At 45.6% G+C, this 59,419-nt stretch overlaps 2 protein-coding genes across 6 annotated transcripts; one reads left to right on the forward strand and one right to left on the reverse strand.

The window, feature by feature from the left end:
- Nucleotides 1-263: 263 nt before the first annotated feature.
- LOC147216577 (calpain-5-like) lies at nt 264-17,088 on the forward strand. Of its 4 annotated transcripts, XM_086177431.1 has the most exons (14): nt 264-403; nt 881-973; nt 3,141-3,314; nt 4,606-4,737; nt 5,083-5,291; nt 6,168-6,360; nt 6,436-6,626; nt 7,567-7,644; nt 7,726-7,921; nt 8,004-8,126; nt 12,616-12,818; nt 14,223-14,344; nt 14,424-14,560; nt 15,710-17,088. In XM_086177431.1, the coding sequence occupies exons 3-14, from the start codon at nt 3,150-3,152 to the stop codon at nt 15,890-15,892; spliced, it is 1,932 nt and encodes a 643-aa protein (XP_086033557.1). In that variant the 5' UTR covers nt 264-403; nt 881-973; nt 3,141-3,149; the 3' UTR covers nt 15,893-17,088. The 4 variants fall into 4 exon arrangements, with proteins under 4 accessions (XP_086033557.1, XP_086033558.1, XP_086033559.1 ...); XM_086177432.1 differs by lacking the exon at nt 881-973 and having other exon boundaries at nt 308-403; XM_086177433.1 differs by lacking the exon at nt 264-403 and having other exon boundaries at nt 661-973.
- A 1,063-nt stretch (nt 17,089-18,151) lies between these two features.
- LOC147216578 (serine/threonine-protein kinase PAK 3) lies at nt 18,152-48,935 on the reverse strand. Of its 2 annotated transcripts, XM_086177436.1 has the most exons (16): nt 48,743-48,935; nt 31,760-31,953; nt 31,567-31,667; nt 30,515-30,668; nt 30,389-30,426; nt 28,334-28,396; nt 26,077-26,235; nt 25,830-26,004; nt 24,171-24,234; nt 22,860-22,908; nt 22,653-22,765; nt 21,649-21,766; nt 21,444-21,543; nt 21,027-21,223; nt 20,803-20,940; nt 18,152-19,797 (listed from the first exon to the last, which is right to left on the reverse strand). In XM_086177436.1, the coding sequence occupies exons 2-16, from the start codon at nt 31,929-31,931 to the stop codon at nt 19,708-19,710; spliced, it is 1,731 nt and encodes a 576-aa protein (XP_086033562.1). In that variant the 5' UTR covers nt 31,932-31,953; nt 48,743-48,935; the 3' UTR covers nt 18,152-19,707. The 2 variants fall into 2 exon arrangements, with proteins under 2 accessions (XP_086033562.1, XP_086033563.1); XM_086177437.1 differs by lacking the exon at nt 28,334-28,396.
- Between the last annotated feature and the right edge of the window lie 10,484 nt (nt 48,936-59,419).

A 59,419-nucleotide genomic window follows, 5' to 3' on the forward strand; every position in this document is an offset into this window, starting at 1 on the left:
AAACATTTCATTCTGAGGTATCCGACCACGATGAAGCGTTAGCCACCGTTCGGTAAAATAAGCTGTGCATTAAAAGGAATGTTTTCCCCTCAAAAAGTACAAAAACACAAGTCTTGACTGGAAACAGCCGTGAGAAGAGTGTGTGTGTGCAGTTTCACCCCCTCCTTCTCGTCACTCTTTGCCTTTCACCTCAGGCTGCACCGAGATGCTTGTCGGACCAGTTTTTTTTTCTCTTCTTCCTTCGTCCGGGCTGGAACGGGGGCTTTCCTTTCAGCCGGGCTTCCACCATTCACCCAAACCAGTTCAGACGCTTCGGTTGGGAAAAAAATCGACCGAAGCCTGATTGATTTCCACGGAGCCGCGGCTGACGGCCTTCCGGATGGACGAATGAAAAAGAAAACAGGTAAGTTTCACTCCCGAGCTTCTTCTTCTTCTTCTTCTTCTTCTTCTTCGAAGAAGGTTCTGGTTGCGTCGAACCGGCAGGTGTGTGAGCCGGGCGGTGAACGTCGGATATCAGCCTCAGGTATGACGCCGATGAGTGGAATGCGACCTGCTCTCCTTTTTTTTTTTTTTTTTTAAATTATTAGTCACGCAGATTCAACAAATCAGATAAGGTGAGGTTTTGGACGCTTTGTGTCGCGTAAATGTATGAAAAACAAACTTTGGACCAACAAGGGTGTGTGTGTGTGTGTGTGTGTGTGTGTCTGGGAGAGGGTGTATTGAATGCAAACCAAAAATAACCTGCCTGACCACATTAGCCTGGAACTCTCAAACAGATAACACACACACACACACACACACACACACACAGGCGGGATTGCGGCGTCAGTTCGGGTCGGATCGGTTTCGAACAATGCGGCAGCTCCTTTCCGACCCCCAGGTCGGAAGTCCACGGTTTCCACGCCGACGAGAAGGCAGGAGAAAACAAGCCGGCGTTGGGTGCGGCCGCCCGTGGGAGGAGGAGGAGCTGCAGGTACGTTACCTGGAAACTTCCGGATCCACAGACGCCGCCGGCGGCAGGAGACACGGTACTGTGGGCTTTTTTTTTATTCATCCTTCTCTCTGGGATTGTGTGTGTGTGTGTGTGCGTGGACCAAATGTCAGATTCGTTGTTGTTGTTTGTCCGCTTTCGACATTTTTAAGCCACCAGTGAGTCAAAACGGTGTTTTAGTCGCCGCCCCGCTGGAAATCTTGACGTTTGTCAGTCTTTAGCGGGTCAGAAGGGTCGGGAGTTAAAATATCCGCCGGGTCGCTCGTCTCTTTTGCCAATGTAAAGTTCGAGAAGGAACCACAATGCACGTTAGTCACGCGCCTGATGGAGGAGATCCAGGCCGCCGCCACTAAACACACTAAATAGACGACAGCTAAAATAGATCGACGGCGAGGAGGTCCCGGGTTCTCCGGGTTCCTCCTGCAGAACGTCCTGAGAACGTGCCGGACGTGAAGGAGAGGGTTGTAGAATCCAGCATCTACAGCATAAGGGCTTTAAATAATGAACGATGCATAAAGTGAGGTTCTCACCGTGGCTGAAGAGCTGCATCTGGAGCTTCTCTCCAAATATTGAGCTTTCCTTCACTCCAGGGAAGGGAGGCTCTTATTCCTGAATAGTTGTGTTTATTTTCCTTTTTTTATTTTTCAAGTTGCCGCCACACCTCCTCCTCCACGAGGAGAAACAACAACAACAATAAAACCTGCTGACACATGGGAGTGGTTGATTTAAGAATAAGAATAAGAATAAGAATAAGAATAAGAATAAGAATAAGAATAAGAATAAGAATAAGAATAAGAATAAGAATAAGAATAAGAATAAGAATAAGAACAAGAACAAGAACAAGAACAAGAATAAGAATAAGAATAAGAACAAGAATAAGAATAAGAATAAGAATGCATAAGAATAAGAATGCATAAGAATAAGAATAAGAATAAGAATAAGAATAAGAATAAGAATAAGAATAAGAATAAGAATTAGAATAAGAACAAGAATAAGAATAAGAATAAGAATAAGAATAAGAATAAGAATAAGAATAAGAATAAGAATAAGAATAAGAATAAGAATAAGAACAAGAATAAGAACAAGAATAAGAATAAGAATAAGAACAAATAAGAATAAGAACAAATAAGAATAAGAATAAGAATAAGAATAAGAATAAGAATAAGAATAAGAACAAGAATAAGAACAAGAATAAGAATAAGAATGCATAAGAATAAGAATGCATAAGAATAAGAATAAGAATAAGAATAAGAATAAGAATAAGAATAAGAATAAGAACAAGAACAAGAATAAGAACAAGAACAAATAAGAATAAGAATAAGAATGCATAAGAATAAGAATGCATAAGAATAAGAATAAGAATAAGAATAAGAATAAGAATAAGAATAAGAATAAGAATAAGAATAAGAATAAGAATAAGAATAAGAATAAGAATAAGAATAAGAATAAGAATAAATAAGAATAAAGAACAACTTTATTTATCCCAAAAGAAATTGTTGTGCCAGAGCTTCAAGAAAGACATAACAATAATAAATAATAGTAGGAAATTGTATGAACAGTAAAAAAAAAAAAAAAAAAGGGGGGAATCAGAAATACAAATAAAACTATAAAGTGTCAAAGTCTAGGCTATAAAGTATTTTAAAGTCTTAAGTACAAAGGTTTTGAGACTTTTTAAGGTCATAAGTACAAAGATTTAGAGATTACGATTGAGATTTAAGCAGTTCAGGGGGCGTGTGAGAAGGTAGACCTCGTGTGTGTGTGTGTGTGTGTGTGTGTGTGTGTGTGTGTGTGTGAGTGTGTGAGGCGGTCAGCAGAAAAGGCTCTCCTCCCAGTGCACGGTGTCAGAACTGGCAACACCCACCATCTGTGACATCTCACCGGGAATCCGTCCAGACCGTCCGAAAGGAACGGGCGTCGGGGGGATTTGTTGGATCGATGTTCTGTCTGGAACATTTCCTCCGTGACCCGATATATTTGTGAATCGGACCGGTAGTTTAGTGGATGCGGGGAAAAAAAAAGCGTAAACAAACATCTCTGACGTAATGGGCCGAACCGCGATAGTTTCCCCGACCGAGTCACGGGACGTCCGTCCCACTCGGGACCTTTTCGACACGGCGCCGTGACACGGCATCTGCTCCCCGTTCTGCAGCCGAGGACCATGTTCTCCTCCGCCGTCCCCTACAAGAACCAGCACTACGCTGAGCTGAAGAGAGACTGCATCCGGGACAAGAGGTTGTTTGAGGACCCGGAGTTCCCGGCCACCAACGCGTCGCTGTTTTTCAGCAAACCGCTGCCCGGGACTGTGCAGTGGAAGCGTCCGGGGGTGAGTGACCCCGGTGGCGGCGGCCCTCGGCTCGCGTTTTATCGATGTATTAATACTAACGACATCGATCGCGATATTTGGTGCCAAATACTGCTTTCTGAGCGTTTGTGTTGTGTAAATCGGTGACGGCGGCGACTCTGCCTTGTTGGTGAAACATTGAAATGTCACCTGATGGTATCTCGCCGGGCGTCAACTTGCGGATGGAATGATGAGATCGGGTTTTATTGGTGTTCCCTCCAGACGTAAAGGTGTTGGAACGAGTAAACCGTTTGTCAAAGTGTGATAACAAACAAGCGCTAGCAGTGTTTTGTGTAAATCAAATTAGAGTACAAACGTTCTCTCAGTGGAAGCACTGACAGCGTTTGATTAAAAGAAAGATAAAGTGAAATTCGATTCCGGGAAAATGTTTTGCGGTGCAGCTTCTGCCTCCCTGCTAGAAGGTTCCTGGTTCAATTCTTTGTGGAGTGTCCATGTTCCTCCAAACACATGCAGGAGGTTCACGGCTTCATCCAAATCACATTTACAAACATATGACAGAGTAGCTTCTTTACCATTTGATTGGCAGCATTTAATGGGCATGAGCGCCCCCTACCATGAGGCAGGAGAGCCGCGTGCCTCACTTAGTGGCTCGTCACAGCTGTTTTATGACCGCTCAACAAAAGAAACTAGTAACACACGTACGGTTGTTGATGAATTGGAAATGTAGTTCATCTGGCAAAAATGTTTAAACCTTTTAATAGCAGCATACAGGGAGACAGAAATGCGGTGTTTGTGCAAAGCATGCCAGCAGTTGTTGAGGCTCAACAGGCCGCTGCCTCACCGCACGTCTCTTCTCAGTAGTTGAACACTAAATGTAAAAATCCAGTCATTCTAAATCAAAAAAACTATCTTTTACTAGTTAAGTTAAATGAAAATCCCTTTCTGGTGCAAATAACTGACAAACAGAACCATTTCATATTTTTTGTTTTTCTCTTTCAAAGATTAGCTGGATAATGAATGAATGAATGAATGAATGGATGAAATATGTGTGCATTCCTTACCTCTGGTTGCTCCTTGTAGCCTAATCATTGCATTATTTAAAATATGATTAAATCTGTTTATTTGAGAACATGGGACCTTATATTAGTATTTCATTCATCAGTTTACCTTATCTTTTTTTTTTTTTTTTACACCGTTTTACACATCTCCGAGGTGTTCCTCGGGAATTTGCTCGGCCGCGTTGTAAATTTCATCCCCGCTTCAACAAATCGTGAACAGTTACAGCTTCGGACTGTGGATGTTGTTGTTGCAGGAGATTAGCGAAAAGCCACATTTGTTTGTGGAGGGCATCAGCTCCCACGACCTGAACCAGGGTCTGGTGGGAAACTGCTGGTTTGTTGCTGCCTGCTCGTGTCTGGCGTTGAAGCCAGATCTCTGGAAGAAGGTGAGTTGCGTCCCAAACCCGATGACCCGAGGGTTGAGGGGGAGGAGGGGCGGCAGTGCGGGAATCCAAAACTCCAAGATGTGTGTTAGCCTGGAATGTCGAAGCAGGAATTTAGCAGAGGGGCTTCGCTCACACTCATAGGTTCACCTGAAGTTTCTTGTTAAAAACACTCAGATGTTTATCACCTTTGCTTTTAACCAAACATGGATGGATCATGAAACTTCTACTCCCCATGAAGAGGAACATAAGAGCATCAATCTGCGAGATGAATCTTTCCGGAAAGGATTTCCTTGAAAGCGTGGCGGTTAAAATATCCAAATATTCGAATGCTGTGTGTGTGTGCAGGTTATTCCCGACTGGAAGGAGCAGGAGTGGGACGACAAACACCCGGACAACTATGCTGGAATCTTCCACTTCCAGTTCTGGGTGTTTGGAGAGTGGGTAGACGTGGTGGTGGACGACAGACTCCCTACCATCAGTGGAGAACTTATCTACTGTCACTCCAAAGACAACAACGAGTTCTGGAGTGCTCTGTTGGAGAAGGCCTATGCCAAGTAAGGAGATCGATTTATATTTTTCTGGGTTTAGCGCTTCCTGCTTGCAGCCAGAAGGTCCCAGGTTGGATCGGGGGGTGAATGGTTCTTTGTCTCTCAATCAGGTTTTCCCAATATTTCAGTTTCGATCGACCGTCTGATCGCGAAGGTAAAGTTGGAAGAACTGATGCTAATCAAAGTCCGTCACCCGTCAGCAGCCGGTCTGAGATCTGTTTTTTTTCTGACATACAAGTCACTGCCCAAGCGCAGTCAATACTCGAGCAATTCCAAGGGAGCTAACCAGCAAGCTAGCCTTTCAAATGATTTCTTCTAAAGAGAGGGTAAAGTACGAGTGCTGGAGACGAATCAAGCCACAGACCGAAGACTGGCCACTTCCATTCGCGATGGGAGGAAAACTTTTTTTCACAATGTCATATTTGCTTGATCTATCAAGCCACCGTTGCTCTTCCCGAGCGGGGAAACATGGAGCGGCACTTTTGGACCGTAAAAAAAAAGCGAAGCTGCAAGCTGAGAAGGAAAAGGGTGAAGTAACTAAAATTACACCTGATTTGAAAAGCCTGAGGGCGCCTAATAGCAGCTGCTCTGGAGATTCCCTGCAGCGCAAGTCATCAGAGCAAATGACCGAGATGATGGGAAAACTCAAAAAAATTCCTTCTGACACTCAGTTTTTAGTCTGTGACTGAGAAAATCTTTTTGGCGTACGCCCAGCGCGAGACAATGACCAATAATGTTGAATGAATGAATGAATGAATGAATGAGCAATGCAATGTATTTATTGCAACAACAGCAGCCGTTGCTTGTTGGGATCATCTAGCGCCTGACGTCAATGCTAGACCGAAAAAATAAGTTATAAAGAATAACACAACATCTTTCCAGACTCTCTGCCTGCTACCAGTCGCTAGAGGGAGGCAACACCGGAGACGCTGTGGTGGACTTCAGTGGCGCTGTGGCTGAAGCCATCAGCCTGGAGGAGGAGGCGTACTACAAGGACCAGGCAAAACAGGACAAGCTGTTCGAGGACCTGCTGAAAGTGTACGATCGCGGGGGGATCATCAGCTGCTCCATCCGGGTTCGTGTCTGAACGTCGCCTTCTTCGCCGGCTCGATTCACAGAAACCGCGAGAAGACGTTTCTTTTTCGAACAGGCCGAGCGTCATGAGATCGAGCTGAAGATGGCTAACGGGCTGGTGAAAGGCCACGCGTACTCGGTGACCGCCGTGAAGAGGGTGCGTCTGGGCCACGGGCTGCTGGCCTACTTCAAGAACGAAACCATCCCCATGATCCGCATGAGGAACCCCTGGGGAAAAACCGAGTGGAACGGAGCCTGGAGTGACAGGTAAGGAGTCGCTGCGAGGAACCTTGAGGAACCAGCTGGTTCCTTGAGGTCTTGATTTGATGTCAAGGGGGCCGGAGCACTAAAATCATAGCGTAATTACCTAGAAGCAACACTAAGTCCAAATTTTTCCTTTGTTTTAGTGTAAATGAGAAAAATCTTTCTATGTGTCGAACTGCTCCTTTAAAAAATACATGACGAACAACCTGACATTCATGTAGAAAAGTAAGTGCAGTTTCAAAAGAACTTCGCTTCAGTTCTGTCTTCTCAGTTCTCCGAGCATTTTGTCGTATTTTTCGACACGACGAGTCTCATCGTGGCACCCAAACTTGCTGCATCCACACCAAGCATACAGGTTTCTTATTAACCTCAACGAACAAAAATAAGAAGTAGTCATTTTTCTTGGCAAACCCTACAACTCCATGACTACTGTTCTCTTTTTTGACAACAACATCTTGCTGACGAGGGTTTCGGTTGCTACGGAAAACTAGGTCCATTTCTCACAAAAAGTAAAAATGCCGGAGCCCCGTTGCTGCCATCTGCTGTAAGTTATGTGTCACGTGGTGTTGCGCGGTGTTGCAAACACGGTCTAAAACAGTGCAGCCCTTTTATTTTTAAAAAGTAGTTCATGATTTTTATGTATTTTTTCAAATCCTACATTTTTTCCACGAGTTGGATGGAACCCCCTGGCGGGCTGGTACCGGCCCGCGGGCCGTACGTTTGACACCCCTGGTCTACATGAACCTTCAGATGTTCTGCAGAGAATGAAATGTAAAACTGGATTCTAATCTTCTCGGTAGTGCCTAAGAAGTAGTGAGATCTCCTAGGGGGTTCCTGGGTAACCTGCCTAGCATCCTAGGCTAACTGTGTCCGAGCGTGCGATCGTGAGACCTTCTGCCAGGGTGTCGCGACGCAAAGAGCAAACTCGGTTCCATCTCTGCAGCTCGGAGGAGTGGGCAAAAGTCGGCGACACGGAAAGGGGGAACCTCGGCATCACGGTGGAGGACGACGGAGAGTTCTGGTAGGCGATGGCGATACCTGAAGGTGTTCCAGCAGGCTCTCTTTCGCAGCGTAGCAACGCACGGTCTCCTCGCTTCCACAGGATGTCCTTCTCAGACTGGTGCAAGTTCTTCACAGATGTCGATGTTTGTCGCATCATCAATACCTCTCTGATAAGCATCCACAAGACCTGGCACGAGGTGATGCACTTTGGGAGCTGGACCAAGCATGCAGAGCCGCTGTTAAACCGATGCGGAGGCTGTGCAAACCACAAGGAGACTTTCCTCCAGAACCCACAGGTAGCGGCCCAGACCTACCAGCAACGTTCATGTCGGTGTTTACGAGTGTCATCGTTGCTCTTCCATCCCTATTTTTCTACAGTACGTGTTCGATGTTACAAAAGAAGTCGACGAGGTCCTGATCTCCCTGCAGCAGAAGGACATGAAAATTCACAGGAAATACGGTCAAGGAGAAAATCTGACTGTTGGCTTCTGTGTGATCAAGGTAAAATCATGATGTTTGGAGACTTTAGAAAATACAGATATGCCTGCGATATCACGTTCAATGAAATAAACCCTGCTTACACAAGGAGGATTGAAAATAAGATGCAATACAAACAGTCGGTGTCTTGGTATTTTAGCTATGCCTCTCATAAATCAATATTCAGACAGGAATAGTTTCATGCAAACACACGAAAGTACCTAAAACGCCGCCCCTCCTAAAGTATTTAAAGTATTTTAATTATATGGAAGAGCCAGCGACAAACAACAGTTATAAGACTATAACAATTATGATTTATGAATAATAATTTATCATTGCTATCATTATTATTATTATTATTAATAGTAGTAGCAGTGGTAGTAATAGTAGAAGTATCGTTATTAATCATATTGTTATCAATATTTCCATTTTATTGATTGGCAGTTGTCTCCCCTAATGACGTCATACTATTCTGGATCACGTGATACAAACATTTAGCCCTCAAGCTAGTTTAGGTAAAAGAAGCGCAAAACATTGGGAGAAATAAACAGAAAAGAACACAAACACAGGAACTCTTAGGAGAGGCTGTTTACGGAAAGGGGGGAAGGGACATTGAGAAGATGGGAGAAGAGTCAACGACTTTTAAGAAAATAGAAAGACGTGTCGAAAATGTCGGGAGTCCTATATAAAATACGACTTAATGGCGACAGGTGACTCTCACAGTCTAATCCCGGTGAGTTCTACCTTTTCATGTTCTATAGTTTTATTTTTTTTAATTTTTCATCCCTACACAACATAAAAGGTAGGTCAGCGAAAATAATATTTTAACATTAGATCGGTTCGTGGCGCAAAAAAAGGCTTCATTCAATGCGTTCGCTAAATTACTTTTTATGACACGTAAAACTTCAGTGGATCTTTTTCCAGGTCCTCTTTTTTATGAAAAATGCTGTGTATTTTTGTTAGTTGGGTTTTGATAAATTTCCTTATTTATTTGTTTTTCTTTACGCATTTTAAAACAGATGGAGCGAAATTCTACGCATATGATTACATGGACTCTCTAGCGCCCCCTGTGGCGTTACGTGGTAGTGCATGTGTGAAGGCCTGCACTTGCTTGTTTTTCGTTTTTTCAAGAACATATTAACTAGAACAAATATAATCGTTCCTCCTATATATTTATAAATGTACATTTATCCAGCTAAAATATAATAACAGTGATTAAAAAGAACAAAAACATTAAGAAGAAGGCAAATAAGTACAGGGAGACACATACAGGGGTCTATAAGAAATTAAATTCTGATATAATTGTACAAAATTTCTCGGTTTGATTACTAATGTTTTTTTTAACATGATTTTGTGTAACAGACACATTTCACTCAATAGTGCATATATATTTGGGAGGGATTTTGCAAAGCGGCATTTATGTATTTTCTTTCTAATTCTTTGTTATGATAATTATATTGTTTTAAGATAATTGACCTTCTTATTTTTTGTAATTTTTCCTAGTTGGCCAGTTCGGAAAGAAAAACAATCTATTTTAAGGATTTAGAAGTGAACCACGTGTGAAAATTTTGTGACAAGAATAGAACAGGTGTGCTGTCATTTCTACATTTGTGTTGCATAGGTGACAGTTTTCCCAATTTTTTGCTTTTTTGCTTGTTTTCGGGGGTAACAATGTGTCCTTTAAAGGTTTCCAGGCAAAGGTTGGTTTGTTTTGGTTGCACATGGCGACCTTTTAATCACACTCTCAATTTTGTTTTGGTCGGAAAAACTTGGCTTCATTTGACATACTTGCTGAGCAAAGCATGAACAATTGATGGGTGTATTTAGTGACACTCAGACATTACTTGATTAGGTTATCAGAACATAAACAAATCGTTTCAACCAAAAAAAAAAAAAAAAATCACATATTTTACTTGATTGTTTCAAGCTGATGTGCAATGAGACCGAACGTAAATGGTTGCCTTTCCTTTAAACAAAGGTCCAGAACTTCTACAACCACTGTAGAATTCTCAAATGGCACAATACTCTGTACATTTCAAAAGACAATTTTTGCAAAGGATTATCATGTATGTTATATTTATCCAGTTGCTATTGAGTAACCTGGTATTTTTATGTTGTCACCTTCAGTTGAGCAGCACCGGCATCATGTTTTCTTTCGTCCGATCTACCCTTTAGAGATCGGGCTCAGTGAAAACACGTGTTTTACCCTTTTAATCCTGCTGACAGAAGTGCTGTCACTTCTCAGGGTTATTTTGGTGCTCGTGCCAAAGGAGCGTGTCATTTAAAAAGGCAGCTTTCCGCCAGAAATGGCAAAAACATGACCTTGATTTAACCCTTGTCTGCTATAGCTGTCATGCGAGTTCTCCTCTTTTCTAGGATGGACTGCAGACGTGTCTGTGTGTTTTTTTAAACAACACCAAGCAACACTTCTTTGACCTCGATATTTTAGAGCCGGTTCTGGTCAGACGTTCATCAGAGTGATGCAGACATCTGAAACCTGTAATTCACAAACTTGGAATAATGAATTCCTTTTCAATCTTGTTTTTTTTTTTTTTTTTTTTTTTGCATATCAGGATTTTAATCAATATAACAATAATAATCATATAAAAATCAAGACAGGCACAGTTTTTGAATATTTCTGCTCGCCTCAACATGTGCGGGAGAAATTCTCGGTTTATTATTCCAGCTTGCTACCAGGAGGCTTAATAACTTTGTTATTAGCCAAAATAAGATTTTAAACAGTTCAAATTACCTCAGAAACCTGCTTTGTGTTACCAGAAGATCCTACTATGCAAAGGCATCGCGTAAAATTAAGGTTCATCGTTATGTGGAGGGTCATTAAACTGATAAAGGTTAATATGTATTTTTTTGTCCTGAGCTGTTTGAATCGTCTCGCTGAGCCCCCAAGTGGTGGTACCCGGACATAACAGGGTTTGAGACACAGATATAACACCTGCTTAAAGGATAAAACTCAAATGTATTTGAATATGAAAATGACAAAATTGTAAAGTTGAGTGAAAAAGAGGATAATTTTGTTTGTTTTTTTTGTACATATTCATTTTTTTTTTTTTTCCATGAGGAATTCTGGAGTGGCAGAGAAGTATGTTAGACTGGTACAGGACATGTATGCTCGCTGTGAGACACTGGTACGGTGTGCTGTAGGGGTAACAGAGAAGCTCAAGGGGGAGGTGGGACTCCATCAGGGATCAGCTCTGAGACCCTTCTTGTTCGCAATGGTGATGGATAGGCTGACAGATGATGTTAGACAGGAATCTCCATGGACCATGATGTTTGCGGATGACATTGTGATCTGTAGTGAGAGCAGACAACAGGTAGAGGAACATCTCGAGAGGTGGAGGTATGCTCTGGAAAGGAGAGGAATGAAAGTTAGTCGCAGCAAGACAGAATATATGTGTGTGAATGAGAGGAACTCGGGTGGAGCGGTGAGGCTACAGGGAGTGGAGATCAAGAAGCTGGAGGATTTCAGGCACTTGGGTTCAACAGTCCAGAGCGTAGGAGAGTGTGGAAAAGAGGTGAAGAGACGGGTCCAAGCAGGTTGGAATGAGTGGAGAAAAGTGTCAGGGGTACAAAGAGATAGAAGACTTTCAGCCAGAATAAAAGGAAAGGTGTACAAGACAGTGGTGAGACCAGCGATGATGTTTGGACTAGAAACTGTTCCAATGACCAAAAGACAGCAGGCAGAACTAGAGGTTGCAGAGATGAAGATGTTGAGGTTCTCTTTGGGAGTGACCAGGATGGAGAGGATCAGGAATGAGTCTATCAGAGGAACAGCACATGTTAGATGTTTTGGAGAGAAGGTCAGAGAAGCCAGACTGAGATGGTTGGGTCATGGACAGAGGAGGGATAGAGAATATATTGGTAGACGGATGCTGGAATTGGAGCTGCCAGGCAGGAGGTCTGGAGGAAGACCAAAGAGAAGATTTATGGACGTCGTGAGAGAAGATATGAAGGGCGTTGGTGTGAGAGAGGAGGATCCAGACAATAGGGTTAGATGGAGAAAGTGGATTCGCTGTGGAGACCCCTGACAGGAAAAGACCAAAGGAAAATAAGAATTTGTCACTGGGGTGCAGGACATGTATGACCGAGACAAAGTGATGATTGAAATGGTTTGGACATGAACAAAGGAGTGTTCATGGTGAAGATCTGGGTAGAAGGTTGCTGAAGGTGGAGCTGCCAGGCAGGAGGTCTCGAGGAAGACCAAAGAGAAGATTTATAGACATAGTGAGAGAAGATATGAAGATAGTTGGTGTGAGAGAGGAGGATACAGAGAATAGGGTTGGATGGAGAAAGTTGACTCGCTGTGGCGACCCCTGACGGGAAAAGCCAAAAGAAGAAGAAGAAGAAGATGCATTTTTTTTTCCGAGTCACTGTTTTTCGAAGGGTGCCGCAAAAGTTCAACTTGCATGGGAGATGGGAGCCACACTTGTTTTTATCCACGAATTCTATTTGAAACGTACATGTAAAATTCGATTTCACTGTTTTCCTCCTGGAGGTGGAGCTAAACAGAAAGTATCGGATGCACGACATCTTGACGCAGCCCGTGGTGGAGACCTCCACCTACATCAACGCTCGCACCGTGTTCAGACGCTGCACGCTGCCGCAGGGCCGCTACGTCATCATCCCCACCACCTTCAAGCCCCAGACGCTCGGCGACTACATGATCCGGGTTTTCACCGACGTGGACTCGGGCTGCAGGTACTCCGCTTTGACTCGCGGCCAGGCCGACGGCGCTGACAGACAGAAGCGTTAATGTTCTCATGCAAAAGACGATATATCGGACGTCCGGGAGAACGCCAGATCCCCACGGGAACTATTTTGACACATGACGGATTAAAAAGCAAGAAGGGAAAACAAACGAGTGTTTCGTAAGCGTAGATTTAGTCACGCTGACCTTCGAAGTTCTGGTCGTATTCAATCACAGAGGAGTAAATCCTCCTCCTTTGTTTCTTGGCAGAGAGTTCGTTTCCCCTCCGCTGTTAGTCTTGGCAGGAGACGTCCCAAAATCGTGGTCTGTCATGGACCAAAACGTCCAAGTTTCGAGTTAGCGGTGTGTTCATGGAACCCAGACATGACATAATGTCCTTTCTCCTCTACTTTGAGCAACACCATATGTATACGCTGGCGCAACCTCAAAAGGTTAAAGGCAAGCTTCTTTTCAACAAAGGCCCTTTATTCGGTGGATGTAACGTACACATAGGCTTGCAGAAGACTTTTCCCTTTCAGATGTACAGGTGGAGCGGCTCCTACTCACGGTAATATTATCACATTATTTGGAATAATATGTCGCCACAGCCCTTTTCAAGGACAGGACGTTGTTTGTGTCTGAAAGAAAGTTGCAACATAATACGAGAGAATATTCATCCTGACAGCACAGTTGCTAAGCTAAAGAAAAGAACTGAAGGAGTCACACATCAGTGGAAACAGGAAAAAAAAAAAAAAGAAAAATATATATAATCATAGAATCATATAAAAAATGTGATTCATTGAAGATCTTCAAATGGCTGAACAACTTTGAAGTGCAGGGCTTGGAAATAATATCACTACACATGTCAAGTTTACTTCAGCTTGACATTTGGATTTCAGTGTTTTATTTTAGGGTTCTGATGAAATGATGATGCAGGAATCCACTCAGACATGGCCGTCTGTGAATTGTGGTGAAGTTATTATTTTCTGCTCGTTTGCCCAGCTTTTTCCAAGAAGTTGAGGTCACAAGTAAATCCAGCAGGGAATCACAAAAAAATGTTTAGAATATCAAAGAAAGTCTGGGTATTTTTGATGTTTTTGTTTTTTTAATGCAGGCAATGCATTCCGTATTTGCACCAACGCGTTATAATGCGCAGGAAAAAAAAAAAGTTAAAAAAATTGTCACCTAGCAAAGTTGCACTGAAACATTTTGACAGATGTTTGACACATAAAATCAGTTGGAGGCCGATTGCGGAGAAAATTCAAGGATTTTAAATGCGCCTTATAGTGCGAAAAATACGGCACTCTTATCGAAAAGATGCCTTTTAAGTAAATTCATATTTATCCGATGCCGCTCAGCCCAGAAGGCTAACATGCGCGAAGGCAGAAATGTTAAAAAAGCCTTTTCTCTTGCAGGGAGCTGATAGAGGACAAGCCAAAAGTAAGATGCTGGAGTGCCTTCTTTGGATACCCGCAAGTGGTGACCCACATCTACGTGCACGATGCTGAAGGTCTGCAGGAACAAGACGGAACTGGAGGTTTGAGAAGTTGTTGTTTTTTTCCCCTCTCGTCCTCAACAGCGGTTGATGGTTTACTGATGGAGAACGGTCCCTGCAGGTGCAGATCCCTACGTGATCATAGCTGCTGAGGGAAAGTCGGTCAGATCCGCCGTCTGCAAAGACACCCTGAAACCCGAGTTTAAAACCAGCGGCGTTTTCTACAGGAAGAAGCCCAGGGAGCCTGTGACCGTGGAGGTAAGACGCCGGTCGTGTGTCCCGTTAGAGAATTATTTAAAGCACAGGTTATTTTATCGGTTAATTTATTCAATAACATCATGAGAGTTTTCAAAATGTTTTCTCGATGCTGTTCATCCTTTTTAAATGTATTTGTATTGGAATGGATCTTGCTGTTCTGCACAGAGGTGCGACTGGTCATATGTGAACTCGCTATTATAACCAACGCATTTCAAATCGGCTTTATTTTGGTTTTGTTTCCCAACGATAAAGGATCCTACGAAAGAAGCAAAGCACTCATTTGATCAAATCACAAACGAAATGAAACACAAAGAAAAGCCCAGTTCCTTCCTGAAATGGGAAAAAACGTAACATTCTGAGATTTTCAAGGAAAATGCTGCGATTCAAGCCTGGAAATACATACATTTGAATACATTAATACCTCTTAATTGTCATTTTTTAAGGGAAATTCAATTGTGTGTGTGTGTGTGTGTGTGTGTGTGCGTGTGTATATATATCTATATAAATACACATATATATCTATACATACATATATATATGTGTGTTTGAGTATGTGTGTGGGTATATATATATTCTGTATATATATACACACACACATATAAATGTACATTTGTGTGTGTATGTGTGTATTTTTGTATACATATATGTGTGGGTATTTGTGTGTGTTTATATGCCAATACACACAAATGTATGTATGTGTGTGTATATATATATATATATATATATATATATATATATATATATATATACACACACATGCATACACACACACGTATATATATATATATACACACACACACATACATACATACACACACCTATATATATATGTATGTATGTATTTATGTATACATATATGTGTTGGCATTTGTGTGTGTGTGTGTATATATATATATATACACACACACACACACACACATATATATATATATATATATATTTTTTTTTTGAATATTTTTACCCTTTTTCTGTAATGTTTTGATAGACACCAAGTGAATTCACGTAGTTTGTCCACTAGGGGGCAAAGTGAGCTCCCTCAAACAGCCCCGAGCCCCAGTGTGGCGGTTTGATATTTGGTAACACTCCTCCGTGCACGTGTGTGAACCGGCAAGAGGAATCGCCCCTGAAAGACGCCCCTGCTCTCCTCAGATCTGGAACAGCAACGCGGTGAAGGACCAGTTCATGGGTCAGGTGGTTCTGTCCGGCCAGGTGAAGGACATCACGGGCCCTCAGAAGCTCCAGCTGAGGAAGCAGGGCCGGCAGATGGCCGACGAGATGCCGGGCCACATCAGCCTGAGGATCGTCAGCGCCACTCAGCTGACCGCTATTTGAACCCGGACGTCACGTTATCTTTGTTGACGTGCGGCGCCACCGGGAGCGGCGGCTCCACGAGGTTTCCATTCTATTGTTTTCAAAGATGAGCACCACCGAGCAGACTGAATGTCACAGTTTGTTTGCTATTTATGCATCTTTATCACCAGTTGAATTTAATCTTTTACACACACACATCTATATATATATATGCATTTTATACAGACATTTTTACGATGACATTTGCAAGTTGTTCGCCAAGTGATTCTGTGAATAACCCGCATTCACTTTTATAATGTTATATTTTTGCAAAATTCGCGCAGAAAAACAAGTTAAGTGTCAAACAACCTGGGCTGCGCAATATATTCAGGACTCCTAAATATAGGCTGTGTGTGTTTGTGTGTGTGTGTGTGTGTACATGTTGTCTTCTGTGTAGAAATTGAATTCATTACAGGTTTATTACAGGTTTATTTTTGAAATGAAGTGCAATCCTCCACGGAGCAAAATGCAAAATCCCATCACTAATCTGCTATTGAAGGTCTTCATTCTAACACATTAAAATTTTGAATGATGTTTTTTTTTCCTTCTAATTTCTTATGAGTTCCTTGTTTTGTTAGATTTTCTTTTTTTTTTTTTTTTGTCTCAATTCATCCGTGTTCCCTCTCTATCTTCATTGTTTCCGACAAAGAACCCGAGAACTGCGGTGAGCAAATGCACGCGTTTTTTTCTATCAAATTAGCGAATAATTGTAAGGAGATTTTTCTTTTTATGGATTCGGACAAAAAATATTACAGAATATGAGGTTCCTCAGGGTTCTCCAGGTGCAGGAGGTTCCCTGAAGACCCTCCAGTGTCCAGATGAATTGTTTTCTGTTTGTATCTGATGTGTGAATGTTTTCTTTGTCTCTATATCAATCTCTATTGCTATATTGTCCGGCACTAGTACAAAAGAAATGCACAGTATTGTGTATTTCTTGCACATTTTTTCTCACCGCATTAACAGAAAAACGCCACACAACTGAGGCTGAAAACATCAGCACAGCTCTGGTTTTCTTCCTCTTTTTATTTCAGTCCAGGTCCCAAACTGCAATAATTTTTTTTTTTTTGTTTGTTTTTTTTTTTTTTTCTTCTTTTTTTACACTCAAGACACAGCCATGCACAATTCAAAGTTCAAAAAGTCTATTGCTTCAACCACAATTAAAAATAGTTTATCCAAAACCTTGTTTCCCCGTCACTCTGTTGTCCTTTTGTCAAAGATGGGGAGAAGCCTGCTGAGGTACGCCCGATGGATCAGCAGTTTTACAAAGCTAGACAGTAATAAGTGTAATAATAATAATAATAATGATAATAATTTAAAAAGTAACATGTTTTGTCTTTGTTCCATTCTCTTGATACACATTAATAGAGGAATTTTCACACCACGTGTACAGGTTTACACATTCAGAAGATAGGAACGTACAGGAGCAACCACAGATAAGGGGGCACGTCGGCGGTGTCTCTTGTCCCGAAATTTCACCTTTGTGCTCATAGTTCAGACCTGTACATCGGGCCGGGGGGAGGAACACACACACACACACACACACACACACACACACACACACGCGTACGCACCACCGGACTGTGTGGGCCTGCACACAGAGCGCTGCATTCACCGGCTCTCCACATGAAGGAGCGTCCCAGGAAAGGAGGAAGAAAAACAAAAAAAAAAAAAGCGCCCTGGAGGGGAGCGTTGGATCCAGGCGTGCACAGCAGAGCGCACATGTGTGTGTGTGTGTGTGTGTGTGTGTGTGTGTGTGTGAATTCCCAGGGTGCAAAAACATTTATTGATACATACCATTGAGAGCAACCTGAATATTGTCATTTTTAAGTTACATAAATCTGAAAAAAAGGGGGATTGGGTATTCCCGTCGTATTTACATACATACATAGATATCCTAACAATCTTAACCTATCTGGAGATGAGATACAGTGTATATTTTGTTTTACATGCATGAAGCCCGGCGCGTCATCCGGCGGAGCGTCCCAACACCCGCTGTGTGACCAGATGAAGCGGCAGCTACCCTGCACCTCCCAGGTCAACGTGGGCGACATGAGTGAGGGATGGACCAGTGCAGACTGAGGTAGCCCCCCTAGCACACACACACACACACACACACACACACACACTTGCAGGGACGTGGAAAACACCCTGATGATGCTGGAGCCACACGGAGGAGGTCGTGGGCGTGATCTGTACAGGGACGAGGTGCAGCTCCAACGGCGTGATCCTCGTCCACAGGTGTGTTTTTTTTTAATTTTTTTTTTAACAATATTATTTTTTTCAAGGAAGGTACAATCATAATATGGCACTCGCTAAGATAACATTCCCTCTCCTGTCTTGCCGCGCTTTTCAAATAAAAATTCCCCCCAAAAAAAGTCCTACAAAAGACGTAGATCATATGAAAAGTCTATTTAAGACACAATAAAAAGGACACTAGCATGATTGAGCAGCATCTTAAATATCAGCGGGGAGGAGGAAGGAGGACGCAGGAGCCGGGAATCTGTCTGAGTCTTATTGCAATCATACGACGGCCTGTCTTTTGCAGTAAAACATGACGGGGAATTTCATTTAATCGTGATTTAAGCTTAACAATAAGACTGTCGGTTCCCTATTTGGGGCCCTAATATGGAACGTCAACCCTTCAAATAAATAAATATCATTTTACTATCTGTTACCAGTGATGGGGTCTGTCACCTACTGATTAAACACCTGCTATTTATTTTATTTGCAGTAAAGTTACCGCTAAACTTCCGTTTCACCGGCTGCTCTCTTTGGCCAAAAGGTAACTGGTTTGGAAACACATATGCATTTCTGCAAAATTAACATCAGTTTCCAGTTTGCCGCTGGAATTTCACAAAGAAGATTACAGTTGGATATTTCAGTCCTAGATCATTCTAGATGCTGAGATATGTGCACAGGAATACTAAAAAGGACTTTTTGCTTCTAAAACAGCCGGGACGCCGATACAGAGTGAAGGGATATTTGCGACGAGCGGTTTTAAATATGCGACACCTGCAGGAAAAAGGCTGCGTGACAGGAATCGACCGGATCGCCGGATTCATTCGCATCTAAATGATTATTTTGCAGCTCGGTTTTGGGACGAGACTCTTAACCTCACACTGATATGACAAAGTCAAAGTATTTGGCTCCGATGGCAAGAGGAAGGACAATGAGGATTGTTTAAATCTGGCTTGTGAAAGAAAGGATACCTGACTCTATCACACACACACACACACAAACACACACACACCTTCCAGGGAGTCGACCTGCCTTGCAGTCCGTCAGGAATCACCGGCTCCTTCACGTCCTCCTCTTGGTTCCTTCAGGAAAAAGGAGCGCGGGTTCTTTTCCGCTTGTTTAATCCGGGAGCATTGACCTCCAACCCCTCCAGCGAGACGGATGACACGGGTAGATGTGCAGCATCACACACACACACACACACACACACACACTGCCATGCGCACCTGTGACGGACAGCTCTACAGGAACAGAGTGCTGCAGAAGTAAACGAGGAGGAAAGGTGTTTGTAGCAGCATGGGCCGCGAGAGGCTGCGAGGCCAGATGTCCGTCCTGCTTTAGAGGCCTGGGTGTGTGTGTGTGTGTGTGTGTGGAGGGTGACGGTGGGAGGTTCTTGTCCTTGTGCTTACATTGCAAGTCACATAACCTCCCCACCTGGCTGTTTTCCCCCTCCTTCCCTCCCCTTGTGCTGTCGGCGCCACGTCAACCACCTCCATACATCCAAGCCCCCGCGACGGCGGCAGGCGGGGCTCCGGCCTGGGCTGGACGGCGGGCGCGCCCTAGCGACTGCTGTTCTTTATGGCTTCCTTCGCGGCTACAATCAGAGGTGTCAGGCTGGACAGGGGCTTCGCCAGCTTGAGGAAGGAATGCTGCACAGAGACCAGAGAAAGATTCGGAGTTTCACGTCAGGAGTCTCTAAGAAGTCGTCAGAAGGCTGATTCCTGCACAGCCTTTTTAACAGGAGTGTGTTTATTATGGTAATTTTGGACCATTTGTGAGGTGACACATCGATACCGGACGAGAAGCCCGGCTCAAATGGAGTTGAGGTGCAGGACAGTCTATCTTTATGCCGCTCGCTTTGTGCACTCGTGCACAGTCATGTCGGAAAAGGACGGGCCCGACGATTGGTCCCTCCGGAGAAGACGTCTCCACCGCTCCGCTAGAGTCCGCTGTCCGGAAAGTCGGCGATCTCGATAGTCGTTCTCAAACACCTCCATCGCTGGAGTTCACCGAGCTCCTGAGAGCGACCCGTTCTTTCGCAAATGTTTGTAAAAACAGCCGAGATGCTTGATTTTACACACCTGTGGTCATGGAAGTCACCGGGACACCCGATTCCCATTATTATACTTTTGGCCGTTAAGTGTATTTCATATATGTATTTGTATATGTATTTGTTTACTTGTTTACTAAGACACTTTATAGTTTCACTGAGACACTTTATAGTTTATTTTTATTTCTAATTTATTTAGAAATTTATTTTTATTTCTAATTCTGCCTTTTCTTTTTATTATTTATTACTGTTATATTTTCTGTAACTCTGGCACAACAATTTCCTTCGGGATTAATAAAGTTGTTGTTATCTTATCTTATCTTATATAAGAATAATTGGAGAATAAGTTTTTACATTCACTTTTAAGCATGGGATCTGAGCTTTGGCGGAAAAAAATGGTGAAAATTAAAAAAAAAAAATGTACATTTCAGTGCAAAGAGAAGTCATGGAGTTCACTCTGCCCTCCCTTCGGTTTTGTCTCCACACACTCGTGATAATCAATAATCATCTGATTTTGGTCGCTCATTGGCTGACCTGACGTCAGCTGTCGTCTAAACCTTGTGTGTGTTTGTGTGTGTGTGTGTGTGTGTGTGTGTGTGTGTACCTGAAGCAGCTCCTTGGCAGAGCCTCTGCGGTCCACGTCCATCTCCAGACAGCGGTTGAGGAAGTCTCTGAAAACGGACGACAGCCTCTCCGGGTTCTGAAGCTCCGGAGTCCCGTTGGTGGCGATCAGGTAGAGCGCCTGCCGAGGAGCGCACGTGCACGGTCAAACCGACTATCAGACGGCGCTGAATATTTCATCTCCATGCATAGTTTACGAGCGCTCACCCGGAGGGGATTCTCGTTCAGGTAGGGCGGCTCTCCCTCCACCATTTCTATCGCCATGATCCCCAGGGACCAGATGTCCACCTTGGGGCCGTAAGCCTTCCGAGTCACCACCTCCGGCGCCATCCAGTAGGGCGTTCCCACCATCGTGCTGCGCTTGTTCTGCTCGGGCGTGATCTGGGCGCAGAAGCCGAAGTCGGCTGCGGAGGGGACGGAGAGGTTCGGCCGGAGTCTCGCTTTTCACATAAAAACTTTATAGCTGACTTTTATTTGCGCGGCACTAAACCCAGAGACACGTTGTCTGGAGCTGCGCACCTTGTCGTTTATCATCTCTGCTGCGCACGGGAGAGACGATGGGCGCTCGCCCGTCAATAGCAGGGACGCTAACGTACCGACGTAGCATTTCTTAGCCGGACTTACTGAGTTTGACGGATCCGTCCATTCCCAGGAGGATGTTGTCGCTTTTGATGTCTCTGTGGATCACCTGGTTGGAGTGTAGGAAGTCCAGGGCTTGGAGACACTGCAGCATCAGGGGGACAAACCCAAAATAATGAATGCTAAATAGCTACAAACAAGCCGAGCCACGAGCGAGGGGAGAGTCCTGCACCAGAGCCGGCTTCCCTACCTCTCTGCAAACTGCAGCGATCTGGCCCTCGTCCATGCAGGTCTCGGTCACCACGTCTGTCAAGGAGCCACCTGCCAAATACTCCATCACCACCCACAGCTCATCTCCTACCAAGTAACTGCAGAGGGAGCCAAACGGGGTGGAGGTGTGTGTGTGTGTGTGTGTGTGTGTGTGTGTGTGTGTGTGGGGGGGGGGGGGGGGGGGGATCAATATGAGCTATTTGGATTCGAGCTGTTCCTTTCATTCAATTCACCGCCATAAATTATTCACCGCCCGGTGAGCGACGGTGATGTGTTTGCAGGAAACGACACCAAATGTCCAGATTACAATCCGGCAGGGAGGGAGTTGAAGTTTGACACCCCGCAGGTTCTTCACGCTGCTCAAACCTGTTAGCATCAGCCGAGCATCCTATTTGTTTTTGCAATTTAGGCTTTGAGAGTTAGATCTGCGACAAACAGTTTGCAACCGGGAAAGCGATTTACTAAACGGACAGGATCATCGGCTGCGGGGATTTGTAATCTTTTCTCCAGCAGGTGGCGGCGACGCGCTTTATAAATAATCCAGGCCGCTGTTAAAAAAGGGAACGAAGAAGAGGGAAGACGTGAAGGGGAAGCGAAAGAAGCTGAAAGTGAAGCTTCCTCAATGTCATAATGGAAGCGACATACGTTGACCTTGTGAGAGTTCTGGACGCAAATCGAGCGGTTTCGGGCGAGCGGGCGTCGGGCCAGCGCATTAAGCCCCAGAGATCGATTGAGAGGAGCAAATCGATGCTTTACGTTTTTTGAATGTATAATTATGAAAACACACATATTAGGAAATCTAACTACATGAGCATCTATAAAATGGTGCATTACTCTTGACCATGTAATGCATAAGTATAGACAGGGGTCAGATAACTACAAAAGCCATTTATTACTCAATGAAATGAGTTCTTTCAATAGAAACATAGGGTTTGACCCCATTTTAAAATCAAAGCTAATATTTGTGTCGGCTGGAAATCAGACCTGTCCAGGTAGTTGACGATGTTGGAGTTTTTGTTTTCCCTCATCACCAAGATCTCATTGATGATCAGCTCCTTCTTGGGCTGCTGCTGCAGGTTCATCTGCTTAATGGCCACCTGATAAGCAAACGGGAAAGGTTAGCTTTGCTAAAAACTCCCGGAGGAAGCGTCTGTGTCGGCGTCGAGAAGCTGGCTGAAGAACGGGACTCACCTCTTGGCCGGTTGCTATGTCGATGGCTGTGTACACGGTTCCAGACGCCCTGGAAGCATCAAAATATTGTCACGTTTATTCATGGATGAATAAATCTACCAAACAATAGAGGCATTGATCCGTTTTATGCAATACCAAAGCATTGATTCTTGCCAGTCAGCCATTGGACTCCAAGTCGCCTCGACATTTGCCAAAAGACCCGGACATTTTCCCCTTCTCCCTTTTCTCCTTTTTTCTACATTTTAACATTTTATCTCTCCTCCTGGTTGTGAGTTTCACCCCTATATATTTCAGGTGAGGCATGATTTGTGAATTAATATGATGATAATTATTGGTTGAATGCATTTATTTATTCAGTTTATCGGGGGGGTGCGATGCACCCTCCCGCCACTAGGTGGCGGTAATGATCCTTCTAAGCGGCGCTGCGAGCCGAGACGAAGAAGAAGCTGCTGACGAAGCGGACAGTTTGATTGAGTTTAGTTTGTAGTTTTTATTTTTATTTCGGTAATTCTTCGGTCGATTTTGGTGGCGATTTCGAGGTGATTTTCAGGTAATTCTCGCTTTTATGTCATTTCAAACAATATTATTTATCGACTTTAACCGAATTTTAAGTCTTTTTTTTTTTTTAAACCTCATTTTCATTTCTTGCTAATTAGCAAACCCTACCTGTTTTGTTTTCAGGTTCATTGTTTCTCTGTATTTTCTTTTTAAAAACTACATTGCCGTTTTTTCCAGATGCATCTCAGCTGTTTTCTTGTGATTATTGACCGGTTATATAGCTTTGCTGGTTCTGTGAGGTATTTTGTGGCCATCGGTGGGATCCTGATCCACTTGCTGTCTTCCTCTATGTCTCTCGGTAACTCTCTCCATCTCTTTCTCTCCTTTCATTCTCACTCATTTACCCTCACTTTCTTTCTCTTGCTAACTCTTATTATTTCTCCATCTCTCTCTCTGTGTTTCTGCTTATCTCGCTACCTCTGTCTTGCTTTCTTTCAATGTCTATCTATCTCTCACTTTCTCTCTCAGAACCTCAATGAAATCCAAGGTCAACAGTTATTTACCGTCGGCGGAAACACTTTCCTGATCTATTAAGGAACCCGAACGACGGCCTCAGATGTCCCTTTCCAAGTGCATGAATGAGAGGAAGGCGAGATAGAGATGGAGTGATGCAGATAGAGCGATAGAGAGATGAGCTCATCCGGCCCTCGGCCAGTTCAGGATACGCTTCTCATTTCCTCTTCAACTTGTTTTCCACGCGGCGTGGATGAACCCGTGGCCGGCGGCGCTCCCGGTGCTCGGCCGCACACTCACCCTTGGCCTATTTTCTCGAAGCGCGTGTACTTCTTCTTGGGATCCCCCACGCTCACGATACTCCCTGCGTCGGAGACAAAGCAGACGCGTTATGACAGCGCGTCGGGGTTTGTTTACTCCTGCACGGCACCGAGGTGCTTTGAGTTTACCGTATTTTTCGCACTATAAGGCGCACTTAAAATCCTCCAATGCTCTTTTTCAACCACTAAATGACTTGAATTAAGTTCGACTAAACTGACTTTGCTTGGTTTTATATACCGTACGTTTATCCCGCGCCTTGTGTGTGACAATAGACCCGTTCATTGATATCGGGCCTTATAGCGCCTGAGGTGGCGCCTTGTGTTCCGCAAAGTACGGTACTCAAGCGTTTCCACGTGATGCTACTTCACACTTCAGAAGGACATGCACTTTATACGCCACTCCATTCTCCACACAACTTTACTCGCTTTAAACTGAGCTGATATGAATATGTAACAGTAGTATTTTGCGGTGGTATTCCAATAACTGCATGAAGACTTATTTGTTTTGGATACCCGAAGCACATCTTACCAACAATGGCTCTTTTCTTATACTTGTTAGCAATATTTCACCGGAGCGTTGCATCGGATCAGAGTGCCTCATCCATCACTGCTTTAGACGTATTGACTGTTTCCCCTGACTTTCTACTTTGCACATTTCTAATTCAGGCCGAGGCGTCTCCGCACTGCAACGCACAGCGAACAGGAAGGGCCTCAATAACTTAATTAAATACACTTTGCCAAATTGGATCAAGTTCCCTTTTCCCTCTGAATACAGCGGCGTGCATATGGGCACACACACACACACACACACACACACACAAGCTTACATTACTTACATTCATTATCATTTCTTATTCATGCCATTCTGTATATCCTCATTCATTCATTCATTATCTGTAATGACGATAGAGGGTTGCAGGGGCTGCTGGTTGACCCTGGACCAATCACAGGGCCACATATAGAGACGTACAACCAATCACGGTCTCAGTTATACGTCTGGACAGTGCAGGGTGTCCTGCATGTTTTGCTACTGGAAGACATGAATCCTGCACCACCGTGCCCTTATTTGCTTATACTCTGCTCAAAAAAAAATAAAGGGAGCACAAAAATAACACCTCCTAGATGTGAATGAATGAAATATTCTTTTGAAATATTTTGTTCTTTACATAGTTGAATGTGCTGACATCAACATCACACAAAATTGATGAATGGAACTTTGGTGTCACACTCAAATTTAAAATGTAAAAACACTGCAGGCCGGTTGTTCCCTTTTTTTTTTTTGAGCAGTATATTTATTAGTCTATTTTGCCTTTCTGATCTCAGCCCATTTGCTTCCTGTCTATTTTTGTTTTTGTTTTTTTATTCTTGTCATTGCTATTGTCAATGTTTTTGCTGTCGTTTCATTTTGGTCTATTTTCACTCTCACTGTGTTTGTTTTTTTGTCATTCTGTTTTCCATTCTTATCCTCGATGTTGTTGTTGTTTTTCCTACTGCTGTCATTTATCTATGGATGTCTTTTTGTTGAATTTTATTGTCTTATAACTGTTACGCCGCTGTGACAAAAGAATGGTGATCCATAAAGTCGATCTTAATCTTATCTTTTTTTTGCCCCTCTGGTGCAGAACCCGAGGACACGTACTGAGACGCTCCAGAATCTCCTCATCCGTCATTTTGGACTTCTTCCTCTGGCGGTCGGTGTGGCGGTACATGGTGTTGGACGTGTTCTCCGGCTGGACCTGCGACTCCGGGGGAGTCGGCACCTCCTTGACGGGGGTCGGGGGCTTCGGGGGGTCCATGACGGAGCGGGTGTAGATCTGCGAGAGCGGCAGCGTTACGGGGACGGCGAGGAGGCGGCGAGGGGTCCGCCGGCGGGACGGCAAACTCACGGATTTGGTGTGCTCGGGCCGAGGGGCGATGACCGGGGGGAGTTCGTCATCGTCGTCCTCGTCTTCCTCCTCCTCCTCCTCCTCTTCCTCTTCTTCCTCGTCTTCTTCCTCTGACACGGGCGGAGCGATCGGCGGCTCCGACGATGACGTCTTGGCTCCCTGCGGAGCAGAGGGACACGTCAAGGCCGACGGCAGGTAACCGCCAGCGGCGTGGAGCAAACAAAACAATCCCGATCGTGCCTTTCCGTCTTCGCGACCCCTCCGGGCAGAAACACGCTTTAGATGACGATGTCAGACATTTAAATCCAGATCACGAAGATCGGCATCAGAGACACAAAAAAGGAACGTTTGCCATGAAGCCCGAAAGTGAGACAAGAAGATAGAAGACCGAGCAAATTTATATCTCTCTAAGTCAACATGTTTCTAATAGATGAGAGATGAGATGAGATGAGAACAACTTTATTTATCCCGAAGGAAATTGTTGGGCCAGAGTTTCAAGCAAAAACATAACAATAATAGACAATAGTAGGAAGGAGGAAGAATAAGAAATACAATAAAATATAAATTGTCAAGGTTAAGGCTATCAGTGTTTTAAGGTCTTAAGTACAAAGGTCTGAGATCTAGATTACTGTTATGTTAATGTAAACGTTTGCAATCGTGCCAAAACGGTCCAGTCAATAATTTATTTAGTCAAAGTCCAACACATCAACAAAATCTACATAGATTTGTTTAAATTATGTGGACCTATAGATTTATTTTATTTTATTTTTTGCTTGTTACTGTCTGTTCTTTGCATGTTATGCTGCTGCTGCCCGATAACTTTCAATAATAATACATCTCATCTCTCATGTTTAATTATACATATATATAATATATATGTATGTATATATACATATACGGCGTCGCCATGTTATTACTTCTGTATGGTTTTGGGCTTTTTTTTTTTTCTTCTTTTAATTGCAGATAAATGTTTCTTTTCCAGGCGAAGCCGTCACCGACGCCGCGAGGAGACGCTGCACAAAGACGGTAAGTCTGGCGTGGAAACCCGAAATGGTTCTCCGGCTCATTTCGTACCGCTAGTCGTAGCCGTAGCTAACCGGGCGCGGAGAAGTGGGATCTATCTTTTCATCTTCCTGTGACGATCATGGCAAACGGCGTGAATCCCTCCGAAGGGAACAGAAAATACCTCAACCTGCCGCGATCGTTCGGCGCGGCGCTTTACGTCAGGGTCTCGTGAGAAATCAAACGTGGGTGTGAAAAGAAAAGAGTGAGGTGCCATTCGGGCGCGGGGGGGGGGGATAAAACGGGGGTCAGGTGGGCCGCGAGCCGGCGGTGTCTTCGCCGAAGAACCCGACCCCCCCCCCCCCAAAAAAACAAAACATGCCGCGACATTGCAGTGGCGTGCAATGTAGCCATGGACTGCAGACGCCTTGGAAATGCGACAGTGTGATTAAATTGCCTCAGACGTGTTTATTGAGCCCAATACGCAGGCTTTATCCCCCCCCCCCCCCCTCCTCCCGCCCTCCTTCCCCTCGCCTTGATCATCTTCCTCTTATGGAATGGAAAGGCTTCCTCCATTTTCAGTCCCGTCATGCATAAATGAAGCGGCGGCAGCTTAGCTGGAGTGATTAAAGGGAAAGTGTCTGGCTGAAGGAGAGTCCCAGTCCTTCATTCAGACGTGAGGGGGCCTCTGACCTGCTCCGGGGGGGGGGGGGGGGATGGAGACGGGGGGGAGGGAGGGGAGGGAAGGGCCGGCCCGGCCCGAGACCGCAGTGCAGAAATGAGCGTCTGGCTATCTGTGATCGGTGCCATGTGTTTGTCTCCCAGAGCCATGCGGTAATGTCTGCGACGGTGATGGAGTTACAGGTTATGTGGATCCAATTCAGGAGGGAGCATGAACGCACACATGCAGCCGGACAGTCATCACAACCCTCCGTGGCACGGCGTCCCCCCCCCCGACCCCCCCGCCCTCCGATGACGTCCATTGAAAAATAACGGCGACACGGAAAGATTAGCATTTTAGCCATTAGCATTAGGCTAACGGATCCAAACTCCCCCCCCCCCCCCCCCCCCCTTGGTATTTCAATTTCAATGCAGAGAGTGATGATGCCTCGAAAATAAAAATGGAAAAAAGTAGTCGGAAGCATTGTCTGCGCTAGTCGGTGGGCTAAAGTGAAGCTAGCCGGCCTAATAGTCGGCCCATCTGGAAGAAGCCAATGCAGAGATACATCATGTGGAAAGTAATGTGAGGAGTTACCTTGTCAAATAACGCGCTGCAGGTTCTAAGGCTGACGGGAGGCCCAGATGACAGCAGTCGGTTCTGAATGTGAAGGTTGAAAATGGGAGGATTTACTCAAAACAAAAACCCACACAGTGTTTAAGAGGAAGTGGACTCGGAGGGGAAGGGGGGGTACGGGGGGGGGGGGGGGTTAGGGGTACGCCGCAGAGGGACGGACATCGGGCTGGGAAACATCCCCCGACACTCAGCGCGAGGGGAGGGGAGGGAAGGTTAGCGACTGTCTGCCCCGCTCGGACCCGCCAGATAAAACACCAGCGCCTCGGTGAAGCCCTGCTTCATGTCAAGGTTCTGAAAATGAGGTCGGAGACGCGAACACTCGGGGACCCCCCCCCCCCCCCCCCCGTCCTGCCCCGCACACAGGAAACCAAACAGTTGTGCTAGTTATTCCCGCTAAGTAAGCAAATACTCGGGTGGGTTTTCTTGTTTTTTTTTTTCCTTTCTGTGTTCCATCACGCGGTGAAAAACCGAAGAGAGCCGTCCGAAAGCTGCAGCTGCAGCTCGTCCCCGAACGTGAAGGAGCCCCCTTTTTACACGGCAACGATGCTACACTGCATCGTGGTTACCATGGATACCAGCTTCAACCAATCGGCACGCTTTTGGGACGGGACGGAAAAACGTCCCGACCCGAACCGAGTTCTTAACCGTTCCCGTTCGACGAGAAAGTCCACGTCTGGTCGGGATGAACTTCACGTCCCCGTCAGTCGCACCTTCGGACACCGGGAGGAACTTCACGCTCTGTCGTCACGGCAACCGCCTCGGCCGAGAAGACAGAACTGATCTCCGTGTGCGAAGCCGTGGAGCTGCCGCCTTATCAGAAACAGACCACTCCCTTCTGGACTGGTTCGGATATCTTCTGGGACGATACGGAAACAAAACCTCCATCGCGCAAATAACCTTCTCGACCGACTCCCATCGGCGGAGCGATGCTCATCTCTCGTAGCGCCGGCGGACCGTCTCCAACGCCGGGGCCGGAAAAACAAATGATCTGATTTTCCCGGACATTCGGGGGGGTTTTCACTGGATCCTCGTGGGAGTTTGAAAGATCTGAATCTGATCCAGGTCCTCCTGGACGGGAGGGGAACGGAGGAAGGAGGGGGGGGCGAGGTTTTATCGTGAAGCCCCGCAGCCGGAGCCGAGGGTCGGCGCCCCGCCGAGACGACCCCGAGCCGAGATGGCGTGAAAGAAACGCAGCCTAGCGCCGCGCCGGCTCGGTGTGGTCCGCCCGAGGCGGCGCAGAAAACCCCCGCCCAGCTTCGCCCGGTCGAAGCCAGGAATGAGGTCAGCGTAGCGGGAGTCCTCCTCCGCGCAGCTGAGCCTCCGCCGAAGCTCGTCTCGGGCTTTTTCAGAATCCGGCTAAGTAGATCGGGGGGGGAGAAAAAAAAAAAACAAAACAATGAAAGGCGGCGGCTTGTGTCGAACCCCCCCCCCCCCCCCTCTCGTTTTCCGTGCGAAGCGACCGGCGTGTTTGCAGAATTCGGCGAATCGCACGGCAGCGGGAGCGCGCACGTTCCTGCCCATTCATGGAAGAAGCGATGTTCCGTCGGAGAGGCGAGGTAGATTCACGTCCTGCTGCTTCACGGCCAGGAAAAGAAAAACCACGAGACGCCACTTACCTGCAGGACAGGAACGGCTCGCGATAAAGGCCTCCTTGACAACTTTAAATGCTAGCTTGTTTGTTTTGTAGGTCGTTTTCCACTCTTACCGCAGAGCTTCCTCACTCAGAAATAATGTTTAAGTGCTAAAAGGTGATTTACTATTTGGAAACATTAACTTAACTAGTCGTAGCATTATCTTTTTTCCCCTATCATCATCATCGGCTTGCCATTTTGGTCCTTTTGGCCCTGCTCCTTTTTTTCCATACCTTTTTTTCAGAGAATTCCATCTTGCGCTTTGAAAGAAACACATTTTATTTACAATAAAATCTAGCGTCGAGGAACCGTCGATGTGTTTTGTCCGTGTGCGATCGTACCGGACGTGACGGACGTGAAGGTCTGCAGACGGAGTTGGACTCACCAGAGTGTTTGCCGCGATGTATCCGTGCGCCGATTTGTCTGAAACAGAGGGAGAGCGTGTGTTTACCGAGGCGCTCGCCGGCTCGCGGTTTTTGACGCAAAACACACGGCGCGTCGCTCTGCGAACCTCCCGAGGTGAAGCTCATGTACTTCTGGTTGTTGACCGTCTCCTTGGAGTCGTAAAACTTCAGAACGTCCAGCACGGCCTGCGGGTTCTTCTTCTGCTCCAGCTTGGTGATGTTGGAGGTCTGCAGGAGTCGCGCCCATTGCTCCGGGATACCCTGCACACACACACACACACACACACACACACACAGAGCGTCCATATGAGCTGTGCGCTGAGAAGCCTTACACCGAAGCTAAGTTGCGTTTGCTTTATTGCCATGGCAACAGCCACGCATGCCGCAGGTGTTTGTCGCCAGAATGCCAGCGTGAAATATTGAGCCGCCGTTCGAGCATCTTTTTTTCTCCCCGGTGACGCCGGTCCTCCGGCTCGAGGGCGTCGGACCCGCAGAACCTGCTCGGCGGCGCGCGGCGAGCCTGACGGATCTGCAGAAACCTGTTGCGGATAGACGTCGGAGGCTGTTTTTGTTGGACTAAAGAAGAACTTCCCGAGTACCGAAACCCTCCTCCATAAATCACAGCCTCTCACCTCCAGCTTTTAGAATTCCACTTTGAGTTATAAACCCTCCCTCCGCCCCGTCCTTGAAGCGGTCGGAATTCTGCTTCTCATTTCGAACGGATCCGAGTTCCCCGGAGGGCTGCTTGTTTTGTCAGCTGCGGTTTTCTTCTTTTTTTTTTTTTTTTTTTAATGCCTTAATTTATCCAGAATTCGCGGTATATTAGAAGGCCGAGAATATCGGCGAGGAGCCGCGTGTCACGGAGTTCACCGAACAAGCTGCTCTTTGTTACGGAGCTAACGGAGGAGAATGAGCGCTCAGAAGTCACGTTGGCGTAGAAAACGGGGTTTCATCAGGGGAACTTTATTTTGACGTCTTTCGACCACAAGATCGTCCCCTTCGGTGGTGAAACCTCTTGTTTTTAACGTCGCGGTTCCGGCAGAATTTGTCACCTCCTTCTTTGAAAATTCTGTCGGAGCCGCGACGACCGATGTTTCGCCGGTCGCGTTAAACTTTGGGGATCGTGGTCCTGGATCTTCTCCGGCAGGGAGACACTCACCGTGAATTCTCCCGTGACGGCGTCGAAGCCCACGTGGATGGTGTGTTCAAAGTCTGAGGGAAGCGAGATCTCGGGGCGCTCCTTCTCCTTCTTCTTGTTCGCTGCAGGAATCAAACAAACAGGATTAAGAGGTGATTTATCGATGCGAGTGTGTGTGTGTGTGTGTGTGTGTGTGTGGAGGGGTGGTTCTTACTCTTGTCTCCCCCGGGGAAGATGGAGCGCAGGCGGACCTTCTTGTTCTTCTCTTCCGGAGCCATGGGTAGCGGTTTAGAAGCGTGATTCAGCGATGAAGAGTCTCGGGAACTACTGTTCATTCTCAAGGGGGGGGCCGGTGGTTTCTCTTCAATATCGACACTATCAGACATCTTTAGGAGCACTCACAATGTCCTGAGAGAGAGAGAGAAGCAACAACCTTAGCGTCATCCGGGTTTCTTTTTGAGGAGATCCCGTATTCTCAGCGGGTCGGGCTCGGGTTCGACCGATTTGTAAAATAAAAAGCGTGACCCACATTTATTCCGCCGCTGAGGGTTCCCGCAGCAGCAGCGCGGTCTTTCCTCTCCGGGAGCGCTGGCCTATTTCGGCTGTCCGGTAACACGACCCGCGCTGGATACGCGTCCGGACAATCCTCATTAAATGCATCTTTGCCGCCCCGGTTTTCAGCGCGCAGAGCTGACAGTTCACGCGTGGATTAAAACGGCCCGAAAAGATCCTCGCAGATCCGTCCCGCGTCTTAAACCCGGCTTTGCAGCGGCTCCCTTCCGGTCCCGCCTGCAAAAAACCCCAGAGGAAAAGGACGACCTTTGACCCCGGAGATGTTCGGCTCCTAGATTCCCGGCAACCCTGCAAACCCATCGTCGCCGAGCCCCCCCCCCCCCCCCCCCCACGAGTTCAGTTTATTATATAAACGCAAACTACAATGTGCACGATTCGTCTGGTGATTTATTTATATGCTCCGCTCAAAAAAATAAAAGAGAAAACTAGAATATCACCTCCTAGATGTGAATGAATGAAATATTCCTATGAAATACTCTATTCTTTACAAAGTTGAATGTGCTGACAACAAATTCCCACAAAAATGATCGATGGAAATCAAATATATGAACCCATGGAGGTCTGGATTTGGAGTCGCACTCCAAATGAAAGTGGAAAGTGGAAAAACACACCAACGTTGATGTCATGTGGACACTTTCACACAAGTGTGATTGTCTTGGAGCTACACTGTGTTGTTAAAGTGTTCCCTTTATTTTTTTGAGCAGTATATATAAGAAATGATCAAGAAATAATAGAAATAATATATCAAATAAAAAAAAAAAAAATATATAATATAAATATAAATATATAAATATAATATATAATATGTATATACACATATATAATTTTTTTTTTTTTTATTTAATATATTATTTCTATTATTTCTTGATGTTCACAATTTTGATACTGTTACCTCATGTTCCTTGGGGACAAATAATGTTTTTATTTGATATTTTATTCTGATATTAGCAAGCTTCAGAAACTGACAAAGGCCAGGAATTGCTGATCGTGCTGCAAAAAAAAAACAAAAAAAAGCAAACAAATGAGGGACACAAAACAGCAACACAGCAAAGATCCGGATGAGATGGTTTCAAATATATACTGATTTATCAGCGCGCGTAAAGGAGATGACGGTAAATGAAGCTGGCGAACCCTCCGTCCTTCATCCTCTCCTCGCCATCGTCCTCCTCCCCGCGTCCGTCTTCCGTGCAGCCGTCGCAGCGCCGCGTTACGAGTCGGCCTCCTCGCCGCCTCGCCCCGAGGCCCGTCATGTGACTCGCAGCGCCGCCGTCCCGGAAAGCGGGCCATCTCGGCGCAGACCTACATTAGCGGACGAAGCTCCGGCTCGCCCCGACCGGTCACGCGTGTGCTTTCGTCGCCCGCCTTCCTCACATTTATTTTTTTTTTTTTTACGTAAGCGCCCCGTGCACAGGACGGGCCCGCGATCGGTTACACCCGGCTCTTTGTTAGCGTCCAAAAATAAGCGTTTTCCAGCGGAGGAGTCAGAGATGCAACATGATAAGGAGTCATGATTAAATCAGATGTTTCTGCAGAGGCGGAACCGTTACGCAACCGGCCTTCCACGTCATCTCCGGAGCGTCGGCCCATCGGAGGAGTTTATCCCATTGAACGCTCGTCAAAGAATAGAAAAATTTTGAGGGTTAATTCATCATTAAACCAGGTTTCGTGTTTTCCCATCGCCGACACGCCTCCCGGGTTGTTTTGGCCGCCGGCGGTGTTTTTTCCGGGCCGCAGGTGAAGCGCGTCGCTTAATGGAAACCGTGAGAATACGGCGGGACGCTGGGGAAGAAGAACGCGATCTATAATCTGCTCTGATTTACCTTCGATCAGCAACATTAGGAACCCGAGGCGGAGGGAAGGCTCTCTCCCTGTCGGCGCTCGTACATGAAATGCGTCGGACCGTTCAGACGGAGGTTAAAAACAGTGTGACAGAAATGGGAACTCCCAAACCCTTTCTCTCCGACGCTCCGGGGCTTCGGCGCCGGCCAGAAAGAGAGAAAGAGCGAGATGATATTTTCAAGCGGAGGTACATGAAGATTAGGCCTTCTTGAAGGTTCTTCCTCCCCCAAGCTTTGCTGATAAAGAAAACCTCCCTCCCTCTCCCTGCAGTCTCTCCGGGACGGGGGGGTCGGAGGCCGCCGCAGCTCACATGACGTTAGCCCAGACAAACGCCGCATTCATCTTGTTAGCGTCGACGTACGTCCTCGCGAAGAAGGAAAATAAAATGTTGTTCCATTGGGAAGTAGTTGAAATTAGCCGTTGGCTACCTCAGACAGCTAGCCAGCCAATCATAGCAAAGGAAAATGGGTCTCCGATGAACTTCCTCCTTGTGTTTGCTCTGCAAGAGGAACCCAAGAGGAACCCCATGCAGATACTGGAGCGTGGAGACGCAGGGACCTTCTCGCCGCGTGAATGAGGAAACCCGCCCGGCCGACGCCACCGGTGGTTAATTTCATCAAAGGGGGGATTTAAAGCTGGGAAAGTGAGCGGTGATGCAAGCGGCGGTAAGCTAGCAGCCAGGAGCCGCTCGCCGCTTCGCGCCGGCCCTCCGAGCTCTAATGAGCAGAAGATGCCGGCGGCGTTCGTTCGACTTCACATAAATCGGGGGAGAACGTACGTCTTCACTTTGTACGCCGACAAGCGGCGGGTTGAAAGGTTGCCAAAGCGCTCGCGCTTTTAGCTTAGCATTCACATCCCGTCCCACGCCGATCCGCACAAAAGAGAAAACCCAACGGCGGCGGCCGGCAATCCGGCAAACTTCAATTTTCTCTTCATCTAGACCTCCAATTCCCTCCTCTCATCTCCTCTCTCCAGAACATGGACTCACTCCTGATCCTCCATCCTGGTCACTCCCAAAGAGAACCTTCTCTTCATGGCTTTTGGTCAGTGTCTGTAGAGCATCTCACCATGTTTCTTCCACCCGTCCTTTCATTCTGACCTTCTATCTCCGGGTAAATACAAATATGTAGGTGTGAATGTTCCCTCTGTCCAAAATCATGCAGGAGCTTCAGTGGAGACCCTGGTCGGACGTGTGGATGAAAATGAGGATTTCGATATTAGACCTCGTCTGAAGAGACGAGATGTACTTGGATGCTTGGGCAAGGCGGTGACGAGCTGAAAATACATGTAAAAAAAAAAAAAAAACTCTGAGGTGTAAAAGTATGATCTTAAAAAAATAATAATAATAAAAAAATATAATATAATAAAATAGATAAATAAATTTATGATAAAATAAAATAAAAATATTAAAAAAATAAAAAAAAAAAACAAAAATGGAATTTAAAAAAACATCTACATATTTACTTATATACGAGAATAAATAATGACCTTGTTTTGTTGTTCTTTTCCTGGTTCCTCCTCTGCATATATATTCTTTTTCAAATCTTCTAGGATTGGTCGTATTGACTTTATGTTCAGCGTCAGTTCTTCAATGTTTCTGATCAATAATGCTCAGTTCCATCTCTTTCCATATATTAGGAGTATCTGTTTTTTGGTGCCCTATCTCTGAACAAGAAGAAGAATAATATACATTTCATATTCTGTAACACCTGGTCCCGAGGTAGGAACATAAATACCTTCTCAAGGTCGGTGTGTTTAATTCACGATGGCCAACGGGTGTGAGGAATCACAGAATCACCTTTAAAAAAGGCGCCCCTAAATATTTGTATTCCGAAGAAGAGCCGAACGTGGCTCGAAAGATCACGCTAAGATAAATCTTTGTGCACGTCAATAGATGACGCGAGGATGAGAGGGTGAACGGTTGCCGTGGGGATGGTTTTATGTCAATAAAACGGTACAATGGTTGTGTATCTATGAAGGGGTGAATAGTTTTATCTCTAAGTTTGCAAGTGAACGGTTGTATTTCTCTAAATGACGCGTGAATGAAGGAGTGAAGGGTTTTATGTCCATAAGACGTGAATGAGAGGGTGAAAGGTTGTGTTTCTATGAATGGGTTTATAGTTTTATGTCTATATATTCCTTGTGAATGAAAGGGTGAACAGTTGGTGTAAACTAAGCTTCTCGACCAATAACAGCCCGGATTCAGGCCGAGCGCTATCGCTAATGAATGAATGTTTTACAAATTTGGTTAAATCTGGTTTATTTTCAAACCTTCTCTCGCTGAATTCCACTTTTTATCTGCCGGGATTTTTTTCCTCTCGCCGCTTTCCGATTGAAGCGTTTGTTTTTGTATTTTCCTCCTGATGTCGGAGCTCGTGAATCCGATCCCGCCGTCGGAGGGTAAATAAGGCGGCGGTCTGCGGTCGCGGCCGGGAGGATCCGTTTAACCGGTCCGGTCCGGCGCCGTGATCGCAAATCTGTAACTGTAGTTTGCTGCCGGTGTTTTTCTGTCGGCGGCCCTGCCGAGGAGGGGGTTTGGCGGTGGAAGACGGGCCGATCCTTCGCTCGCGTGAAACGCCGACCTATTTACGGCGCGGCGCTGACGTCCCCACGGGCCTGAACGGCGCTGAAATCAAACCCTGCCTTTCCTGCTGAGAGGCAGGAAATGGCGAATCCACACGCAGGGAAAACGTATAGAAGGTATACTTATTAAAAAAAAAAAAAGCAGACAGTTGGTCATTGTCATTTGTCCTTGTTAAACAGCAGGACGGCTGATGGGAAACCCAGACTTGCGTCTTCGACATGAAATAAAATGAAAGAATACTGTACTTTTTGCACTATATTGCACACGTTTTCTCCCAAATCGCCTTATGTATGAATTCCTGTTGCGCTCGCTGACCTCCAACCAGTTTTATGCGCTCAAACATTCGTCAAAATGTTTTAGTGTTTCGTGTTTTTAGCGCCGAAGCTACTCGGTTCCATTGACTGTGGGAGCGTTTCCGCCTGAGGACGGCGAGTTAAAGCGGATCCCGGGTTGGTTATGGGTTGTAATGTTAAATAACTAATGATGTGGCGCTGGAACACAACGTTGTCCAAACCTCACGCTAACTTCACCTGTCCGCTATCGCTGGCAACCATCGACCAATCAGAGAACAGTACGAACTCCGACGCTTTTTGTAAAAGCGGTGCTGCGCTTGGACGGGAAATTACCGAGGACCCCCAAAAATGGCACCTGTTAAGAAACTCGCTGATGAAACGGAATTCAAACTCAGTTAAATAATTCAACATGAATGAATCAATGGGATGAAAACCCACTGTTTTGTTTGACTTTTTATATCATATATTTTATCCCGCGCCTTAGAAGGAACGCATTTAGTTGATATTGCGCTGATATTCCACAGACACGTCGGTAAATTAACGGGAGCTTGATTAAAACGAGGTTGTAAACACAATTAGAAAAGCGTGAACGGGGTGCAGAAACACACAACATCCAAGATCTTATCGATGATTAATGATATTAGAAATACAAAGGATTATTCGTAAAACAGGGACAGATTAGTGAGGAATATTTAACTTGCGCTGGTTTTTGTTTTTCTTATAAGGTTTCAAGCAACCGACCCGGAGGCTCCACGCCGCCCCTTACGTGAACCCTTCATTTGACACAACACACACACACACACACACACACACATAAGGCAGACATTTCCTCCAGACATTTCAGCCCTGCTAAAGAGGCGCACTGTCAACATGTTGTCGCGCAGACGCGAATCCGCGCGAGATGCGGCGTGGACGGCCCTCGGTGACCCCGAGGAAGAAGGCGGGGCTTAACCCGCGACGGCCACCTGTCAATCACAGGGCACGCGGACACGCGCGGCGACGTTTTTTTTTGGGGGGGTTTGGCGTCCAGATTTGAGTTCGGAGGGAGCGGGATGAAAGTTTGAAACCGACGTAGCCGCCGCCGTCCGTGAAGTGGCGTTTAAAGACGACGTCTAGCTCGCCGCTAGCGGCTAGCTAGCCCAGAGAGAATGGCGAACGTGGACGGACAAGGCGGTGGAAGACGGGACGGTTTGATGGTTTTAAAAAGAGGTGCGACTTCACTCCGGCCATAAATGAAGTTTAGACATAAAGTGGAGTAAAATGTGCATGTTACATTTAGCGTAGCATCGTAGCATTTAGTTATAGCGAACCAAATGGAAAACTCCCCAAACTGGCATCGTCAAGAAATTCAACCAATTTATTTCTTTTCATTCTCTTTTATGACGTGTCCTTATTTTTGAAACATAATTTGTTTTTTATACATTTTTATGATTTAATAAAAAAAAGCAGGGGTTTGGAAGGGATTCAATTAATACATTTCAATTAAAAAATTGTTAAAAAAAAAAAACCTTGCCGCCGAAGCGGAACCCAGAAGCATCTGCCCCGAGTCGCCAGCGGTGACTATAAATACAACTTCCTGTTTGTCAAAAAAACACTGAACTGAAACTAATCAACTCAGCCGCCGAGCCGAAGCCTCTTTGCGAAATTAAGTTTGCCGTTCCACATCGAGAGGGGAAGCGTTTTAAAAAACAAAACGCGTCGCGCCAAAATCCGCCAAGTTTATCATTAGCCGATTGGTTGGGAGACAAAAACGGGGACCTCGACGGGTTCCTTAATGTTCCTTAATGGATGGAAACCAAGCGACGGATGAATATCGTCGATATTATTCCCGTCAAATGTGAGCGAACGCTAGCCTGAGCGCGGAACATGTCCGACACCCTGTTTATTATAATGAGCCAGCGGCGTTTGGCTGACGAGAGCTCTGCTTGTGAAAGTACCTTTCGCCTCCGCGATCATCCGCCCAAATATTCAAATGCACTCCCGGCTTCTATTCTCGGGCCGACCGACCGCCTCGGGCACGGTCGCAAATAGAAAAAAAAAAAGCAGGATGTTAACGCCGTTTAATTGTGTCCGAATAAAAGGCGTGTATTCGGTCAGAATACGCCAACTGGAGCGTGAGCGCGGGACGGATCCACGCGTCACCGTCCATTCACGCCGACCTGCCGTTTCCTCGCCGTCAGGCTGCATTTTGTTTTTCTTTGCCAGGAAAAAAAAACAAGAAGCATCTCTAACTAGTGGCGTGCTATTATTAGCCGCCCTGCCAGATGTCTGCGTCTGATCGGTCGCTCGATCGTCGTTGTTTTCCTCCGCGGTCGTCATGAAAACGTTTGTCGTAAAGCCGAGCGACGCGGCTCACACACACGGCGGTGACTTATTTCACCTTGTGTGTGTGTGTGTGTGTGTGTGTGTGTGTTTGTTGCGCTGTTCTGTTTCCATGCACAAACGGCACAAAGGACTCTACGGCCATGAAAGTAGGTCAAGTTACAAAAGCCTCTGCAGAGGGTGTCGGGGGTAAAAACAGTTGTGAGTAAAGTCCAGCGTGGGACCGGCGACCCGCCGAACTCGATCTGACCGCCTCGATGGAAATCAAAATAGCGGTAAAAAATAAAAGTTTATGATAGTAATAAAAGAGAAAACAAATTGTTTCTGTGGCGCTCCAGAAGGTCCCTGGTTATCATATGAGGAAGGCGACTTTGTTTACCATCACCGGTCGGACGCCATGTTGGATCGTGCTGCGTTTGTTTTCTCTGATTTGTGTTGTTTTTTTGGAAACATTTTTCCCCTGTTACGTCTTCTAGGCATAACTTTTTTTTTTTTAGGATTATTTATTTTTACTATAAACGTTTTTTATGTCCTCGATCAGGGGTCGGCAACCCGTGTCTCGCTTTGTCTTTTGAAAATAATGAGCAAATATTTAATAAAAGTGAATTTTATTTCAGTTTGTTCATTTAAAAAATTTTGAAAAAAAAAAAATTAAATAAAATTTATTCATTTAAAAAAAAAATTCGCTAATTTTTGTTTGCAATTTATTTCTCTTTTAGTGTTTTTTTGCAGTATTTGAATTTTTTCGTGATGAAATAGCCATATTCTAGCCTAAGAAGAGAGAAAAACGGTAAAAAATATTGTAAATTTGAAATAAAATTATTTTTGTAAAATAAATAAAATTCAAAAACAATCGCAAACTGGCTTTTGAAAATAATGAGCAAATATTTAATTAAAGTGTATTTAATTTTAGTTTGTTCATTTTTAGAATTTTTAAAAATAAAAAAATCCAATAAAACAATTGAAATTTGAGGATTATGGTGATCTTGTAACATCTAAATAAAATGAGTTAAATATTTTTCTGGCACATGCCAGTAAAAAAAGCAGCATTTTTGGTTATTTAAATTGATTTATTTTTTATTTCATAATACAAGGACTCAAATAAACATTCAGTATTTTGCACCAAAGTAACCTTTAACTCAATGTTTTTTAGTCAGAGCTCAAAATTTAATGAAAGTGTATCTTATTTTAGATTGTTCATTTAAAAATTTTTAAGAATAAAAAAATTCAATTAAATAATTGAAATTCGATGATTATGGCGATCTTGTAACATCGAAATAAAACGAGTTAAATATTTTTCTGGCACATGCCAGTAAAAGGACAACATTTTTGGTTTTCTTTTGATAGATCATATAAGTTTTTTGTTTTTTTTTCATGATACAAGGACTCAAATAAACATTCAGTATTTTGCACCAAAGTCACCTTTAACTCAAGGTTTTTTTGTCGGAGTTCAAAATTCAATTTCAGTGTATTTTATTTTAGTTTGTTCATTTTTTAAATGTTTAAAAATAAAAAAATTCAATAAAATAATTGAAATTTGAGGATTATGGTGATCTTGTATCATCTAAATAAAATGTGTTAAATATTTTTCTTGCACATGCCAGTAAAAGGGCAGCATTTTCGGTTTGCCGTTGGTGGATCGTTTAATTTTTTTATTTTTTATTTTTTTCATAACACAAGGACTCAAATAAACATTGAGTATTTTGCTCCAAAGTTACCTTTAACTCTTTTTGGCGGAGTTCAAAATATTTCGTCGCGCACAGAAATGCCACTTCTTTAACGCATTTCATTGATTTTTTAAAAAAAGCAACACATATATTGTTTATACATTGCATAAAAACAAATAATGTTACATGCCATGTAAATTCATTTTAATTCCCACTGTAGGAACGGAATTCAAACGCAAGTCAGGGACCTCCAGCACTTTGTTTTCTTTGTTGATGATGCCTTCAGGTTTCAAACATCTGTAGAGTTGAGCGTCGTCAGAAGGCGGCGACCTTGAATATTAAACATTTAACTGGTTTTCGGCTCCAGAACCCACGAGCGGACGCACGTTCCTGTTGAACTGTGATTTTCCCTTTTTATATTTCAAGCTCACAACCTTTACTCGGGAAGATTTAAAGGATTCGGGGCGGGGAGGTTGGTGGGGGGGGGGGGATGATGGCGGGTCGATTTTCTTCCCATTAAATAATCCAATCCCCGGGCTCAAAAAGGTTATTGGATAATATTCCCCAAAATTAAAATAGAAAACTGGAGAAAACTGGTTAGTCCAGCCTCCAGGCTCATTTATTCACCACAGCCTACGACCGCCGTGACTCTCATTTTACCCAGACTCCCCTGCTGGGGAGGCTTGAGAGCTCACACTGTCATCTAATATTTAGTTCTGGTGAACCCACTCTCCCTGACACACACACACACACACACACACACACACACACACTGCGGCCTCGCGTCTTAAATATATCAGCGTTGGATTTACGCGCATCTTTCCCTGACAACGTCGAGACGGCAGCTGTGTGAAATCGGAAAATCACGGGACGCGACTGACCCGCCGGCCAACGACCGACACACACACACACACACACACACCGACACACACCCTCTGTTGTGTCTTTTCACAATAAAAGCACGTTGTGATGTGAAGCGGCTTGTTCGGGCGTGACATTTAGCAGAAAAAAATCGACAAAACCGAATTAGCGACTGGGTGTCCATTTCGGAGAAAAGCCTCCGCGACCTCCAGATTTATTGGACGATAAATTGTTTATTTTTATTGAGACGACTGGATCTCTCTCCTCCTGAAAGGAGCTTTTTATTCAAGGACATGTTTGTAGTTTTAAGCCTCGGGGAATATTTCTTCACGAGCGCTCGCTTGTGAAGTTTGTCATTTCAAAGCATCAAGGATTTTGGAAAATGGACGTAAAATTTGAGGTGGATAAACATCGCTGCAAATATCCTATGGTATGACAGTGGACCATCGCTAATTTGTTTTTGCAATTTATTTCTCTTTAGGCGTTTTTTTTGCAGTATTTGAATTTTTTTCATGATGAAATAGCCGTATTCTAGCCTGAGAAGAGAGAAAAACGGTAAGAAATATTGTAAATTTTAACAAAAATTATTTTTGTAAAATAAATAAAATTCGAAAACAATCGCAAACTTGCTTTTGAAAATAATGAACGAATATTTAATTAAAGTGGTTTTTTTTTAGTTTGTTCATTTTTAAAATTTTAAAAATTGAAAAATTAAATAAAATAATTGAAATTTGAGGATTATGGCGATCTTGTAACATCTGAATAAAATGTCTTCAATATTTTTCTCGCACATGCCAGTCAAAGGACAACATTTTTGGTAATTCAAGTTTGTTTTTTCCTTTTTCCAAATGCAAGAACCCACACAAAAATTGAGTATTTTGCCCCAAAGTAACATTTAACTCAACATTTTTCCGTCACTGAGTTCAAAATTTAATTAAAGTGTATTTTATTTTAGTTTGTTCATTTCTAAAATTTTAAAAATAAAAAAATGAAATAAAATAATTGAAATTTGAGGATTATGGTGATCTTGTGCGATTGTTTTCGTATGTTATTTATTTTATAAAATTAGTTTAAGTTAAATTTTACAATATTTCTCACTGTTTTTCTTTCTTCTTAGTCCAGAATATGGCTATTTCATCGGGAAAAAAAAATTCAAATACTGCAAAAAACGCTAAAAGAACGATACATCGCAAGAAATGAATCGCAAAAAAACTAAGATATTTGCAGCGTGATTTTACGTCCACTTTCCAAAATCCTCGATTGTTTTGAAATGATAAATGATAAATCCCTCTCCTCCCATCGCGCCCACGCCAGATCTCACACAGAATAACGACACGCTGTACGAAGCCTCCTAAACGCCCGACATCGACCCAAAACTCCAAAGCAAAGCACGAAAATGCTGACTTTTGCCGAAAAGATAAATGTTAAACAAAGACAGAAGTTTTTCCCAAGTTGGCCGCCATTACAGCATCAACCAATCTACAGTTTATTAGGAAGACGGCGACCTTAAGCTTCAGTAAAACGGGTGGCGACCAGACAAAACATGTTAATTCCTAGCAAAGCTACTTTGCTTTGACATTTCTAGGCCGTCACATTTCCTAACCCGGGGATTCATCCAAAAAATCAGAAACCCCGACGCTCCACGCTCGCAGAAAAGCTTGAATGACAACACTTCTTCTTTCCGTAAATAACTAACCAATGACACAAGCGTTCTGGGACACCCTACTAGTTAAAGTCCTGCCCGGAACGGCGAGAAAGAAAATGATGTCATTTCGTCTGCTCATGATGCGAGCGAGGGGCGCCCTTATCGGATAACTGACTTTTCAATGTCACGGAGCGCATTTTCAGCCGCTTCGCCGCCGGATTCCTGGAAAATGGTTTAAACCGCCGTTCAAGGTTTACACAGATGTGATTCAAAGGTGAGCCGTAGCCTCCGGGGCGTCGCTCCAGCTTTGGGTCCGGGAAACCAGGCGGCCGGCGGCTTCCGTTGGTTTTATTTTGAGCCGACCAATCGGGTCGGAGCGCTTCGAGACGGGGGCAACCGTTAACCGGGTCAATGATTTTCGGGTTGTTTCTTTAACCGATAGCCACGGGTTACGAGGGAAGACAAGATAGGCTACTCTTCATCGGACAATTAACCAACTTGAGTACAAAGAACGTTGAACAACATCGACCCGTCGCTGCCGTGGTCAAGATAGTTGATCTTGGTAAAAACGTGCAGGTTTTCATTTGCCGGTAACTAAAGTCTGCTACGCTAACAGCTCAGGTTACCGACTAACCTTGCAGCTACCGTTCTAGCTTCTAGCTACCGTTCGAGAAGAGCAGCATCCTCACTAGATTTGTGTCGAAAACCGCTTGCTTTAGCATGCTAAGCTAACTCATGCTAAGCTAACTGGACAACACAGAATTGGAGTGGATTAAATTGGTAAAATCAAATTGTATGTCGAGCATAGCGCAAAAAAAACATCCACAAAAGGCCCAAGAAAGGTTTTAAAACTAGCCTCTCTGCTAGCAGCTATAGCCCACAGCTGCTAGCACAGGATTAACATGGCTAGCTAACATAGCTGCGTCAGCATTTTATTATTAAAATGCTACATATTTCCAGGGTTACCAGGGGCATCAATCTGCAAATAGGCCACCGCTTGTAAGTTTGGTTTCACCTTATCAATAATGGAGGGGAGAGTCTCGTTCGCCCTATTAATCATGCACGACGCTTCACCAGACGGCCGAGTCAGGCCAACACGGGCGCGGCGTGCTAATCCTCCGCTGTTGTTTGAAGGATTTTTCCATCTCGCCACGGCGGCGGGGATCTGACAGCGCCACGCTAGCTGACGCAGCTGAACGGGTTAAACCGTCCCGGTACTATTAGACTCGGCGGTATTTCCCGCAGACCAAAAAGTTTCCTCGTGCTAAGCTAACGTGAAACGACTCATCTCTTGCGTTCAAAGGTCCCGTTCGAGTGCAAACGGCGCAGCTCCGACTCAGCCCGTCGTTAATAATGCAGTGACAGCAGACAAAGGGCGGGGATAAATCAAACTTATCCTATCGCTCCGGCTCCACCCTTCGGAGCGCCGAAGACGTTGTCAGTCGTGACCTACATCCGCCGAAACCCCGGAAAACACACTCCCGTCCCCGGGATCCTCATTGTTCCGTCGGTGTGGCGCTCGATGTCAGTCCCCGCCTCGTTTGTTCAGGAAAATCGTGACGATAATAATCGTGAGCAACATGGCCGCCTTGGCTCGACGTTGGTTTTTACCTCTAATTTTGATTAGCTCGTGTCATTTTTCTGTTTTCATTTCATTTTAAGGCCCTTTGAGTTGATATTTTATCGCCTCATTTTTCAGTTTGGGCTAAATGTAGCATCTCACAGAAGGTATTCAACCGTGTTTCCACTCCTGTAAGTAAAGAATACAGTAAACCCTTGTTTTTAGCGGGGGTTACGTTCCAAAAAGAACCCGTGATTGGCAAAATCCGTGAAGTAGAAACCTTTTTTTTTTTTTTTACAATAATTAAACAATTAAATACTCTATTATACATCGTTGCTGTCGTCCTTATGTTTTTTTCTTCCTTCTTTATGGAACGAACGGAAGATTCATTCATCCCGTAATGCCGACCTACAGCCGCATAGCTTTTAGCTTCCCTTAGCATGTCCAGAAGTTTAACTTTATCTGCGATAGATAGCATCTTCCGCGTCCTTTTGGGCCCTTTTGTCGCACCAGAGCGTTTTGTCAACATTATGGGTTTTAGAGAAACTCGAAATTGCGAGAGAATTTGTAATGTAAATTTTGCAAGCTGTTTTACGTACGTGTACGTATTAAACTGCAACGTTATTGACGCACAGGTAGAGAAGAAGCGGAGTGACTTTTTAGCCAATCAGAATGCAGAACACGATGCACCGTGCAAATCCGTGAAGTAGCGAAACCGTGAAAAGTAAACCGCGTTATAGCGAGGGGTCACCGTATTACCAATTCTTTCACCGACATGTTGCTTTTGGATTATCGGCGAATAAGAAAAGCCATCAGACGGCGGCGATGTTCTGGACCGGCTATCGATTTGCGCGCCCCGCCTCCGGCGCCGTCTCCAGAGCGTCCAAATCCTCCTTCAAAGGCACTTTCCTCCGTTGTCGTTTCTATAATTACCTCGCGTGTAATAAACTGTCGCTAAAAACGAAACCTCCGCCGCCGCGTCGCCACCAGGAGTGGAGGTTTTCTTCAGGTGGGAGATGTTGGGGTTCAGACTCCTGACCCAGTGAAACTTCTTAAGCTCTTAAACCCTCTGAAACCTCTTCCTCTATCCTTTTATTCTCCCGTCGGCGTCCGTCTGGTCGGACGGTTGAGGATCTCGCGGCGAGGGCTTTAGCGAGACCCCCGCGTCGCCGTCCATTTGCACAAAGAGCCCGGGGGGGGCCAGACAAACACATGTGTGTGTGCAGGGACACACACTAACACGCAGGCCGGCAAGTCTATTCTAAGTAGCAACAGACATCAAGTAGGGAGATTACGCAGGGAGCTGTGTCAATGTGTCAGTGTGTGAGTGTGTGTGTGTGTGTGTGTGTGTGTGTGTGTGTGTCTCACTCCATCCATCTCCCTTGCTTACTCCCCCTCCCCTTATGGGGCAAAATGACCAGATGGCTTCCAATCCTACATGTTAATCCACGACACACACGCCGCAGCCCTGAAACACACCTAACGCGCAACACACCGCCGCTCAGCCCTCAAATGCACACACACACACACACACACACATGCACAAACGGCCTTGCTTGTTTAAAGACGTGAACCAAAACCGAGCGATAACCGGTTCGTCCACATAGGCCCTCCATACACAAGAGGCCTGCTCATGTGTGTGTGTGTGTGTGTGTGTGTGTGTATCATGTTTCAAGAGAGGCTGTGGGACCAGATGAGCTCCTTTTGCTTTTGTTAGCGGAGGTGAGGTAAGAGAGCCGGGCGTGTGTTGGGTTACAGTGGAAACCATGGGGAAGCCCGGAGCTGCAAACGCCGTCGCAAGCAGCCGTTCGGACGCGCTAACAAAGCTAATTAGTCACATAGCAATTTGTGTTTCCATAAAAATGCTATTGTCTCAACAATCAACAATCAAAGAATAGATTTGCTTTTTTTTCTAAGAACAAAATGGCAGTTAATCCCCTTTAAAATCATCCAAACACATGTTTATAGAGGTAATAATAAAAATGATAATAATAAAATGCCCTCCAAAATCCCTGAAAATCTTAAAAAAAAAAATTTAAAATAAACATTCACTGTAAATAATGATCTGTAAAGTATTGAAAAAAAAAAAACATGCAGCAGAATAAATGTAATTACTGCAAATCTATTACATGGTTGTATCAGTGATGCTGCTTCCTAAAAGTGGAAGTAAACTCATCGTTAATATCGGGTGAGATGAGGAGCAACCAAGATGGATCGTTCTGATGTTCTGAAGGTGAAACACCTTATTATCCATGACAGCGCACAACAGAACGCTGTAAATAATTGAAATTGATTCTGTGCTGTCAGTCTGAGGGCCGTCCTCCCGGGTCGGCGAGGGGAAAGGGTTCGACCGTCCGCCGCCAACTTCTCGCCCCCTGGTTGATGTTTGCGGCGTAAACAGCCGCGGAGGAGTTTGGCGTTTATTGTCATTTCAGCGACACGGGACGGAAACGGGACGTCCCGGGATTGCCGTCTTTTTATTTCTTTCGCTAATTCCATTACGGCTTCCGGGAAGTCGACTTGTTTTTGCTTTCGCCGCCGATGATTTCTACCGACCCGAGCGCGGATAAAGTAGAAAGAATTAGAAAACGGGAACGCTCTCGTGCGAACGGCGCCGCTAAGCCTCGGGTTTGTGGCGAGGCTGTCGCCTAGCAACCCTTCATTCGGACTTAAACGATGCATCGACAAGGGGGTTGTGAAAGTGCGGCGGCCCCGGCTCGGAAAACCGATCGGATATCTGACGTCGTCGTCGTCGGACGCCGAGGATTAGCATCGCTATCGGGGCCCGTGTTCGCAGGGGAGCGCCTCCTCCCGCGTCCCCATCCCCCATTTCCTCGTACGTATCATCTCCCGCCCTCCGTCGCCGAGACGACTCCCTCCCTGGCGTCCGTCTTCCACGCGGCAGCCAGACAACAGGTCTCGTCAGGAGGGCCTGCAGCTCGCCGCCCCGACGACGACGACGACGACGACGACGACGACTCCCCCCGTCCTCCCCCTCCCCCCGCACCGAGGAGAGACACCCACCCATCCGTCCGTCCGTCCGTCCTCCCTGCTGTGGAAGAATCCAAGGCGGAATAGCAGAGCTTTTCCGATCCCCCGCCCCCATCCATCCCCCCATGAAGTCAGCTGACCAGATGTTGTATATCTGCTTGTCACTACGGCCGCCATGAAACCGCTGCACACTTTAGAAGAGAGGGGGGTACGTCGTCCCCCCCCCACACACACACCCCGCTCTGTGTGTTTCAAGAAAAAAAAAAAAAGGGGAGTGGGGGTTGGGGGTGGAGGTTTGATTCTACGCAGGCCAAAAGTGAGGCAGAAAACAAAAGAGCATCTGATAGAATATGAGATCTCCATCATCTCTCTCTGCACGCACATCCCCGAGCCATCCAAGCCTCGGGACTACAACCCCCGAAATAGCATTGCCTCCTTTTTGTGTTGCCACTGCAGCTGCTGCATTTCTCTACACACACACACACACACACATACACACACACGCGCGCGCGCACACAAAACGCCATCATTGATCTTAACACCTCCCGGTCAATAAAGATGCTGTTTTCCTTGCATGCAGAGGTGATGCGATGCAGGGGGTGACGAGCGCTATATGCAAGTGTGTGTCTGTGTGTGTGTGTATAAGCACACTAAACACCCATCTGATGCGGGCATCCATTTCCACACACACACACACACACACTGCTGATGAAACAGCTGCCTCCCGAGCATAGGCTGAATGCGGAGCGGAAGAAAAAACACCCCATAAGGCTTACAAAGCACCCCTCTACACACACACACACGCACACACACGTACACACACACACACACGCAGAAAGGGGGGGGGGGGGGGGGGATTACCTGAAATATGTCTTCACATGCTTTGGCTCCGTCCGTCGCCTTTGGGCCCGCAGCTCTGCGCGGTTCATCGCCGGCCGTCCGCTCCTAGTGGCAGCTGAGGGGCAGCGGCGCCATCCCTGCCGTCGGCCCGGTGCCTGACCCTGAACGCAGCTTCGGCTCGGTTCGGCTCGGCTCGGCTCGACTCGGCTCGGCTCGCCTGGCTGGACGCTCCACTGGCTGCTCGCTGTTCCCTAGCCCGTGACGTCACCCGCCCGGCGCCGCCCATTGGTGGAGAGGCGGGCGGCGGAGGCGGGGCGGAGGCGGCCTCTCCACCAATGGGAGGCGCCGGGCGGGTCGTTGGTTCGCGGGTTGGCGGGTCGAGCCCGCAGCCGTGCGGGGCGTGCGGGAGGGCGATATTCGTTTAGGCTTTACGTTTCCCCGCAATGTTAAATGTTAGACCTTAAAACACTTGATAGCCTTAAATTTGAGACTTTATATTTTATTGTATTTCTTATTCTCCCTCCTTCCTACTATTATCTATTATTGTTATGTTTTACTTGAAACTGGCACAATTTCCTTCGGGATGAATAAAGTTGTTCTTATCTTATCTTATCTTATCTTATCTTATCTTATCTTATCTTATCTTATCTTAATGTTTCAATATTATTTATTGATTTGTACTTAACCGGATGCGCTACGGACGGCAAAGTCAGACTTTGAATTAAAAAAAAAAAAAAAGCACATCTCTCATCTTTCACATCTGTAATATATTCACAAGAAAACACTTCTCTCATCTTTTGGATCTTCATTATATTCACAAGAAAAGCACTCATTTTGTCTGGTAGCTTTTCTTCATTTCTTTTCCGTTTTGTCTTTTCGCTTCAACCTCCTCCATCTCTCCCTCGGACCGACTCACATTTGTCGCTATTTCTTAAATTAAAATGAAACATGCTGCTATTTCCGGTTGATTTCTCACTACGTAACCATGACAGAAACCTCTAAATGTTCAAATCTGCCGTGCACTTTATTGTTTGTTTATCGGTCTATTCGTATTGAGTAAATCTAACTGATGGAAAAGGAGCACCTGATGCCGAGACCTCGGTGCCATTAAAGTGAATTTTCCAAATTGCGTGCAAATGTTTTTGCGGCGTTGAGCCTCCAGCCGTCAGACTGAAGACGCTGAGGAAGAGAACATTCTGGAATATCATCCTGCGCCTCCACCTGCACAGGGGCCTTATGTTTGTTGCGCAGAAAAAGGGAGTTTCAGCTGAAAATATGTAGTCAGAAAGGAATGTTTATTTTATTAGAGGCGTATTCGAAGAGCGTCCTCCCGTCCGAGGGGTTAAACCCCGGCAGAAAACACAGCTCATCCAAACACTCCTGGGAAAATACACGCCACGACACTTTCCTTTAGCTCCTCCTCGGCCGTGCATGGACATAAAAATAAAAAGCGGTCGTTGTTTCGGTCCCGATTTCGGTGTCGGTGACGTTTCCAGGAGACGTCAGAAGAAGGAGGCATCGTTTACTTCGCACATGAATTATGGAGAGCATCCATTTCGATCCCTGCAAGCCAGAGTTTGGGAGGCTGGGAACTGTGTGTGTGTGTGTGTGTGTGTGTGTGTGTGTGTGTCCAGATTCAGAGGCGGGCTGAGACAGCAACCAAAACACTCAGCGCCTTTGCCCTAATTTGCCTATGATGTCATCTTTTTCTGGATCTCACCTGTGATTGGCTGCCCGGCGCAGCATCTGCTCAGTCTCATGGCTAGCTCCTTTAGCTCGAGGTGGAGGCCTGCGCGAGCCGGTTGCCCTGGCAACCCCTGTAATGTCGCTCCCTCCTCTGGAGACTTCAGTCAAATGGAGACCCTGACGGTTCGGGAGGAGGTGACGCCCCGCAGAAAGGCCTTCGCCCTCGGAGATAAATTTGCGATCCGAGCGGCCGATCGAAACGTAGGACGAGAGGATTCGTACTTTTGGAGGTTTCGTTTCAAACACGGCGGAGCTCTGACTCCTGAAGGTCCGATTCGAATCATCGTCTCTCCTGGTGTTTCCGATCTTTCGAACGCGAGGTGTCGAACGCTCTCCGTATCTATCGACCGATACGATCGGCTGACGTCGGCAGACGGCTCTGGAGAGGAGGGTCATTTTCCAGACGTTGTCCAGATGTTTCATGGCGTCACCCAGTACATTTGTATTTATTACTATTCTCCGTAACGTGTTCTCCACAAGCATCCCGGCTGTGTGTGTTTAATCGTCCAATCACAGGCCCTCGTTTGTTTCTCGACGTGTTGCAGATTTCATCTCCGAGCCTCTCCGGGCGGAGACGCTGTGAACTGAAGTCCAAAGGAAAGTCCAAGACAAACAACCGCTCACCCTCTCATCTACACTTCATCTAGTGACGTACAACCGTTCACTTATAAAAACATGCAACCATTCACCCTCTCAGTTACACATCATATGGAGACATATAACTATCAACATATATAGACATGCAACCATTCACGCGTCAAATAGTGATAGACAGACAACCATTCACCCTTTCATTCACAGATTATATAAAAACATGCAACCATTCACCCTCTCATTTACACATCATATGGAGACATATGACTATAAACATATAGACATATAACATTCACCCTCTCATTCAAACATCACACAGTGATAGACGGACAACCATTCACCCTTTCATTCACAGATTATATAAAAACATGCAACCATTCACCCTCTCATTCATTCGTTCCATTGTGACGGAGCTCATTTACACTTCGTATAGTGACATGCAACCTTTCACATATAGAAACATGCAACCATTCACCCTCTCATTTACACATCATATGGAGACATATAACTATTAACATATAGAGTTACATATATATATACATATACAACAAAAACAACATATTCTTCCCTCAGCCGCAGGGAATCTTCAAATCTTTGTAGTTAAGAAAACAGTTGAGACAATTTGTATTTCATTGTATTTCTTATTCTTCCTCCTTCCTACTATTATCTATTACTGTTGTGTTTTTGCTTGAAACTCTAACACAACAATTTCCTTCAGGATAAGTAAAGTTGTTCTCATTCTCATATAGAGACATCCAGTCATTCACCCTCCCATTCAAACATCAACTAGTGACAGATTGACAACCATTCACCCTTTCATTCACAGATTGTATGGAGACATGCAACCATTCACCCTCTCATTCATTTGCTGCATAGTGACGGAGCTCATTTACACTTCGTATAGTGACATGCAACCATTCACCCTCTCATTTACACATCATATGGAGACATATAACTATTAACATATATAGACATACAACATTCACCATCTCATTCAAACATCACACAGTGACACGCAATCATTCACACATCAACTAGTGACAGGCGGACAACCATTCACCCTTTCATTCACAGATCATATAATGACATGCAACCATTCACATATCGAAAGATGCAACCATTCACCCTCTCACTCATTTGTTGCATACTGACGGAGCTCATTTACACTTTGTATAGTGACATGCAACCATTCACCCTCTCATTTACACATCATATGGAGACATATAACTATCAACATATAGAGACATCCAACCATTCACCCTCTCATTCACACATCAACTAGTGACGGACAACCATTCACCCTTTTATTCACAGATTGTATGGAGATATGCAACCATCCACCCTCTCATTTACACTTCCTATAGTTACAGACATGCAACCATTCAGCCTTTCATTCACAGATCATATAATGACATGCAACCATTCACCCTCTCATTCATGTGACAGACCACTATTCACCCTCTCATTCACAGATCATACAGTGACAGTGAATTTGTTTTATTTAGAAGTTTATTAGGACAGTGTACAAATACATTAAGCACAGAGGCAGAGATGTTTGTACCAGATTATAGCTTATAGCTAATTTCCATCTGTCGTCCTGAATTCACCCTGTCATCTTGCTGTGACCTCCGACCCGCCGCTACGACTCGTTTATCTTTCATTTCCGAACCGCGGCTGCTAAAGAGTCCCTTTTTTTTAATCCTGTTGAACGCGAGGATACTTAGTCACAACATGGGGAGGTGTGCGCCGCAAACACACACACACACACACACACACGGGTGTGCGGTTTTGTTCGGGAATCAACGGCAGCTTCGGAGCGAACGTCATCTTCTAATGAGGTTTCCCGAGCGCGGCGAAGACGCTCAGCGGCGTCGGAGGGAAGTCATTAACGTCGCCGAAATGAGGAAATACAAGCAGTCGCAACCAGGGGTCCGCCATCCTGACGTGATAAGAGCGCTCTCTTTTTTAAATGGGATGTTTTATTTAGAGATGAGCAGCGCGAGCCTTGTCACGAAAGCCAGGCGGGGGGGAAATATTGTCATTCCGCCGGTTCCGTCTCCGCATCGGCTGCCGAACTCCCTCTTCCGCTCAGCCGCAACGTTATCGCGGAAGTCCGGGGCGAATACGGCGGGGAGAAAATCTCCCGGCTGCAACGAGGAGGAGCGTGATTTAAGAGCATCTATAGGCTGCCGTCAGATGTCAGGTTTATATAAAGAACCCTATAAATATCTTCCCCGGGCGGGAAACGTCTCGGCGGTGAGGTTTTTGTAATGAGGCCCGGCCCGGAATTCACAAGTGGGCTGTCAGGAAAATGACTTACAAAATGAAATAAATAGCCCGAGGTGCACGCGTGATGACAAATAATCAAATTAGAGGCGGGGCCGTGATTTGCCGGCTATCCCGATCCGTTCCGCGCGGCGCAATCGAGTGCGTTTCGCAACCTGGTATCACGTCAAGAGAACTGAATAATATTATATACTTTGGAGCTTGACCCGATACCGTTCCCTGGGATTTATGAATTATGATGTCAATAAACAAGCGAAGAGTTGATCCGGGGTTCGAATGTTGACACGGCCAAGCTTGAGGAGACGTTCCCGTAGCGCCCGGAGGTCGGGCCGACATCGGAGCGGCAGAAAGGCGTGGATTTCGATTCGGAGAGAAGACGGGCGGTTCGGGTTGGACGGACGGAGTTCGTCCAGATGAGGAGAGGCGGAGAGGAAAACGATCTGGAAAGTCTTTCAAAACAAGCTGATCCACATATCAGTCGGGCGGGAAGTTGAGTCGGCTTTCGGGCTTGACCTTTGACCTCTCCAAATCAGCCGCTCGGGTTATCTCCACGGCTTTTCCTTGCCGTTATTCCACCCATGAGACCAGAGTGACGACGGTTCGTTCTTATGTCGTCCAGGCGTACGGCCATCCACATTCTCTCCGGTCGGGAATCGAATCATCGCGGCGACGGACGATCAAATTATGGTTCCCGTCATCGAGCCGGTGGGAGCGAGGGGGGCGGGGCCTCGCGGAGACGCGCACGCTCTGCAGGAAATGATGAAACTCGAGACGGGACGGTCGGCGAAGAAGCCCGCTGGACTTTGCATCCAGAACATCTGGTAACTCCGTTCGTCACGGAGTGGAAAGCAGCCTCTCACGCGTTCATTCACGACTCAACTGAGGGTCTCCAGCGAACCTCCTGGAGGAACCCTGGAGAACATGGAGACGGGAGGCAAAGCTGCAGGTCGCAAAAGAGTCCATCAAGAGTCGCAGCACGTTAGATGATCTGGAGGTAAAGATCGGTTTGGACCTGGACAGAGGAGGGATGCAGAAGATCTGAGAAGAAGCCGGAGGTCCAGGAGAGGATTAGGTGGACATGGAGACAGATGATTGGTTGTCAAGAAGCAGAGCTGCGTTATTGTTTGTTCCTTTAAAAGTTTATTAGGACAGTGTACAAATACATTAAGCACAGAGGCAGAGATGTTTGTATCAGATTGTAGCTCATAGCTAATTTCCATCTGTAGTCCTGGACAATACAAATATAAAACTGTATAAAATAGACAATATATATAAAATATACAGATAGGCAATAAAATAACTATACAATATATAAACAGGAAATAAAATATGTGCTATTGTTGTGATATTGTTACTTTGGTCATCTGGGGGCCATCAGATGTTACCCAGAAGGGTTTTCATCTCAACATCCACCGCAGCTTCACATGTGTTTCAGCAGATACATTCTGATGTTTCATCCTGAAAATGTTACGTGTGTGTGTGTGTGTGTGTGTGTGTGCGGACGCCATCGTCCGGGTGGCGAGCCAGCCGGCTGCCACGGGTCGTGTATTAAATGCTTTTCATTTTACCGCCCCAGATTAGCGCCTGTAAGCCCCTCCGCTGGTAACTTGGCACGTGAAAGATAATGGGTCACGCTACGCACACAAAAAACAGTAAAAGTACTTTTTAGCGCACACACACACACACACACACACACACACACATGCTCTCTCCAACCCAGGAACAGAAAATGTAATTGAGGTTAGTAGGGCTCTGGCCTGCTGATTACTGCTCATGTATTGATAAGTTACAAACGGTCTTCCAGGAGCTCATTAAGTCAATTCTCCGTTTTTTGCAGCGCCGACAGCCGAGCGCCGTGACTGCGGATCGCGGGGTTTAAATGTCGTGCGCTCAACACCTGAACCGTTTTGCCGAAATGTGAAATGTAGGACCGGGTGACACGTTTCAGCACGGCGCGTTAGCTGGCAAAGACGTTTAAATGTGTGGCATATACCGTTTTTTTTTTTATCCTTTCATCCGATTTCTGTGTCGTCTCTTCCGTGCGGCTGCCGATCCAGACTGAAAAGAAAGGGAATAAATAATAAAGTCTCTTATAAATTGCGTATTAGTCTTAAATTATGCAGATCTGTTGGTCCTGGCGCCCCGTGTCAGACGGTCTGGTTAGCATAGATGTCGGAAATGTCCGCAGGGATTCATTCCGGATAGAACGGTATCGACCGAGGCGGCGGAAACGTCTCCGTCGATGATGATGATGATATAAAAAAAAAAAAAAAGACGCAACGCCGCACCTTTCAGCGCCAAACGGGGCTCGGAGAAGCGAAGCGAGGCGCCTCTGTGGATTACAGAAGGAGGTTAATGTGCGGGGTATTATTCCGTTGTTACAAGTGTATTACGATAAGGATTGGCCGGCTCGCTGACCGCCGGTCAGGATAAAGGCCGGGATTAAGGAGAAAATGTCGCATCTTCCCCTGCGAAATGCATCATTCTGGGAAATCCGTATTTCTTGTCAAAGATTCCCGTGCACGTGGATGTTAGCGAGTGTGTGTGTCCGCCCCGCCGCTCGCTGGCCTGTCCTCAATCAAGCCTTGTGTCAATATTAATCAGTGCATGTCAGGGTCGCCTATCAGCTGTGCGAGGGCGCCGCCGCACCACACAGGCGTCTACTCATGAAACGCCGGCCGGGCCGAGCCCCTCCCACCGACAGCTGGCTCATTGTGCGCTGTGTGTGTGTGTGTGTGTGTGTCTGAAGCGGCCTTGTTCCCCTCCGCCCGGATAGTTCAATAACTAATCTCAATGCAGCCGGCAGCGCGCCGCTGTGAAAGCGAGGAGGGCGGCGCCCCCGCCGCGGGCCGGGGCGCCGCCGGGTTACCCGGTCGGGTCACGTCGGGATCCCGGGCCGGTGAAATATCAACGGCGATATTTCCACGCCGTTTCTGCAGGTGGGCGTTAAACCCACCCGCCCCCCCAGTGAGCGCACATGCATTTTTAATGGCGAGCGTCAGGGAGCGAGGTCCCCGCGGGGCCGTAGCCAAATCCAATCAGAACCCCCCCCCCCCTTTCTATTTATTCATCGCCGGGGAGCGTCTTTGTCTCCCCCACCTTAGCCGGAACCACCGTCGGCGGCGATCCTTTCCGTTTCTGCGGGATAACTGGGTTTGGCGTGGGATAATTGCATTAAAGGTTATCGTGGCGTGTGTGCGATTGTTCCGCCCGAGATCACGAATGGCATTTTGACGTGTCCTTTCACCGCCGCCCGCCCTGCAGCCGAGCGAAAGAAGGCCCCCCCCCCCCCCCCGCCCACCTCCTCCCCGGTTCGTACGTCTGTCACGTCGCAGGCTCCGTCTTCGGCGGGGATGATGCAAGTCACCGAAGCGCCGCTAATGATCCCCGTCTTTGGCTCAGGGCGCGAGAACCTCCTACCTGTCCGTTCCAATGATCTCGAAGCTCCAGGAAACGACCAGCATTCAAAAAAGAGCTAAATTTAAACGGCGAAATCAGGAGGATGATGATTAAATTACGTACCGAACAGCCGTGGAAAGATTTTTATCTTGAGCGCACAAGATACTGATTAGCTGGTTTGAAGACTTCCTCCAAAATTCCATGTTTTCTTATTACCCCAGCTTATCAAGATATTTTTATCTTTGTGTGAGACAATTTAAGATAAGAATCGTTCACTTGTTTATATCGAATAACACTCGCTCCGTTCAAGGTACCGAACAATTACGATAAACTCTGTATATTCGCCTGAATCCAACGTCTCGGTTTGAACAGACAAATTAGATTTTTTGTGAGTAAGAACTGATATTTCCGGGTTCGCACGCCGTCCACCATATGAGCGAATATCTCGAACCTCTTCCATCCAACGGTCGCCGGTGACATCACACGCTAATTCCCTTCAACAGAACAAACGGCGGCGATGCTGGCGTGCACGGGGGGCCACGCGAGCGGCCCCCTTCCTCCGTCACATGGCGGCTAATGAACAGCAGGCTCGTGCTCTCGACGCCGGGGCCACGAGGGCCTTGTCTGTCTGTGTGTGTGTGTGTGTGTGTGTGTGTGTTTCGCCGCTTTCTGCTTGGACACACACGAACAATGGGACACGTCTGGAGAGCTTGGGGCCCGAACCCCGAGGCCGGGCAGATGGTGCCCGGGATCCAGGACCGCACCCCTATTACCATGAGAAAGGAGAGTGTCAGAGGCGGGGGAACAGGTACCCTCTTCTTCTATAGAGATTAGTGCACGGGCGTGCACGGGCGTGCACGGCGGACACTTGGAGCCCAATTAGAAGCACACTGACAGCTTCTAGAGGCGTGCATTTAGCTGGAAAAAATTTTAAAACGTTATTACCCGTAAATAAGGAGCGGTTCAATATTTGAGTCTTTTAAAAATGGCTCGTTTGCGGCTTCATTTTTTTTTTTTTCTTTTTTTTTTTTTTTGGTGATGCATCCTGTAATGATCCCCGTAATTTTGTGGCGGCACAGATCTTGACTGCTGATGTTTTATTTTGCAACCATTGGAAATAAAACGTAAAAACGACAACCACCATAAAGCTTGTGCCCTATTAAGGGTTCATATCAAAAGTAGAAAAATAAAACTTCACATAGAGGATGACGTGACTTTCTCTAGTCAGCGCTCTTGCAATACAACCGTTTTTCCGGCGGAAGTAAGAAAATAAAATCCTCTTACCAAAATAAAATATCAAATTCGGAAAACACAATCAAACAACTTACCTAAAATAATAAAACATTTCAGGTGGTTATTTACACATCCTGATTCGGCTGCAAATCAAAATAAAGTGAAATACCCGCAGTTGTGTGTGTGTGTGTTTTTTTTTTAGGAATTAAAGCTTTTATTTTAACCGTTTCTTTCCGTGAGTGCAGTCACGGTTCCGGCAGTTTCTGGGGTTTTGTTGGCTCTTTTTTTTTTTAATTAAAAAAGCAAAATGTCGGCGAGTTCCAGTGCCAGCAGGTGGTAAGTCAGTAGGATATAAAAAGTGTAAATCTGCCTAAATCTCAGATTAAGTGGTTATGCGTACTGGGTTGGTTTTTTTTTTTCCATGTCGCTACTGGAAATCAACAGCTGGGGGGATTTTTGCGGGCAGGAGCCGGAGCCGGAGCCGGAGCCGGAGCCAGAGCCCGGGCCTCCGAAGGAGCAGCATTTAACAACCAACACGAATATCAACAAATTATAAATCATAAAGCATGCAGTGTTTGTTTGTGTGAGAGTCCAGAACTGGCTTTACCAGCTCCAGAGTCTCCGCCAGCAGGGAAAAAACAAGGTTTGGTATCATTTATATCCAGATTTCTCCGCATCTCATGGCAATAACCGTATCTCTTGTGGTGAGAGACTCCGTTACCCCTTTTTTATTCAAAAGACTGGCTGAAACACAGGATATAAAGTTGATTTTCAGTGAGAAGAATGATGCAAAAATGAACTATTTGTGTATTTCTATGTGTGTGTGTGTGTGTGTTGGAGTGGATGATGTGCAGGGAAAAAAAATGAACCAACCTCGTGATTTGTCTCTCTCTGGTGGAATTCTGTGGAACGGCAGGGCGCCCTGGAAAAAAATCAGGTGTCTTCCAGAGGCCCTTTTTCACCTTCTGCTCAGTAAATCTACCACTGCAGCCTGGCTGCTGGAGTCTGGGTGGAGATTTTTCATACCATCACTGAATTTATGGTCTCCAAAATGTAATAATAGTTATTATTGAACGGATGCATGATCCATCCATCAGACCAACAGCAGAACTGGGTGATACGGAATTAAATAGTGAGAGGATATGACTGGTCTGAGACGGAGGAAATTGGCCTCAGTGCTGCAAGAAAGTACATGAACTTAGCACTTTATAAAAAATCAGCGAGAAATCTTGAATCTCACCCGTCGTTCTTCAGATAAGATAAACTTTATCGATCCCCACAGGGGAAATTCAGCATAACGGTAATTATGTCAATAAATATGAATGTAGAGATAAATAGCGAGACAATGAGAAGACGGTTCTTTTTTGATTTAACTTGTTTAACTCGAGATAAACTCTTTGCATATTTTTGGCTGTTATTGTGTTATTGGCTGTCAGGATT

This window comes from Fistularia commersonii, chromosome 29, assembly GCF_037954325.1.
Source record: "Fistularia commersonii isolate RoL2024-O1a breed Wild chromosome 29, RoL_Fcom_v1.0, whole genome shotgun sequence".
Lineage (NCBI taxonomy): Eukaryota > Metazoa > Chordata > Actinopteri > Syngnathiformes > Fistulariidae > Fistularia > Fistularia commersonii.

What these genes read in the sequence shown, in the direction of transcription:
- LOC147216577 (XM_086177433.1), top strand. Translation starts at nt 854, where the DNA reads ATGCGGCAGCTCCTTTCCGACCCCCAGGTCGGAAGTCCACGGTTTCCA. An exon ending in TGCAGTGGAAGCGTCCGGGG is followed by an intron (nt 3,315 to 4,605) that starts GTGAGTGACCCC and finishes TTGTTGTTGCAG; the next exon opens with GAGATTAGCGAAAAGCCACA. An exon ending in GGGAGCCTGTGACCGTGGAG is followed by an intron (nt 14,561 to 15,709) that starts GTAAGACGCCGG and finishes TGCTCTCCTCAG; the next exon opens with ATCTGGAACAGCAACGCGGT.
- LOC147216578 (XM_086177436.1), bottom strand. Translation starts at nt 31,931, where the DNA reads ATGTCTGATAGTGTCGATATTGAAGAGAAACCACCGGCCCCCCCCTTG. An exon ending in ATCGTCAACTACCTGGACAG is followed by an intron (nt 21,767 to 22,652) that starts GTCTGATTTCCA and finishes CTCCCTCTGCAG; the next exon opens with TTACTTGGTAGGAGATGAGC. An exon ending in GGACGGATCCGTCAAACTCA is followed by an intron (nt 21,224 to 21,443) that starts GTAAGTCCGGCT and finishes TCCCCTCCGCAG; the next exon opens with CCGACTTCGGCTTCTGCGCC.